Source organism: Macaca fascicularis, chromosome 7 (assembly GCF_037993035.2).
Source record: "Macaca fascicularis isolate 582-1 chromosome 7, T2T-MFA8v1.1".
Classification (NCBI taxonomy): Eukaryota; Metazoa; Chordata; class Mammalia; order Primates; family Cercopithecidae; genus Macaca; species Macaca fascicularis.
In genome coordinates, this window is record NC_088381.1 from 175897349 (window position 1) to 175969437 (window position 72089).

General features: G+C 42.6%; 3 protein-coding genes across 3 annotated transcripts; all 3 read right to left on the reverse strand.

Annotated features, from left to right (window-relative positions):
• Positions 1-10018: 10018 nt before the first annotated feature.
• LOC102139291 (disintegrin and metalloproteinase domain-containing protein 21) lies at positions 10019-12384 on the reverse strand. Its single transcript, XM_045397625.2, has one exon. It carries the CDS (start codon positions 12344-12346, stop codon positions 10148-10150), a length of 2199 nt encoding a protein of 732 aa, XP_045253560.2. The 5' UTR covers positions 12347-12384; the 3' UTR covers positions 10019-10147.
• Positions 12385-17478: 5094 nt separating this feature from the next.
• LOC123574606 (immunoglobulin heavy variable 3-23) lies at positions 17479-18120 on the reverse strand. The gene is given in 3 exon segments (XM_045396753.2): positions 17479-17546; positions 17549-17893; positions 17997-18120. Coding segments are annotated over 3 exon segments (444 nt in total). The 5' UTR covers positions 18043-18120; the 3' UTR covers positions 17479-17493.
• Positions 18121-22850: 4730 nt separating this feature from the next.
• On the reverse strand, positions 22851-37737 carry LOC107130290 (immunoglobulin heavy variable 3-48). The gene is made up of 2 exons (XM_045396754.2): positions 37613-37737; positions 22851-23269 (listed from the first exon to the last, which is right to left on the reverse strand). Exons 1-2 carry the CDS (start codon positions 37656-37658, stop codon positions 22851-22853), a joined length of 465 nt encoding a protein of 154 aa, XP_045252689.2. The 5' UTR covers positions 37659-37737.
• Between the last annotated feature and the right edge of the window lie 34352 nt (positions 37738-72089).

Consider the following 72089-nt stretch of genomic DNA (forward strand, 5'->3'; position numbering starts at 1 on the left):
GCTGTTGTAACAGGTGGACAGCATCTTCTCTGCATTTTGGCAGGAAGGTTGAATACGTAGTCCATATATGGAACACATAGTCCATATATGGAATTGTGATAGATCCACTGGGAAATTCACTGTTGCCTAAATCTGCCCATAATATGTAAGAAAATTAAGCAGGACTCTCTGAGTAGCCCAGGGGCCAGACTGACCATGTATATTGGCAATTTGAGAAATGAAGGCTAAACAATATTGGCTGTTTTCTCTACAGGTATGCTGGAGAAAGCACTGTGTAAGTCAATGACGGTGATGGGAATATCAGACAGCAAGGTATGGGGGTTAGGAGCAACAGGATGTCTAAGAATTATTATTGTATTTGTGCTCTTAGGTCTTGAACAATTCTCCAGCCTTTTCTGTTTAGCTTTTTAAACTGGGAGGATTGGTGTATTGCAAGGATTAGTGGAAGGTGTTAGGAGTCCTTTGTCTAAATAGTCCTGAAAGACTGGTTTAATTCCTAGTAAGGCTCCAGGTCTAAGGAGATATTGCTTAATGTTTGGCAGAGGTTTAAAGTTATCTCTGTTTACATGGAGGGAAGTGCTGACTTAATTCTTCCCATGTCTGAGCAAGGCTTACCCATAACGAATCTGGTATTTTGAGGCCAGGTGAGGTGGCTCACACCTGTAGGCAGGAGGATTGCTTGAGCCCAGGAGTTTGAGACCAACCCGAGCAACATAGTGAGCCCCTGTCTCTGCAACAAATCACAACAATTAGCTGGACATGGTAGCACAAAGCCTGTAGTCCCAGCTTCTTGGGAGGCTGAGGCAGGAGGATCACTTGAGCCCAGGAATTTGAGGCTGCAGTGAGCTATGATTGCAGCACTGCACTCTAGACTGGGTGACAAAGTGAGACTCTATCCCTTTTTTAAAAATGTGGTATTTAAATAAGAAAGACTCTAATTCTCCCTGTTTGGATTCTTTTTCTGTTTTCCATTTCCAACTTTTTTTTAGGTTCAGACTGAACATGTTTAGGTTTGTCACACGTGTAAATTACATGTCACAATTACAAATGATTTCATACTGAGGTAATAAGCATAGTATCCAATAGCTAGTTTTTCAGTCTTCACCTTCCTCCCACCCTTCATCTTCTAGTAGGCCCTGATGTCTGTTGTTCCCTGCATTGTGTCCATAGGTACTTGAGGTCAAGCTCCCACTTATAAATGAGAACATGTGGTATTTCTATTTCTGTTTTTGCATTAATTTACTTAGGATAATGGACTCCAGCTGCATCCATGTTGCTACAAAGGACACAATTTCATTCTTTTTCATGATTGTGTAATGTTCCATGGTGTATATGTACCACGTTTTCTTTATCCACTCCTTTGCTAATGAGTATCTAGGTTGGATCCATGCCTTTGCTATTGGGACTAGTGCTGTAGCGAACATATGAGGGCATGTGTTTTTTGGTAGAACAATTTATATTCCTTTGGGGAGCTATCCAGTACTGGGATTCCTGTATCAAGTGGTAGCTCTATTTCAAGTTCTTTGAGAAATCTCCAAATTGCTTTCCATAGTGGCTGAACTACATTACATTTCTACTGTGAGCCCCAAATATCTAAGACAGGTCTCAGTCAATTTGGAAAGTTAAGGATGCACCTGTGACACAGCCCCAGGAAGTCCTGATGGCATGTGTCCAAGGTAGTTAGGGATACAGTTTGCTTTTATACATTTTAGGGAGACATGAGACATCGATATGTGAAAGATGTACATTGGTCCAGTCTGGTAAGGCAGGACAACTCGAAGTGGGGGCTTCCACTAGGTTAGAGGTAGATAAGTGACAAAATTTTGCATTCTTTTGAGTCCTTGATAAACCTTCCACTGAATATACAACTTAGTCTGGCTCAGTGAATCTTCGTTTTTACATAAACTTTAGAAAAGAGGAAGCAATCAGACATTCATTTGTCTCGTGTGAGCCTCAGGGATGCCTTTGATAGAATGGGAGGCAAGTTTGCTCTAAGCCGTTCCCAGCCTGACTTTTCCCTCTAGCTTCATGATCTTGGCATTCCAAGATTTATTTTCCTGTCACACTACTAACAGTACCTAAGTCTTCTGTTTTCTCTGTAGCCTCACCAATATCTGTTGTTTTTTGACTTTTTAAGGATAGCCATTCTGACTGGTGTGAGATGGTATCTCCCTGTGGTTTTGATTTACACTTCTCTAATGGTTAGTGATGTTAAGCATAATTTCTTCATATGCTTGTTGGTCACATGTATGTCTTCACTTGAGACGTGTCTGTTCATGTCCTTTGCCCATTTTTTAATAAGGTTGTTTGGTTTTTGCTTGCTGATTTGTTTAAGTTCCTTGTAGATTCTTGATATTAGACCTTTGTCACATGCTAATATGGTTTGGCTCTGTGTAATCAACCAAATCTCATCTCAAATAGTAATCCTCATGTGACAAGGGATGGACCTGATGGGAGGTGACCAGGTCATGGGGGTGGTTTCCCCCATGCTGTCCTCATGTTCTCATGATAGTGAGTGAGTGCTCATGAGATCTGATGGTTTTATCAATGTGTGGTGGTTCCTCCTTCATTCTCTCTCTCTCTCTGTCTCTCATCTGCTGCCATGTGTCACATGCCTGCTTCCACTTCAACCATGATTGCAAGTTTCTTGAGTCCCTGACTCTAACCACGCAGAACTGTGAGTCAATTAAACCTCTTTTCTTTACAAATTACCCACTTTCGGGCAGTTCTTTATAGCAGTGTGAAAACAAACTAATATAGTAAATTGGTACCAGGAGTGGAGAACTAATATAAAGATAACTCAAAATCTGGAAGCAACTGTGGAACTGGGTTCCTCCTGGCAGAGGTTGGAACAGTTTGGAGAACTTGAAAGAAGACAGGAAGATGTGGGAAAGTTTGGAACTTCCTAGAGACTTGTTGAGTGGTTTTGACCAAAATGCTGATATTGACATGAACAGTGTAGTTCAAGCTGAGATGGTCTTAGGTGGTGAGGACGAAATTCTGATTTTTTTTTTTTTATCTTGCCCAAATTCCTACCTAAGGAGTCTGGGGAGTCATGCTCTACAAATCATAAATTCTCATCAGATGGGTTTTATTTAAACCTGTATATGATTTACTTTCCAAACTGACTCTGGCATAACATTATAAAACAAATAAGAAAATCAAAATATTTTACCCCAAAACACGTTTCTTTGCCCTACTCTGAGATGGCCCTGCAGGCCAGGTGTGGTGGCTCATGCCTGTAATCCCAGCACTTTGGGAGGCTGAGGTGGGCGGATCACCTGAGGTCGGGAGTTCGAGACCAACCTGACCAACATGGAGAAACCCTGTGTCTACTAAAAGTACAAAATTAGCTGGGTGTGGTGGTGCATGCCTGTAATCCTAGTTACTCAAGAGGCTGAGGCAGGAGAATTGCTTGAACCCAGGAGGTAGAGGTTGTGGTGAGCCAAGATCATGCCATTGTGCTCCAGACTGGGCAACAAAAGCAAAACTTCATCTAAAAAAAAAAAAAATGAAAGAAAGAAATGGCCCCGCAAAGCCGTTCTTTGTGGGGGAAAATTTGTAAAGAATCTCTATTAACATAGCTAGATCTTTTTCTTCTAGAACCTCCCAATCCTAAAGAGATGAACTAAGATCTGAATAGGAAACATTTGTCACCTATTGTCTCTAAGGGCAGCCACTAAAAGACTTCAAAAGAACTTTGGACTCTACAATCTTTATCTTAACCTGAACATTACCTTTCTGTCTATTCCAGGCCTTTAGACAAACTCAGCCAATTGTCAACTAGAAAATTAAATTCACCTATAGCCTGGAAGCCCTCACTTTGAGTTGCTCCACCTTTCTGGACCCAACCAATGTATCTCTTAAATGTATTTGATTGATGTCTTATGCCTCTCTAAAATGTATAAAACCAAGCTTGCTGGAATTTTGTCCCTGCCCTAGAAATCTGTGGAACTTTGCACTTGAGAGAGATGATCTGAAATAGGAACTTATGTTTAAAAGGGAAACAGAGCATGAAAGTTTGGAAAATCTGTAGCCTGGCCATGTGGTAGAAAAGAAAAATGCATTTTCTAGGGAGAAATTCAAGTTGGCTGCAGAAATTTGCATAAGTAATGAGGAGATGAATATTAATAACATATTAATATGTTTCCAGGGCATATCAGAGATCTTTGCAGCAACCCTTCCAATCACAGACCTGGAGGCCTATAAGGGAAACATGGTTTCATGGGCTGGGTCCAGGGCCCAGCTGCTCTGTGGAGCCTTGGGACTTGGTGCCCTGTGTCCCAGCTGCTCCAGCTCTAGCTGTGGCTAAAAAAGTCCAATGTGCAACTCAGGCCATTGTTTCAGAAGGTACAAGCCCCAATCCTTGGTGGCTTCCACATGATGTTGGGCCTATGGGTGTGCAGAAGAGAATAATTCCGCTTTGTGATCCTCTGCCTAGATCTCAGAGGATTTATGGAAATGACTGGATGTCCAGCCAGAAGTCTGCTCCAGGGGCAAAACCCTCATGGAGAGCCTCTGCCAGGGCAGCACAGAAGGGAAATGGGGAGTTGGAGCCCCCACACAGAGTCCCCACCAAGGACAGTGACTAATGGGGCTGTGAGAAGAGGGCCACCATCCTTCAGACCCCGGAATGGTAGATCCATTAACAGCTTGCACTGTGTACCAGGAAAAGCTGCAGGCACTCAATGAGAGCAGCCAGGAGGGCTGAACTCTGCAAAGCCCATGAGAGTAGCCACAGGATCAGAGCTGCAAAGCCTGCAAAGCCACAGGGTGAGAGCCTCCCAAGGTTGTGGGAGCCCCCACTTTGCATTAGCATGCCCTGAATGTGAGAAATGGAGTCAAAGGAGATTATTTCGGTGCTTTAAGATTTAATGACTGCCTCACTGGATTTTGGGCTTGCATGTGACCTGCATCCCCTTTGTTTTGGTCCATTTCTCCCATCTGAAATGGGAGCATTTATCTAATGTCTCTACCCCCATTGTTTCTTGGAAGTAACTGACTTGTTGTTCATTTTACAGGTTCATAGATGAAAGGGACTTGCCTTTCATCTATGAACCTGTAAAAGTCCAATGTGACTTTGGACTTGGACTTTTGAGTTAATGCTGAAATGAGTTAAGATGTTAGGGAGACTGTTGGGAAGGCATGATTGGTTTTGAAATGCAAAGAGGATATGAGATTTGGGAGTGGTTGGGGTGGCGTGATATGGTTTGGCTCTGTGTCTCTATCCAAATGGCACCATTCCTCAGGGTGATCAGCCAGCTACATGGTGGCAGGTTAGATTATATTGGACCTCTTCCATCCTGGAAAGGGCAGAGGTTTGTCCTCACTGAAATACACACTGACTCCAGATATGGTTTTGCCTATCCTGCATGCAATGCTTCTGCCAAGACTACCATCTGTGGACTCATGGAATGCCTTATCCACTGTCACAGGATTCCACATAGCATTGCCTCTGACCAAGGCACTCCCTTGATGGCTGAAGAAGTGTGGCAGTGGGCTCATGCTCATGGGATTCACTTGTCTTACCATGTTCCCCATCATCCTGAAGCAGCTGGACTGACAGAAAACTGGAATGGCCTTTTGAAGTCACAATTACAATGCCAACTAGGTGACAATACCTTGCAGGGCTGGGGCAAAGCTCTCCAGAAGGCTGTGTGTGCTCTGAATCAGCATCCAATATATGGTCCTGTTTCTCCCATAGCCATAACTCGTGGATGCAGGAGTCAAGGGTGGAAGTGGAAGTGGCACCATTCACCATCGCCCCCAGTGATCCACCAGCAAAATTTTTGCTTCCTGTTCCCATGACATTACATTCTGTTGGCCTAGAGGTCTTAGATCCAGTGGGAATAATGCTGCCGTCAGGAGACACAACAATAATTCCATTAAATGGGAAGTTAAGATTGCCACCTGGACACTTTGGCCCCTCCTACCTTTAAGTCCACAGGCTAAGAAGGGAGTTACAGTGTTGGCTGGGTGGCCGACTTGGACTATCAAGATGCAATCAGTCTATTACTCCACAATGGAGGTAAGGAAGAGTATGTATGGAATACAGGAGATCCATTAGGGCGTCTCTTAGCATTCCCATGCCCTGTCATTAAGGTCAATGGGAGACTATCACAGCCCAATCCAGGCAGGACTATGAATGGCCCAGACCCTTCAGGAATGAAGGTTTGTGTCACTCCACTAGGAAAAAAACCACGACCCGCTGCGATGCTTGCTGAAGGCAAAGGGAATACAGAATGGGTAGTAGAAGAAGGTGGTCATCAACACCAGCTACAACCACGTGATGAGTTGCAGAAATGAGGACTGTAATTGTCATCAGTATTTCCTTCTTCTTTTGTTAAAAACATGTTTGTGCATGTATACCCTTGTACTCAGAAAATTCCTTCATTTTATTTCTTTTTTCCTTTATCATGTGACATAAAATTTATTGACTTCATATCAGCATTTAAGTGTTCTTAACTTTATGTAATAGCATTTAGATTGGGGATTGGTACATTTCTGGTTGTACAAAAGATAGTTGTATTACATTAGGTGTAATTATGACCTTATTATTGTCTTTATTTGAAGATTATGTATGATCTCAGGAGATTCGTGTGGGCTCAAGTTGACAAGGGGTCGACTTGTGATGGTTACTACTGAGTGTCAACTTGATTGGACTGAAGCATGCAAAGGATTGATCCTGGGTGTGTCTGTGAAGCTGTTGCCAAAGGAGATTAACATTTGAGCCAGTGGGCTGGGAAAGGCAGACCCACCCTTAATCGAGGTGGGCAGCATCTAATCAGCTGCCAGTGTGGCCAGGATATAAAGCAGGCAGAAAAACATGAAAAGACTAGACTCGCTTAGTCTCCCAGCCGACATCTTTCTCCTGTGCTGGATGCTTCCTGCCTTCAAACATCGGACTCCAAGTTCTTCAGCTTTGGGAATTGGACTGGCTTCCTTGCTCCTCAGCTTGCAGGTGGCCTACTGTGGGACCTTGTAACTGTGTGAGTTTAATATTCCTTAGTAAACTCATATATATATATATATATATATATATATATATATATATATATATAAAACATATAATATATATGTTGTACATATAACATATAATATATATTATACATAACATATAATATATATTATACATAACATATAATATATATTATACATAACATAATATATAACATAATATATATTATATATAACATATAATATGTTATATATAACATAATATATTATATATAACATATAATATATATTATATATAACATATAATATATATTATATATAACATATAATATATATTATATATATACATATTAGGGTTCTCTAAAGGGTTGGAACTATACATAGGTTCCATAGTCTGTGGTGTAGACTAGGTGAAATGAACTGTACAACCTCCTGAAGGGTAACACCCAGACTCTCACCTGAACTCCCTGAAATCCTGTGCCCTGGGGATTGGAGAAACCTTCAAACCAAAGCCAGTGTTAAGTTAGCTCAGTCTTTGATTGACATGCAATCTGCCTATACTTGGCTTCCAAGGGTGGGTGAGGGAGAATTCCTGCCTGGAACAAGGTCACATTACAAAGAATCTTCACGATGCTCATGAGACATCTCGGACCTTCCATCAGAAGCATTCAGGATGGCAGGAGACTGGACGTGATGTGCAAACATGGGCATAGGAGGAAGGAAACAGAGAATGGAAGGAGGTGACAGCTGACAAAGCCTTGTGTTCTCAGATGCCGAGCATGAAATGAAGCATTTATGATGAAGGAAACAGAACAGATGTACGGTACAATATTAAATATACAATAGTAAATTACAGCAGGTGGCTTCACAGCAGCTTAGACACAGCAGAAGAGAAGAGGATGGAATTGGAAGACAGATGCTCAGGACAGATGCAGAGTGAAGCCGAGGACCCGGGAAAGAGGATTTGAGAGTTACAGACTCTGGGAGTGGACCCACCCCAGAAACAGAGGTGGAGGGGGATTGGAGGAAGAAGGAACATTTGAAAGTACTCCATAGAGAACCAGGATAGCCCCTTGGGCTAAGCAGCCCATGACCCTTGCAGCCTCAGAGGTCCAGACTCCAGCCTGGCCTCACATGCTGGTTGGTCTTGTCCCTGCCAGGCCAGAACCCTCCTCAGAACCCAGAGCCCCCACGGCTCTCCCTCACCCTGTGCCCAGGACGTGTCTCTTGTGCATTCTTCCCTGGCCCACAGGTGAGAGTTTATACCTGCTCGGGCGGCCTCGGCATCCACACCAGCAACCTGGTAGCAGTTGTCCTGCTCCCTCCACCTGGCACAGCTCAGATCTCCCACAGTGCAGGCCCCGTGGTCAGGAGTGATTAGAACACACAGGAGGGCAGCTCAAGACAACAGGTGCTGAGGCATGCAGATTTCAAGGATTTAAGTGCTGATGCCCTTGGAAGACCATTTCCATGGGGTTAATCATGGTTTCTCTTGGTGAAATGTTGGCTTGTGTTTTTGATATTGTTGTTGCTCTAAATAGTGTTTACCTGACTTCAACATGAACTCGATTGGTCACGTTCTTTGTTGAAATATGTATCTTTCTAAAAGTTCACACAGCGTTAGATTTTTTACTCAAACAACCTATAACATTTCTCCAACAGAACGCACATTTGCCTTCCTTCCCCGCATACCTCCGCTCCCTGCCCTGAGCAGTGCCCCTGCCGGTCCCATCTGCTTAGGGGGTGGGGCAGGGGACACAGGCCCTGACACGTGCCAAGCGTGGTGGTCTTGTAAGGGCACTGAGTGGGTGGGCCCTGGAGAGAGGGGAGGTCATTCCCCCGGGGAACCCCCTAGGCCACAGGAGAGAGATCAGCGGATGTGTGAAGTGGGGGTGGAGATGCAAGAAGGCTGGGATGGGACCTGCTGCTCTATCAGCAAAACCCCTCACACCCGAAGGGCACACAGCAGGAGGGCATCGTATTCACTGACCTCATAGGTAACTGTCCATTAGCGTTCACCCACAAAATAATAAAATACACTGAGAGGGGCACAGGAATGGATTGCTCGCATCTTTATGTCGGCTGAATGGAGGAAATTTCTAAGCAGGTTGAGAGAAAGGATATCAAGCTGTGTTTGGAGAAAGGGGTGGGAATTCTAAACAATGTTATGGAAGCAGGGCAGCTAGAACCACAGGTGTATTCAGAAGAATGCTAGATCTCAGTACTACTCTAGAATATCAGCAGTTTTCTGTGGACGGTATGGGAAGTGTGATTTCTTCTGTTTGTGGGTTTTGCGTTTCACATTCTCTGTGACATATCTACACTGCATTTTAAAAGTAAAAATTATTGTGAATTTTAATTTAAAATAAAATGTTATTTCATTCAGTTCTTTATACATTTAACTTTCATTTTCCTTCACAATAACTTAGCAACACACCTAGCCCTGTTTTCACCCGGACCAGCCTGTGCTGCTACAAGCCTGGTTTCTCTTCCTCATCACAACATACTCAGCTTCCCTTCCCGTTTCAGTTCGAGGAAATGTGGGGCGGGAAGGGAGGGGCAGCTGCCACTCACACAACTCACACTGAATGCCAGAGAGCTTGCCCCGCACCTCTGCCTATTTTTCTAGTTGAATTTCATTGCATGCAGCAATCAACCTCAGGAATTCATTTCCCCACATATGGGAAGCTCGGCCCCAAGTACGGGGATTTGCTTGGTGGGGAATTTGAACCCAAGTCCCTCTCACTGCAAATCCCACAGCATCCCTATGAGGAAGAGACAGGGAACAGGGAGTAGCCCTGGGTCACCCTAAACTGACTTCGGGCTCAGAGAAGGACAGATTACCTGGGGAGTGAGGAAGCTCATTGCTCTGGAGCTCACTTCTGGAGAAATGTCATGAAGGGGCCCTGTAAGGAGCTGGTGGCAACTTCCGTTAATTGTGGGACCAGCGACCTCAGGTCAAGAGCCAGATGCTCGCTCAGGTCTCTCCGGGCCAGAGGCTCTGGCCACGTTTGGGCTCCCAGCGGAGTCTAAGAAAATGTGGAGAGCACCAATGTGTGTTTTTGAAGATTTATTTCAGAGTGAGCATCATTTCAAGAAATGTGGACTTGAGCTTTGCCATCCTTTCCCCTGATCCTGTTCCATAGATTTTGCTGTTATATTCTCTGTATCTTTACAGGCTGAATTTGTCTTATTCTGGGTCAGTAGCTGTTACTTCCTTAACTGCGGTGGTCCTGATAGTTCGCACATTTGTGGCCATCCCAAAGAGCAGTGCAATTATGAAGGTGTAAATACGACCAAAGACCACTCTCAGATACAGCACTGCCTGATGGCTTTGTTTGACCGAACGTGTTCTTCTTGGAGGTGGCCCGCTGTCAACACTCCCACCAATACCTCTTCTTAGGCACCGTGGAGGATCCCAGCCTATATGGCAATGGCAGTTCCTTCTGTTGTTGCAGACCCCTTTGTAACTGCACTTCTGAGGGTAACAGTCGTAGTTCAGTGAAGTGATAGCCACATTGCACTGGGTGTTATTACAGGCCATTCCACGAGAACAAGGAGTGCCGTCTATCACACGCCCAACATCAGTTGTGTCTGTTGCACGGTGTTCATCCAATCCAAAACACTGAAACCCTCTTCTTATTGAGTGATGGAATGAAACATGTTCCTGCAGCCGGGGAAGATGGGTCACGTTGGTACACTGCAGTCTTCCACAAAACTTATCTATTCCTACACAAGCCTGGTAGCTGAGAGCTGATTGTTCTCGAGTACAATGTCCGAATCGGTGACTTTCAAGATTGATGTCATAGCAGTCCCCAGGAGCATCCTTAGCACTGACACCAAAGATCGCCTTGCAGAGCACATTGCGGTCAGTGCAGTTCCCATGATAGCAGTAGCCTTCTTCAGTGCACGGGGTTCCATCTTGCAAATAAAGGTCTGGGGGGCATGTCAAGGTGGTCCCATGACAGTACTCTGGAAGGTCACATATATTTTGGATAGGTCTGCAGAGAGTCCCTTGTGCGGAGAAGCTGCAGTTTGTACAGCAGTCTCCTAGATGACAGATGCTCCCCGGTGTGAGGCGACAGTCACTTCGGCAGCAACGACTGGCATAACACTGCTTGAAGGAGCCACAGTCACATTCCTCCCTCCCTTCCACGATTAGGTTTCCACAGCGAACCATTGTTATGCTTTCGTTATGCACTGGAGCGAGTGCTTCAAAAACGCACTGGGATGAATTTACAAAACAATTTTGTGCATGTCCATAAGAACAGTTACTGAACGCATCTGTTATCCCAGGATATCGCTGCATAATGCAGAAGGCCCTTCTCTGACATGTGCAGTAGTTGTCATCATACTCCACACCCATACTTCTCATCAGTGTCTGGGTTGTTATGACGGCTACCAATAAATAATGTCTGCCTAGAGTACCAATGTGTAATAGGCCTAAATGTGTACAGAAGCTATACCTTTGTGGTTCATAGTTAGATTCATGTGGCGCTTCTTTAATAAGTAGTGTGGATGAATGAACACGAAAAGTATCAAAAAAGGTTCTTTTAAAATAGGTAAACATCGCACTATTAGCTCCATATTGATTCACAGGAGCTGGGTCACGAACATTATATATGGTCAAAAGATAAATATAGTACCGCAGATCAATATTTTGAACAATGCTGTCAATGACACTGAACATCTGGACCACCGCTATGTAACAAGTTGTAATATTGCCATATATACGATAATATGTGTTGGAACATTGAACGTGGCCTTTTATATTGCCTCTATGAGAACTATACAGCAAAGTAGATATCCTGGGATTCATGCTGTCATTTGCTTCAGAGAACAGGGGGTCTGTCTCCTCATTGTCACCATCTCTAAATGTGGGCCCCGTTGCATTGGGCTCGGCCACTATCTGAGAAACAACATGTTCAAACCTGCGGGAATCCTGGAGGGGTTTGATTTCGTAGGCAAGGTCGTCCAGCTTCATGATGCCTCTGAGGCCCCCATAGCAGGTGTCGACGGTGACCATGGACAGAGGCACCTCCTCCAGGTAGCCGAGGTAGTAGCAGTCTGGAGGGATGTAGGGGTCATCCACCTGCAAGGCCCCTTGGTCATCCTGAGTTGTCATCAGCAGATGTCTGGGCCAAAGAAGGTGTTTTCTCCGCATGTGAACGACGTGTCTTTGACCCCCAAAACGCAGGCTGTAGGACAGCCAGCCGGGAAACTGAACGCCTTTGCCATGGTGTGTCTCCTTCCTGGGAATCACCACCTCAGAGGATGCGTAGTGCCACAAGGGACGGCCTTGAGAACACCAGACTGGAGCCAGGAGTGCCCAGAGCCCCAGCAGCAAGACGGGGGCCCTAAGGGTGACTGGCGCCTCTGCTGACCTCATGCCCCAGCCCAGGGATAGTCATCCAAAGAGAATGGGAAAGGAAAGGACTGTCCTTGGGGAAGTCAGGCCCCAACCAGCTGCGGTGACTGTGTCCCTCCCAGGGAGACCCTGACATAGAACAAAGGACCTCCCCAGGCTCCTGCACCACACCCTGGGGACACCTGGGCTCCGGGAGGGAATGAGGTAACAGTCCCAGGGCGGGGCAGGGGTGGACCCAGAGAGGATGGCAGCTGCTGTGCTGCGGGATAAGGCTGAGGGTCCTGGCTGTGAGGATTCACTGGGAAGGGAAAAGGGAGAGGGAAGCAGGGCTGTGTCTCTTTTACCACCGTCAATCTTTTCTGTTGCTTTCTGAATCTGCAAAACACAATGATGTGTTCAATGCCCTCGCATCAGGCGTGTTATTCTCGGTCGCTCTGTGGGTTAATACTGCTCCTTTCTGTGGGTCACATTGCTTACTCCGTTGCCATGTGGAGGTAGACACTGCCAATACTTTCCTTGCGGATTGAATGTTTTTCTCCTCTTAATAAGTACCCATGTCTTATTCTCTTTGTTGTTGTTTCGTTTTGTTTTGGTTTTGAAGTTTGGTTTGAAGTTACCAGATTGTGAAAGGAAAATATCTTGGGCCCCGCTGAGCTGGGAACCACTCAGGGCAAGTCTGCCTCCCAGTCTATTTAAAGCTATCCCTGCGGTCACAGAGATAGATCAGAAACTCAAAAGAATGCAACCATCTGTCTCTCACCTACCTGTGACCTGGAAGCCCTAAGTGGGGAGGACTTGCTTTGAGTTGTCTCGGCCTTTCTGGGTGGAACTAATGTCCTTCTTACTTATATTCACTGGTGTCTCATGTCTCCCTGAAGTGCGTCAATCAAGCTGTGCCCGACCACCCTGGGCACATGTCATCAGGACTTCCTGAGGCCGTGTCACAGGCGTGTCCTCAACCCTGGCAAAGGAAACTTGCTAAATTAACTGAGATCTGTCTCAGAGTTCCTGGGTTCACAAGATCAACAGTTGAAATAGGGTAACTCTTTCTTCTGTGCTGTGTAAAACCCTTGTGAATTATGGTACTTTTTACTTAGTCCATCTATTGGGGGCAGACGCTATTCCTGACCCCATGAGAGCCCCAGGTGCTGCCCCTCCGATGCTTCTGTGTGGTTCTCTCCTGGTCTTTGGTCATTTCTTCAGATGCACGAGCCAATCAGTTCTCAGGGAAGGACACAGGGGGCCCTCTGTGGGTGTCTCATGTCTGAGAACAAATATTTCGCATATTTCTCCCATACTGAGTCCTCTGTGTTCAGTCCTGATTACCAAATGGAAACCCCTGGGCATCCCAGGGCTGTGGGTCTTCTCTCAGAGCTGCAGGATCAAGTCTAGGCTTGTTTTCACCAGGAGAGAGAGGGCCCTGTTTTCCTGCCTTCTCCTCCATAGCAAGCTGTGATGTGGGAGGCCTGAGGAGAGGGCAGAGCCCAGAGCAGATGTGAGAGTCCTGGAGGAGTTGAGTGGCAATGGCAGCATTTGGGAAAATATGATGACTTATAATATGACTGTGCCATGAAACTCACTTAGCAATTATTATTATTCACACATGTGGACAAATTCTAATACATTGCTTTAAGCAAACTTTAAGAGATATAAACAGAGAAATAGAAAACAATATAAAAATAAGAGAAGACCTTAATACCTCACTTACAACACTGTATAGCAAATCCAGAAAGAAAATTCTGAAGCCTCCGAACTTGAACAACACTATTCAACAAATTCACCTAAAAGACAGTTATGGAACCTTCGAACCAAGAGCCATGTAATACACACTCTTCTCGAGCACACATTGAGCATTGTCCACGGTAGGTTATATGTTACATCATAAGATGAGCATTAACATTTAAAGAAGGAATCCTAACCCTTCTCTAACTCTTTCAAAAATTTGTGAAGGGTCAACCTTCCAAACTATTTCTGAGGCTACCATTACACTATTACCAGTAATATTACCAGTAATAGACAAATGCACCGCAATAAAATAAAATTATAGATCAATATCACTGGTAGACACAAATTAACCACTCCAAAAATAGCAAACTAAGTCCTAAAGATTTTACAGAAGGCCACACACCATGACCCACTCAAATTTATTCGGAGTTGCACAGATGATTCAACATCCTCAATCAATCAATTTGGTACACCACATTAAAAAGTAAAGAAAAAGTATTTCAGTAACGTTTCAAGAGACATAGAAAAAACATTTGGAAAAATTCAGGGTTTCATTATAAAACTTCTGAACAAAGTAGGAAGGGAGTAAAACAACTTGTACATAATAAAATCCATTTTAAAAAGTCACAGCTACTCTGAAAGGTTAGACTATTTTGTTCTAATATCTGAAACAAGGCAAGAATACAGCTTGAGGTATTACACTTCCAGGCCTCAAAATTTATTGCACACTTAGAGTAATAAATCAGAATGGTACTGGCATAAATGCATGCAGGGAGGGAGGGGGGAGGGGGGAGGGATTGCATTGGGAGTTATACCTGATGTAAATGACGAGTTGATGGGTGCAGCACACCAACATGGCACAAGTATACATATGTAACAAACCTGCACGTTATGCACATGTACCCTACAACTTAAAGTATAATAATAATAAATAAATTTAAAAAAAATAAAAAAAAATAATAAATGCATGCAGGGAGCTTAGACATAAACCCACATATTGATGACCAGCTGTTTCTCAGCATGAGAACCAGCGATATACAATGTCTAAATTATAGTGTCTTCCAAAGAGCATGTTATGAAAACTGGATTTTCACATGCAAAGAATTAAGAATTTTAAGTTAGAATAAACACAAAAATTAACTCTAAATGCATTAAATATTTAAATGTAATAAGCATAACTGTAAAACTCCCACTCCTGAAAAAAATAGCAATCTTTTTCTGGATTTTGCATTCAAAACACATATAAAAAAAGCAGAATTGAACAAGTGGGACCAGATTTTACAAAAGATTCTGCAAAGCAACGAAATAATTCCAACTTACAGAATTGGATAGTACACCACGTATCTGAAAAAGTGTTAATATCCAATATATAAATAAAATTTCTATAACTCAATAGCAAAAATAAAAATAGCCTGTTTTTAAAATAATCAGTTTTACACCTTTAAGAGTATAAGAACCTAGAACTCAGGTTAAACGTTTCTCTCCATGGCTAACGGTCCGTCTTACGGTGTACTTGGCTGGACAATGCTTTGTATTGATTTGACAAAACACTGATCCAGGCGGTGTTGTGAATTTTTTAACAGAGGTTATTAAAACCGTAATAGTTGACTCTGTGTTAGGCAGATTATCATTGTTAACCTGCTTGACCCTGATTCCATCAGAGCAGAGCTGGAGAAGGTCAAACTCCATGGTGATCAAGCAGCTTCAGCTGTTTCTGAGACTTCCAGCCTGCACTTACTGATGGCCGGCCCTGAGGATATTGGATGTTTCCAGCCATCCCCCAAAATCGTCATCCCCTACATCTCACAGGAAAGTGGTGTGTCCCTCTGCAGCTTGTCAAACCTACATTTCAGACAGAGAAAGACTCTCCAAAATCAAATAATATTTATTTGAAAATGGTCATCGCAAGGAGAGTATGCGTGGGCACATTTAAGGAGGTAAATGAAGACACGTGTTTTAAAGGATAACTGAGGAGGCTTACTGAGCTGTTTTCAGACAATTATCCTGGGCTAGAAGAATCAATAACAAGGGTGGAATCAGTTTAAGGTTGGACAGGGAGTGGTAGGGTAGATATCCCCACAATATTAATACTTTTATTGTTGTGGTAGCCTTAGCCTTTGTTCAAGGTTGTAGTTGTGCAGATAATTTGTGTGTGTGTGTGTGTGTGTGTGTATGTGTGTGAGATTGAGTCTCACTCTATCACTCAGGCTGGAGCGCAGTGGCACAATCTCAGCTCACTGCAACATCCGCCTCCGGGGTTCAAGCAACTCTCCTGTCTCAGCCTCCCATGTAGCTGGGACTACAGGCATTTGCCACTACTCCAGGCTAATTTTTTTTTTTTGTATTTTTTAGTAGAGATGGGGTTTCACTATCTTGGGCAGACTGGTCTCCAACTCCTGACCTCAGGTGATCTGCCCACCTTGGCCTCCCAAAGTGCTGGGATTACAGGCATGAGCCACTGCACCCAGCTGTGCAGAGTATTTTTATGGTAGTTCTTGTTATCAGGGATATGTTCATAAGAACCCTCCATTCATGACCTTCTCCAGCTTCACCTGTAAAGATTATAACTCAAGTTGCTCTATTTTGATTCTGACAACTTTCACACCCTCTTCCTCACACCACTAGTGAAGAACGTTACTGTGTGAAGATTTTTCAGAACAGGATTAGAAACACACCCGTATCGCACGTTAACCAAACAAGCTTGTCCCCTTCAGTCCCCACTGGCAACTTGCATTTCCAGATGAGTCTCCGTGCAACACAGTGGAGGGTCCTGAGTGACGAGGAGTGAAGAAAGTCCCACCAGCCTCTCCCGCGTGACTGCGGCAGCCACAGCCTGAGACCCACCTGAGCGCCAGGAAAGGGCTTGAGGCCTGGAATTTTGACCACAAAGAAAATATCTTCCTTTTCCAGAAAGCAGGAAAAGCAAATGGAAAAATGAGAACAACGACTACAAAAGAAAGTAAATGGATTAGGGACAAAAGAAGCACCAGATCAGTGTTGATCTGATTCGCATACTTCGGTGTCAGGAGAAGGGCCAGACGTGAAACCTGTGAGGTTCTACATGACACTGGCCCTGGCCCAGCCTCCACCATCTGTGACCAGGATCCGTAAAGACTGTTCTAGTCATGAAGGCTCACTGAGGTCCCTGTCCTGGGTCTGACTGGAGAAGACTCACCAGGAAACCCTGAGCTTACTCAGGATTCTGATCGTGGTGACTATGTTTGAGGACTTTGCATCCCTGTAAGCACCAATCTGCATTTTGTGCCGGTGAGAATAGATCCTCATATTAAAATAATCTCTTTCAAATACTAAGAGAAGACATTGTTAGGCACAGAATCCTAAACTTAGAGAGGTTCCCTGGGGAAACTGTAAGAAGTAGAGGAAGCCCCATATCCTGACAGGAAATCAGCCTCCGTCTGCACCTGCCTCTGGGTTGACTCTGATCAGTGGGTCCCGAGCGCCCCCTGCCACTGATTTCCCCAGCGTTCCTGCAGGGAGGTTTGTGTCTGGGCTCACACTGACTTCCCCTCACTGTGTCTTTCGCACAGTAATACACGGCCGTGTCCTCAGCTCTCAGGCTGTTCATTTGCAGGGAGAGCGTGTTCTTTGAGTTGTCTCTGGAGATGGTGAATCGGCCCTTCACGGAGTCTGCGTAGTATGTGCTACCCCCACCACTATTAATAGCTGAGATCCACTCCAGCCCCTTCCCTGGAGCCTGGCGGACCCACTGCATAGCATAGCTACTGAAGGTGAATCCAGAGGCTGCACAGGAGAGTCTCAGGGACCCCCCAGGCTGGACCAAGCCTCCTCCAGTCTCCACCAGCTGCACCTCACACTGGACACCTGCAAACAGAGAGACACCAAGGTCAGAAACTGCCACACATATCCACTGTTTCTCTCACTCATGTCCACTCCCACTCAATCTCTCTATTTCTCCATGAATCACCTCTTAAAATAGCAACAAGGAAAACCCAGCTCAGCCCAGACTCCATGGTGAGTCCTCTGTGTTCAGTGCTGATCACCGAATGGAACACTGTGGACTTCCAGGGCTGGGCTCCTCTCCCAGAGCTGCAGGGTCAGGGCTGGGCTGGTTTTCATCAGCAGAGGGAGGGCCCTATTTGCATGTCCCCCACTATATAGCTCTGGGGTGGGACATCTGAGGAGAGGCCGGGCTCACTGCAGATAAAGTGACCTGGGGGAGATTGGTAGTAATTCCATCATTCAGGAAAATATAATTTTACATTATGTGATTGTACCTTAGCATTTAGCTCTCATAATCCGACTTTATGTTTACATATTTACACAATATATATAATGCAGCTTTCAATGTTATATTTTACAGAAGATAATTTACATAGAGAACACAGCAGTTGTGCAGTGTGTCTAAGATTACACATCTAAAAAAAATTAATCCTATTATCTGGGCCTGTGCTCTAACTACCAGAGGAGGCGGCTCCCCTGAGACAACTCCAGGGCAGCATGGACCAGGCCTAGTGAAGACTGCAGGATTCCCCATCTGCTATGACAGCTTTCTGTAATTTACCTAAACATGCAGAGAGAACCACGGTTCATGTGTGTGTATTTTCAGAAGTTAGTCATGTTGCTTCTGTCAGTATCAGTTTTTTCATTGCTCCATTTTAGCAAAACTATTCATTTCTTTCTTTGTTATGGCTTTATTCAAGTATAATAAATAAATAATTAATTCAAATTTATAGTGAATGATTTGAAAAATGTAGACCTATGTTTGCAACAATTCACTCAGCAATTCAATCAAGTCTTGAATAATTAAATTAATCCCTAAATCTTTTCTTATTCCTCTCAAATTTAACTCACATCCCCATTATTCCCAACATCATATTCTCAGAAAAATTTAAATCTTCTTCATGTTAATTTTTAATAGTGTCATCTTCTAAAATTTCTACAAGTGAATCATATAAAATTTACTCTTAATTTCTTAGTTTCTTTCACTCAGCACAATTCCTTGAGAATTTAGCCACGTTTTTTATGATTGAGGCATGCCTTGATTTCAAGCTGCATTAGATTCCAGTACCTAAATATGTGCCAAACTATTTAATTGTTCACCAGTAACAAAAGGTGATTTGTTTTCTCAGTTAATGGATTTTATAGAGAAAAGCAGCTCCTCAGCAAGGGAATGTAAAAAATGAGTAAACTATGATATTATTCTGATCTCATTAACAACAAACATGAAAAACTACAAATAAAGAAAAAACGTTCAACATATCTGAGTTGATACCATAGAGGAAAAAAAATCTCTGAAATCTGAGGAGAGGAGCCTGCAGAGAGAACCACATATTAGTGTACCTGAGGCGGATACCACGGGATGGTATTTAAGATAGGAGCAGGCCGACATGGAAATATTCAGAGAGTTGCTCGAGGATGCATGTGCTCATGCTGTTAGACTGTGAAGTTCCTAGTGCTTGTGGGCTTTTCCTACAGAATTGTTATTAATTATTCTTTCTGCACTTTATGCAAATGATCAGGCCAACCATAAGACTAAAGTTTATTTTGAGGCCGGGCGCGGTGGCTCAAGCCTGTAATCCCAGCACTTTGGGAGGCCGAGACGGGCGGATCACGAGGTCAGGAGATCGAGACCATCCTGGCTAACACGGTGAAACCCCGTCTCTACTAAAAAATACAAAAAACTAGCTGGGCGAGGTGGCGGGCGCCTGTAGTCCCAGCTACTCGGGAGGCTGAGGCAGGAGAATGGCGTAAACCCGGGAGGCGGAGCTTGCAGTGAGCCGAGATCGCGCCACCGCACTCCAGCCTGGGTGACAGAGCCAGACTCCGTCTCAAAAAAAAAAAAAAAAAAAAAAAAAAAAAAAAAAGAAAACAACTCAGACCTATAATGATTACATTCTGACAAAAATCAGAACTGGAGAGAGAAAAGTTATGTTTCAAAACATCATACACTTGCCTTTAAATTCTAATCTCTTCAATTGCTTTAAGTATGTGCCTCCATTTTAGACTAACTCTGCCTATTCCTGTGAACCAACCAATGATCTCCAGCTGCAGCTCAGAAGAAACAAAGGGATGGGGAATATAAACATCTGCATCAACATTTTAGTTCTGAGCAATTAGCCTGCAAATCATGCCAGGTGACGGGAATAAACAGGGTGCCCCTAATCCAGAGGTATCTTTGAGAAAATAAGTGCAAGGGAGCTAACAAAAGCCCAGCCCCATGCCCAAATCTCAGCAGGCGTTAACTACAGCCCAGTTATCTGGGCATGTCAGCAGCCTTGGAATTTTTTTTCAAGCTGTCCCTACCACCTTGTTGGGTTTTGATACATGTGTTCTGATAACCCAGTTTGTCTCTTCTCAGCTTCAGGCCATCCAACTCCAAATGGTCATGCTGTGCAGGAAGCATGGTGCCAGCATCTTGGTGAGGACCTCAGAAAGCTTACAATCATGGAGGAAGGCAAAGGGGCAGCAAACAAATTACATAATTAGAGCAGGTACAAGAGAAGAGATGGGGAAAGTCCTAGAGTATTTTAAAGAATTAGATTTCACTTGAACTCAGCACAAACTCAATTGTCACCAAGTGTGCCACATAAAGTCATTTACGAGGGATCTGCCTTCATGACCCAATACCTCTCACCAGACCCCACCTTCAGCATTGGCAATTACATTCATAATGATTCGTAAGCAGAGCCATTTCTGGGAGTCATGGGTTTCCCCGAGAGGTAGCACTCACTTGCACAAGACTCAATTATACTTTGCAGCTTCCTTGCACAGCACACACAGCACAGAAATATAGGAACCTTCCACTCAATCCACCCTTCCTCTCTCCTTCACTCAGAGACAGGCTTCCCTCATATACGATCAACTTCCCAGCTTCATTCCACTCCCCCTGCATTTTCTCTCAAAGGGGTGGATGTTCTTCTTCTAAAAATTCAGGGAAACTTCATTCCGTCTTGGAGGTTTCTGCTTAGAAAACCAATAATAACACAAATGTTACTTGAAAGGGGTCCCAATTCAGGGTGAATCCACAGAGTAAAATGAAAGCGAGTTTATTAGGAAAGTAAAAGAATAAAGATGGCTACTCCACAGGCAGAGCAGTGGTATGGGCTGCTGGTTGTCCATTTTCATGGTTATTTCTTGATTATATGTTAAACAAAGGACGGATTATTCATGAATCCCCCAGAAGTTTCCAAAGCTGAGTATTTCTCCCCTTTTTTAGACCATCTAGGGAAACTTCCTGATGTTGCCATGGCATTTGTAAACTGTCATGGTGCTGGGGGGAGTGTCTTTTAGCTTGTTATTATAATTAGTGTAAAATGAGCAGTGAAGACAAACAGAGGTTACTTTTGTCACTGTCTTGGTTTTGGTGGGCTTTGGCTAGCTTCTTTACTGTAATCTTCATCAGTAAGGTCTTTATGACCTGGATCTTGTGCAGACCTCTTATCTCATCCTGTGATTAAGAACTCCTTAGCTTACAGGGAATGTAGCCCAGCAGGTCTCATTCTTATTTTTCCTAGCCCCTATTCAAGATGAAGTTGTTTTATTTCCAAAGCCTCTGACAAAAACAATGTAGTGAAATATTTATAATATGAGCATCATTATATTGCCAAATATAAAATAAAATATCATAATGGCAACAAACAATTTTATGTGTCACCTTGACTAGACCACTGTCTCATCTACTAAATCACACACTAACCAAGGTGCTGCTCCCATGGCAAAATACAGGGGTTAGTAGAGCCTGCCATTATTCTTTCCTAAGTCACGAAGAGTGTTCTAAATAATCGAGGTGGGGCTGATTCAGTCAGAGCATAACAGAAGATGATGGGACTCCGTGGTGGATGGCAGACGCAGGTCTTCCCAGGAATTCCAGCCTGTCTTTCCCGATGGGCAGCAGTATTGATCTTAGGCTGCCTAGCCAGACCCTACAATTACTATTATCCAGAGCTCACAGCACCATGAAGTGTCCATCTTCAGCTCTCCTCAAAGTCACAGGTGAGAGTCCAAACTCTGTGACAGCGTGAAAAGCTCTAGGTCAGTATCCCATTGGAGAAAACTAGTATTATTCCCTTCATGACTAATGTCCGCTTCATTTTCCAAACCTCTCCATTCACAGAAGACAGCAGGAGAGTGCAGGCAAGGGTGAGTGAGAAAGTCCCCTCAGATTACCCAGGTTCTGCAGACCTGAGCCCTGGGATTTTGAATACAGATAACACATACTCAGTTTTCAGGGAAGAGAAAAAGAAAGGGAGCTGTGAGAATCAAGTCTACAGGGAAGGAAGATGAATTAGCAGAAAGAGAGTTCACTGAATCAGTCTGAGTCACATGTGCACAGTTTTACAAGATGAGGGGGAATAGCTGTGAAAACCATGCGGTTTTAAGGACCCTGATCCTGGGTGAGCCTCTCTCTTGGCTCCTATCAGAACTCAAAGCCTGTTCTAATCAGAGATTCCCATGGAGGTCTCTGCCCTGGGTCTAACTGGAAAACACTCTCCAGGTTCCCCTGAGCATCCTCAGGACTTTTATCCTGTTGACCACGAAATAATTATTTCTGCCCCCAAAATGACACTGTGGGTTCTGTGGAGGTGAGGATGTGTCCTACTGTAAAAAACAAAACAAACAAAACAAAAAAACAGAAACAAAAAGGAAGAAGAGAAGTTTTGCATTCAGAGACATGAAATGTTAGTACAGATCTGGAGACATTCCCTGGGGAAATTTGACAATGAGGCAGCCGCAGACCATGACAGGAAGCCAGGCCTTAGCAGCACCGGCTCCGGCCCGGAGACAGCCCCGAGCTCAGTGTCCGGGCGCCCCCTGGTGGTCACGGGGACCCCTGCAGGGGGGGGGGTTTGTGTCTGGGCGCCCCCTGGTGGTCACGGGGACCCCTGCAGGGGGGTTTGTGTCTGGGCTCACACTGACCTCGCCTCACTGTGTCTCTAGTACAGTAATACACGGCCGTGTCCTCGGCTCTCAGGCTGCTCATTTGCAGAGACAGCGAGTTCTTGGCGTTGTCTCTGGAGATGGTGAATCGGCCCTTCACGGAGTCAGCGTAGTATACGGTTTTACCAGTGTTACTAATGGATGAGACCCACTCCAGTCCCTTTCCCGGAGCCTGGCGGACCCAGGGCATGCCATAATCACCAAAGGTGAATCCAGAGGCTGCACAGGAGAGTCTCAGGGACCCCCCAGGCTGGACCAAGCCTCCCCCAGACTCCACCAGCTGCACCTCACACTGGACACCTGCAAACAAAGAGACACCCTGGTCAAAAACTGCCACACAAATCCACTGTTTCTCTCACTCATATCCTCAACCTCTCTAGTTTTCCCTGAATCACCTTTTAAAATAGCAACAAGGAAAACCCAGCTCAGCCCCAACTCCATGGTCCTCTGTGTTCAGAGCTGATCCCCAAGTGGAAGTTCTTGGAATCCAGGGCTAAGGCTCCTGTCTCAGAGCTGCAGGGTCAGGGTTCAGTTGGTTTTCATTAGTAGAGGGAGGACCCTATTTGCATGTCTCCTAATACATAACAAGCTCTAGGTGGGACGCTTGAGGAGTAGGCTGTACCCACATAAGGCGACGGCGCCCTGCAGAAGTTTTATGACAATGATGGTATTTGGAAAATATGCTGTCTTATGAAATTGTGCTGTGATAAACACTTTGCCATGATCACCCTATTTCATTTTTAAATATTTGTGTAAGCTATGTTATGTAGGAGTCAGTATTTTCTCCATTTACGGATGTGGAAGTGAACCCACACATGGAAGGGACTCTGTGTACATCTAGGAGCTCACGTCTGGAATGAGTGAACCCCAGTAACTCGCCCCGTGCTCCTCATCACTGGCTGTGACTGCTCCTTAACCAACTCCAGGACAAAGCTGGATGTGTTAGTGTTTTTATCAGAACCCACTTTCCATAATAAGAGCGCATGTGGTTTTGCTGCACTCCAGCACTTGCCTGAAAATATGGAGAGAACTAGGGTCCAGGCACATTAATTTAATTTTAATCAGGTACTTCTGACAGTTAACTTATTTTTTCTGTCTTTCTAAGTTTCCATTTGTTTGCTTGTAATACATTTTATGATGCTTAATTGAAAGGTAATATACTTCACACATTTAAAATGTACAATTAATAAACACGATGTGACTGTCATCATCATCAAGAGAGTGGACAAGTGAATTCTTCTCAATGTTTCCTCTTGTTCTACTGTATTCCTCCTCCTCTCCCCTTCCCTTCTACCATTTCCCCAGGCAACTACTGATCTTCATTATGTTACTTTAGATTCATTTTTATTTATCAGAATTTATAAAAATGAAATAACATAGTATATATTCTTATTTGTTTGGCTTATTTTACTCAACATAAATACTTAGATATTTTACCTTGTTGTTCTGTGTCTCAGGCATTAATTTATTATAAGTGATGGGTAGTATTCCAGTGAACACATTTACCATAATTTGTTTTTCTATTAAGCAGCTTAACAACATTTACATTCTTTTATTACTCTGGGTCTTACTAAAAAATCTTCTACACAGCTTGGAAATGGACATAGATGAATAATATATTTTACTTATTTTTTCAACAACAATATCAACAATAACACATAGACAGAGAAGCTGGAATTTTTCAATTTTTGGGGGGGGACTGAGTCTCACTCTGTTGCCCATGCTGGAGTGAAATGGTACGACTTGCAAACTCTGCCTCCTGGGTTCAAGCGATTCTCCCTTCTCAGCCTCCTGAGTAGCTGGGATTACAGGTGCGCGCCACCATGCTAGGCTAACATTTTTGTATTTTTAGTAGAGACAGGTTTTACCATGTTGGCCAGGCTGGTCTCAAACTCCTGACCTCAGGTGATCCATTCACCTCGGCCTCCCAAAGCATTAGGATTCCAGGTGTGAGCCACTGCAACCAGCCAAATTTTTTTTCATAATACTTTAGATACTTGAAGTTTTAACATAAACATCAAATGTGAAATCTAGGGAGAGACAAGTTGAGACTTGTTGAGAGTAACAAAACTGGGGTATGAGTTGAATTGAGGCAGCATATGTCATAAAATGTAGGCTGCTACAAGATAAAAACACACTTATGCATTGGATTGCTTGAAGTCAAGTGTGGTAAATGTGCTATAGTGTGAATTTCTAAGAGACCACATCCTGAAGAGCTTTCCTATTCTATTGACTCCCTTTCCCCCAGAATGGGGACAGTCAAAGAAATCTTTCAGTCCCAATGTGTCTGTCTAGGAGGGAAAAAGTGCCCACACTTCTGAAAAGCATTCAGACCCACCCCATTGGAGAACTAAGAAATTACTCTGCAGGGGCAAGCCACCAAAACCAGTATCTTGGGGGCACCGCTTAGGAACTGAGATGGGAAAAGGGGTCTTCACCTGAGTTCCATTGAGAACTACCTCCCCTCTCTTTCTTATTTAATCAGAGCCCTAATCTGCAGTTCAAGTCAGCAAATCTGGAAGGTGATAACACCAAAAGAGAACATTGGAGCTGTGGGAGGGAACAACTGGGGAAAACAAGAGGACTCCACCCCTGGGGAAAGAGCGAGAACACACAGACGGACATCTCATCTGGAGGAAGTTCAGAAACCCTGGAAAGCTGACACCCAGACTCAGGATCACAATATGAACCCAGGAAAGGTCAGAAAATCTCCCTTTATTCTATAGCTTTCCACTAGTTTCACAATTGTCACTTAAATAACATTTTAATCCACCTAAGGGAGCTGAATATGATTCTCTGGAAGAGGGAACAAGGTGAAGTGGCAAAGCCAAGCAGGAAAGAAAAATAAGCTATCACTGGAGGATCTGAAGTCTCTGGTGGACATAGAAGAACAGACTTCAACTCTGACGTCCACTGCAAAAGAAAATGTCAAATGTAGCTCTGAGAAGATTCACAGACACTTCCACAATAAAGTCCTGGCAAAGATAAAGTGTGATCCAATACAGGCAGAAAATGCATAAAATGAAATAATAGACCAATAACAACTATCCATCCCAACATGTGTGGCTATCAACAATTATTACGTACATTAATGAGAAATACCAAAGTTGTAATAAATGAATGATCAACATGAGATTTGTAAATGATACAGATATTATAATGATCTAGTTAAACCATATATGTAAAGTAGCTCTAATTCATATGCAAGAATCTCTTAAAGCAACCGTGAACATAATGCAGGACTAAATAGGCAACTGAAATATCAAAATACTAAGAAGAAATCAAATGGAAATGCATAAGAAATCAAAAGGAATGCCGTATAAACATCGAGCCAGCTTTGGGCACAGTCCTCAGTAGAGCTGGCTCAGCTTTTAAATGAAACCATGTGCTTAAAATGTCACTAGAAATTTCACGAAGTAAATTGCAAAGAAAAGAAAGTGAAGAAAGAAACCAAACATTAATATCAAAATTATAGTATATGTATATTTTAAATCTGAGAAGGAGAAATTATAAATACAGAGAAAGTATTTGAAAAAATAATGGCTAAGAATTTTCCGCATTTTGTGAAAGACACTGAACTACAGATCCTAGAATCACAGAGAACCCCAAGCAGAGTAAACACAAACCGACACAGACACACACATCACACATACACCACGGACAGAGTGGTACACAAGAAAAAGCTTACACATCACAGACAACATACACCTTTCCTGAACTTTATTCATCCTACTTAGTTGTTTGAAAACTATTTACATTTTTAGTAATAAGTAGTAGTCTAAAATTAAAATATATTATTTTATGCCTAAGTCTGTCTATACTTAGCATGATCAAATACACAGTTTGGTGCAAATGAATGTAACTACGTTGTTAGTTAATTCGCTATTTCAAAGAAAAATGGTATTTATTCCTGTCTCTGTGTTGAATCATCTGTAATGTATGCCAATGAAATTATTTTTAATTAAAGAGTGTTTTAAGTGGGTATATAATAACTGTTTATACTCACGGGTACATTGTGACATTTCAATACATGTGTGCCTTGAGGTATGACCAAAATCAGAACAATGAGCCAATTAATCAGCTCAGACACTAACATTAATTTGTGTTGGTAGCATACAAAGTTCTCTCTTCTGATTACGTGTAAACAGAAAACGTACAATATGTTGTTAGCTGTAATCACCATACTGTACTGTGGGACACTACAGCACATCCCTCCTGTCTACCTGTGATTGTGCGTTTGTTAACAAAACTCTTCTTATCTTTCAGTTTCCCCCCATTCCCAGCCTCTCATAACCACTACTCTACTATTTACTTCTGGAACATCAACTTCTTAAAAAATTCCATATAACACAGAAACGCTGTGTTTATTTGTCTGTGTCTGGCTTGTTTCACTCAAGATAACGATGTCCACTTCCATCAATGTTGCTTCAAACGGCAGAATTTCATTGTTAAGGCTGAATAATATTCCATTGTGTAAATACATCACGTTTTATTTATCCGTTCAACTGTTGATGGACACATACGTTGACTTCATATCTTAGCTATTGTGATTAGGGCTGCAGTAAACATAGGTGTACAGGTATCTCTCCAATATTAGTTTTTTCTTTTAATTATTTAAATAGGTATATGCTCAGCAGTTGGATTGCTGGATTATATGGTAGTTCCATTTTTTTTTCCCTTGATGGCTGTACTAATTCACATTTCCACCAGTGGTCTATAAGAGTTTTCCTTTATAGGCATCCTGGCCAGATTTTGATATTTATTTATTTATTTATTTATTGTCCTTCAGACAACAGACTTTCTAGCCGAGATGAAGGGTGAAAAGACATCTTATTGTGAATTTGCATTTTCCTAAATATTATCTACATATGATCTGTTTGCCCTTTGCATGTCTCTTTTTTTTTTTTTTTTTTTTTTTGACGCGAGTTTCACTCTTGATGCCCAGGCTGGAGTGCAATGGTGCGATCTTGGCTCACTGCAACCTCCGCCTCCCGGGTTCAAGCGATTCTCCTGCCTCAGCCTCCTGAGTAACTGGGATTACAGATGTGCACCACAACGCCCAGGTAATTTTGTATTTTTAGTAGAGACAGGGTTTCTCTATGTTGGTGAGGCTGGTGTCAAACTCCTGACTTCAGATGATCCGCCCACCTCGGCCTCCCAAAGTGCTGGGACTACAGGCGTGAGCCACAGCACCTGGGTTTGTCCAGGCTTTTTCGGTCCTTCAGAGAATTGAACAGTCATCTCCTCCCCTGTTCTCACCAATTTTCATATTTGTGTGTGACCCTTGAGAATGTCATTGCCATGTCTTACTACATAATAGAAGTCCAATCTGGCATGAAGCTAACGTGCTGGGTGTGTCAGTGTAGAACTGGGCAAAGAAACTGCCTGCATACATGAACTGTTGCATTATCCAGGCCTGGAGCTTCTCACGTCTAGGCTTTGCATTTTATCCGTGATTTTCTCTGTTGTTAGTCAGTACAAATGTTATTTTTAACTTTCTACTGAAATAGCCTCACATAACAATCTAGAGGCATAAAGATTAAAAAATAACTTATTTGGAAATTAACCCAGGTTCCAGGTGAGGCCATAGTTAGTTTGTGGTGATAGTGAGACAGGGAGAAGCATGGCTGGAAGCTATGACTGTGCTCATAAATGCTTCATGTTAATAGGGAAGACCCTGGACATACAAGGGAATTAGACACTCCCACTGATAACCTTGACCTAATATAATTTTGTGAATCATGCTCAACAATAAAACTCTAGGTTTTTGACTAAAATTGATGTTACTAATGTAAGCTTTTCCTTAGAACACAGTCCTCTATCTGATGTAAAATCAGCCCAGATGGCAGAAGTGATTATATTTATTAGAATTTTCCAATTTGTCAAACTAGAAAATAAACACGTTTGAGGGCAGTGCATGGCATTGGGCTGCTTTGTGAACAAAAGAGCATCTCACATACTCTGGAACACCCACCAAAATGGACAAGTTAGGGAACTCTTAGATGCATTCCGTTATCCCAGATTCTGGGCAAATATAAAGGTGGAATTCAATGCAAAAAGTGGTAACACTGAAGCTAAGAAAACTGCCACACCAGGTCATATCCTCAGAAGAGAAAACTGCTGAGAGAGTCACAGATGTTATTTACAAATATCAATGCTTAGTCCCTGATTTTAAATAAAAATGAATGAAAATATCTAGTTATCATCTTTGCTTAGATAATTTGTGCCATATTATTACAAATGTTTTTTTTGTATTTCAACTCTACAATTTATAGACAAATTGGTTATCCGATAAATAAACACTTTGAGGAATCAGCAGAGGTTGACTCTTGATGAGGTGTGACGAGTTAGCCACACAATCCTGGGAGAATTCTAACATTGGGACCGAGACAGAATCGAGCCACAGGGCCCTTTGGACACATTTAGGAAACTTTCCTCTATTTCCACCCTTAAGGGGATGTGAATATATTTTATTTATCATTTATCTGTGTTCTCTGTGTCTTGAAATAATTCTTTGACAAAAGACTTCAGCCCTTTCAGTTGATTAAAAGCTTCTGCATTTTGTGTTTTTAGCCTGTGACCTGCCAGATTTTGCATGAACTGAGTGAAGCCTGGGTGGATACAAGAGAGAAGGGGATAAAGAGAGGTGGATTACTGAATTCAGATATATAGTTATATAGGAGAAATAAAACCTAAATGTCTGATAGATCAGTAAGGTGACTATAGTTAACAATAATCTAATGTACACATTAAAATAGCTAGAAAACAGTCATTCCAATGTGCCTAGCATAAAGAAAATATACATGTTTAACATGATAGATATATCAATCCTGATCTGATCTTTACACATTTATGAATGTATCAATATATTACATGTTCCCATAAAATAGGCATGTCTATTATGTGCCAATAAAATAAATAAATAATCTTTGTGGCATGTTTTTACAAAAATGTTAAAAAGCTCTTCAGTTTATATAAAAATACAAAAGCCCTTAAATAGCCAAAGTAATTTTGGGCAAAATTTAACTCATATTCTGTAATTTCAAAATCAAATCTATATAAATCAAAACCGTATAATGCTGACATTTAAACAGACATATAATCCGATGGAACATTGTGGACAACCTGGGAATCAACCCATTCCTTCCCAATAAACTGATCTTTGACAAATTGCCAAGGACACACAATAGAGAAAAAACAGTCTCTTCAACAAGCGGTGTGAAAACTGGGCATCCATATGTAGAAGAAAAAAAATGGACCTTACCTCACACAATACAGAGAAATCAGGTAAAAACGGATTCAAGACTTAAAAAGACCTGAAAATGTGGTACGAAGGTATCCAAGTATGGTTTCGAACAAAATGTAAATTAGTACAGCCATTATGAAAAACAACATGAAGATTACTCAGTGAATTGAACATAGAATATACCCACTTCTGAGTATGCATCTAGAGAAAATAAAAGAAGTGTGTCAAGTATATGTTCATTGTGAGATTATTCCCAATAGCTTAGATATGGAAAATAAGTCAATATCCATCTATGAACGAACAGACAAAATGTGGCTTACGCCTACATAAAAGTGAACGTTATTCAGCCTTTGAAAACAAGGAAATTCTTACATTTACAACACATAGAGAACATTATGCTAAGTGGAATAAGCCAGACACAGAAAGACAAATGCTGCGTGATCTCATTTATATGTAGAATCTAAAATATTCAAGCTCTCCGAAGCGCAGTAGAATAGTAGTTCCCAGGGATTGGAAGGAGGAAAAAATTGGGTGATGTTTGTCAAAGGGTGAAAACATCAAGTCGATGTGGTTTGGCTCTGTGTTCCCACTCAAATCTCATGTTAAATTGTAATCCCTGCATGTTGAAGGAAGGGCCTAATATAAGGTGACTGGGTCATGGGGTGGCCTTCCTCTTTGCTGTTCTCCTGAAAAAATTCTCAAGAGATCTGATGTTTTAAAAGTGTGGCACTTCCCCGCTCACTTGCTGTCTCTCTCCTGCCACCATGTGAAGAAGGTTCTTGCTTCCCCTTCACCTTCTGCCATCATTGTGTGTCCTGATGCCTCCCAGTAATACTTCCTGTTTAGCCTGCAGAACTGTGAGCCAACTAAACCTCTTTGCTTCATAAATTACTCAGTCTCAGGTAGTTCTTAATAGCAGTGTGAGAATGGACTAATACAGAAAATTTGCACCAGGAGTGGGCACTGCTATTAAGATACCTAAAAATGTGGAAGTGACTTTGTAACTGGGTAATGGGCAGAGGTTGGGAAAGTTTGGAGGGCTCACAAGAAGACAGGGAGATGTGGAAATGTTCGAAACGTCATGGAAGCTTGTTGAATGGTTTTGACCAAAATGCTGATAGTGATATGGACAATAAAGTCCAGGCTGAGGTGATCTGAAATGAAGAGGAAGAACTTCTTGCTAACCAAAGTAGAGCTTACACACTTTTAACTGAGATACTCCATTAGGGCTCAGCCCCTGCGTCAGACTTCTACCTGAATATCTAGGCATTTTCATACATCATCTGAAATCTAGGAGGAGGTTCCCAAACCTCAACTCTTGCCTTATGTGCACCAGCAGACGCAACACCACGTGGAAGCAACCAAAGCTTAGAGCTTGCACCCTCTGAAACAATGGCCTGAGCTGTACCTTGGTCCCTTTTAGCCATGGCTGGCATGAGAGGGACAGGACACAGGACGCTTGCATTGCTTTAGCAAAAAGACTATTGGCATTTTGCCCCTGCCCTAGAGGTCTGAGAAATGTTGAACTAGGGAGAGATGATTTAAGAGATCTGGCAGAAGAAATTTCTAAGTAGCAAAGCATTCAAGATTTGCCCTGGCTGTTTCTGAAAATATAAGTCATATGCATTCACAAAGAGATGGTCCGAAATGTGAACTTAGGTTGAAAAGGGAAGCAGAGTATAAGAGGTTGAAAAAAAAATTGCAGCCTGTCCATGTGGTAGACAAGAAGATCCCATTTCTTGGGGAGCAATTCAAGCTGGCTGCAGAAATTTGTGTTAGGTCATGAGGAACCCAAAGGGATAAATGTCTCCAGAGCATTTCAGAGATCTTTGCTGCAGCCTCTCCCATCACAGGTCCAGAAGCTCAGTAGACAAAGATGGTTCCATGATCCAGGCCCAGGACTCGACTGCTCTGTGCAGCCTCGAGACACAACAGCTTACATCCCTGTCCTTCTCATGCCAGCCATGGCTAAAAGGAGCCAAGGTACAGCTCAGGCCATTGCTTCAGAGCGTGCAAACCGTAAGGTTTGCTTCCTTCCACGTGGTGGTGAGCCTGCTGGTGCACATAAGGCAAGAGTTGAGGTTTGGGGACCTCCTCCTAGATGTCAGATGATGTAGGAAAATGCCTGGATATTCAGGCAGAAGTCTGATGCAGGGGCTGAGCCCTAATGGAGTATCTCAACTAGGCCAGTGTAGAAGAAAAATATGGTGTTGAATCTCCCACACAGAGTTCCCACTGGGGCACTGCCTAGTGGACCTGTGATAAGAGCGCCACCTTCCTTCAGACCCCAGAATTGTAGATCTACAACAGCTTGCATGGTGTGCCTGGAAAAGCCATAGGAACTCAATGGCAGCCTACGAGAGCAGCCATGGGGACTGTACCCTACAGAGCCACAGGGTGGAGCTTCCCAAGGCCTTGGGAGACAACCTCTTGCATCAGTGTGTCCTGGATGTGAGACATGAAGTAAATGGAAATTATTTTGGAGCTTTATGATGTAATGACTGCCCTGCTGGGTTTTGGACTTGCATGGGGCCTGTAGCTCCTTTGTTGTGGCCAATTTCTCCCATTTGGAATGGGAGCATTTACGCAGTCCATGCACCCCATTGTATCTTGGAAGTAACTTACTTTTGATTTTACAGGTTTATAGGTGGAAAAACTTACCTTTTCTCAAAGGAGACTTTAGAGTGTAGATTTTTGTGATAATGCTGAAATGAGTTAAGACTGGAAGACTGTTGAGAGGGGATAACTATATTTTGCAATGTGAGAAGGACATGAGATTTGTGATGGGCCAGGGGTGGAATGATATGGTTTCACTCTCTGCTTCCACCCAAATCTCACGTCCAATTTTAATGCCCAAGTGTTGTAGGAAGGGTCTGATGGGGAGTGATTGAATCATAGGGTTGGCCTTCCCCTTTGCTGTTCTTGTGATAGAGTTCTCACAAGATCTCATGGTTTAAAAGTGTGGCACTTCTCCCCTTGCTCTTTCTCTCTCTCCCCTGCCAGCATGTGAAGAAGGTCCTTGCTTCCCCTTCAGTTTCCATGATGACTGTAAGTTTCCTGATGCCTCCCAGTGATGCCTCCTGTTAAGCTGGTAGAACTATAAGCCAACTAAACCACTTTTCTTCATAAATTAAATTTCTCAGTCTCAGGTAGTTCCTTATATTTGGGTGAAAATGGACTAAAACACAGGTTGAAATAGTTCTAGAGATCAAACATACAGCAATGTGACTATACTAATGAATACTGTAAAACGTATCTTTCGCCAGAGAGTAAATCTTAGGTGTTTTTTTCACACACACACAATAAATTAAAGGCACAAAATGATAACTCTCTGAGATGATAGGCATGCCAATTACCTTGATCATGATGAGCATTTCCCCAAGTATATCAAGACATCAAGTGGTGTACCTTAAATACATACAATTTTATTTGTCGGTGATAGCTCCATAAAGCTGAAAAGTTATAATGCATGCTTATATTAACACATATTTTATCAAAAACATGTGAGAATATAAACAGAATAACTTGTATGAAGATATTTATAATAGTTTTGTTTATATTTTTATTGGAAACAAATTTAAATTCCATCAACAGGAAAATGGGTATATATATAGTCACTTATTCACTTAATGAACCAATTTATTTATTTAATAAACTGTCATTTATTAATGTAATGGACTGATTCAGATATGAAATACCTACATGTGTATGAGTACATACGTATGTATTTATACATGATGACAAAACCTTGATAGATGCAATTACATGAATGAACCTCACAAACAGCAAAAGTAGCTCCTTACAAAAAATGATCTATAATATTTGATTCCATTTATATGAACTTCGAAACAAAAAAAATGGAGCTATAGTGACCGAAATCAGAACATTTTTCTATTTGCATTTCTCTAACGATTAATGATGCTTAGCATTTTAAAAATATATTTGCTGGTCACTTGTATATATTCTTTTGTGAAGTGTCTGTTTGTGTCATTTGCCCATGTATTAGTCCATTTTCAAACTGCTGATAAAGACATAACCGAAACTGGGAAGAAAAAGAGTTTTAATTCGACTTACATATCCATGTGGCTGGGGAGGCCTCAGAAGCATGGCAGGAGGCAAAAGGCACTCCTTAGCTGGTGGTGGCAAGAGAAAATGAAGAAGAAGCAAAAGCAGGAACCGCTGATAAACCCATCAGATCTCGTGAGATTTATTCACTATCACGAGAACAGCACAGGAAAAATGGGCCCCCATGATTCAATGACCTTCCCCTGGGTACCTCCTACAACATGTGGGAATTCTGGGAGATAAAATTCAAGTTGAGATTTGGGTGGGGACACAGACCAACAATATCAGCCCATTTTTAATAGGGTTATTTGTTTTTGCTTCTTGATTTGCATTTAAATTTCCTATAGATTCTGGATATTAGGACTTTCTTGGATGCAACATTTGTGAATATCTTCTAACATTTTGTAGGTATTTTTGGATGCATTTTGGATACTTAGCCAAAAATTCTTTGTCAAAGCTGGGGTCGAGAAGAATATTTCCTAGGTTGTCTTCAAGGATTTTATGGTTTGAAGTCTTACATTTAAATAGTTCATCAATTTTGAGTTAATTTTACATATGTTGAAGGTAGACGTCCAGCTTCAATCTTCATCTTATGGCTAGCCAGTTGTCCCAACACAATTTGTTGAACAGCACCATTTATTTACTTCCTTACTGCTTGTTTTCGCCTGCCTTATCAAAGGTCAGATGATTGTAGCTGTGCGGCCTCAGAAGGTGCAACCACTCAGAGTGGCTGTCACTAAAAAGACAAAATACAATGGATGCTGGTGGGGCTGTGGAGAAAAGAGAACACTTACACTGTTGATAGGAAGAAGAATTAGTCTTGGCCACTTTGGAAAGCAGACTGGAGATGTCTCAAAGAACTTAAAACAGAGATATCATTTTACCCAGCAATTCCACTACTGGGTATACACTAAAAAGTAGTCAAATCATTCTTTATTTGTGAACACATTTGTCAGAAACCCTCAAACTGTACATTGAAAATCTATGCATTTTTATGTTAATTTTATCTAATAAAAAAAGAACATAGACAATTGTGGGCAATATTTTGTAGTGAAATTAAAATCTTCATAAAATATATATGAAAATTCAAATACAAAATGTAAATGTGATTTTTACAATAATTATTAAAATGCATTCAGCTATACTAGAATAAAATCCCAGGAATAAGAAAGATAAAAGTGATATATTTAAATGAAAAATTAATAAACACAAATTTCACAGATAATTATAACCTGTCTAAAAACATGTGGAACCTTTTATATTATTAGTTATGCAAAATTTAAAAACTAGTGATATATTTTAACCTGTTTTATCAGGAAAAATTACAAATATTTTGTGTAAAATCATAACTGGGACAGCCAACAGGAAAATAACAATATTTGCAAGCACATGTTTTAAATGTTAATATATTCTCAATGTTGGCCCAGTTATTACAGCTGAAATTTGTAATTATATCATGGATTTGTTTGAGTCCTTGGAAAAAAGAATTTTAAGAGATGACTTAGAGTAGAGGAATAATCTCCAATACGGAGATGTTAGTATCTCACCTATAAAGAAATTGAAAGTACATAATGTATGTAAAGTCCTGATAAGAAACCCTGTCCCATGGAAAAGGGCTTATCCTATTTGGTTGTGATACATTTACTGTTAAAATTATCACCTTCATGATGTTTTGGAATATTAAAGCAAAGCGTGATGAATTGAAGGTGATGTTGCTTGTTTGGTACAACAGCGGGGTGCAGATAATGAAGAGCCCTGTGGTCCCGAGGAAATGGCCTAATCCAAGGAGAGGGAGGCTCCAGGTCATGTGGACTCACACTGGGCACCTGCTTCTGCCCGTCCCGCAGCCACTCCCTGAAGCCTTCAGGAGACAGGGGTGCCGATGGGCCCTTGAGACGATCCAATGAGATCCGGAAGTGAAGAAAAAGATAATGATCTGGGATAGATTTTAAAATTTAAAATAGAAATTTTATTGTAAATTCACAAATTACTGTTGTTTATATTCACCAGGTAAGAAGCAATGTTATGATTTGTGAATGTAATGTGGACTAAGAAAATTAAGAAATATAATTATCATTCATCACTTCAAATTCTGATCATTTATTGTGACATTTCAAATGTAGTCTTAGCTCTTTTGAAATGAACAATATAGAACTTTTAAATTAGCAAATATAAATCAATTCACGTAAACAAGTAAAAATAAATCAATTATGAATTACTCTAATAATTTATATGTTTGTCATCATTAAGTTTGTTTCTTTAGGACATATTTTCAGAATTATTTTATCGGAATGTTTAATATGAATACCTACACATATATGCATAGATCTGTGTATTTACGCATCTTTCTTTTTTTTTTTATTTTTTGAGATAGAGTCTCACTCTGTCACCCAGGCTCGAGTGCAGTGGCCCAATCATGGCTCACTGCAACCTCCACCTCCAGGGGTCAAGCAATTATCCTGCCTCAGTTTCCCGAGTAGCTGAGATTACAGGTGTGAGCCACCATACCCGGCCTATACATCTTTCTGTGTGTATAAATATATGTCCCTATAGCTATGCAGTTGCTAATGTCAACAAATGTTAATAAAAGTCTGGAAGAATCAGTGCAAATAATTAGCAATGTATATTTCTTGAAAGTATGTATTTTAAAAATCTATATGGAATTTTAATAATATTTTAACACTAACGATAACAAATTCATAATAAATACAAGTAAGGAAATATCACAGCCTAGAATGCTCCAGAGTTCTGCAAACACAAACCTGACTTTTCCAGCTGAGGACAAAGGAAACCTCCGCCTGCACCTGCTCCTGGGACCTGTCCCGTCCTCAGTGGGTCCCGGGCGCCCCCTGGTGGCCCCGCGCGCACCTGCAGGGAGGTTTGTGTCTGGGCTCACACTGACCTCGCCTCACTGTGTCCCTAGTACAGTAATACACGGCCGTGTCCTCGGTTTTCAGGCTGCTCATTTGCAGATAGGCGATGCTTTTGGAATCATCTCTGGAGATGGTGAATCTGCCTTTCACAGACGCGGCGTATTCTGCTGTCCCACCGTAAGCTTTGCTTCTAATGAAACCCACCCACTCCAGCCCCTTCCCTGGAGCCTGGCGGACCCAGTACATGTAGTGGTCACTGAAGGTGAATCCAGAGGCTGCACAGGAGAGTCTCAGGGACCCGCCAGGCTGGACCAAGCCTCCCCCAGACTCCACCAGCTGCACCTCACACTGGACACCTGCGAACACAGAGACACCAAGGTCAGAAACTGCCACACATATCCACTGTTTCTCTCACTCATGTCCCCTCACACTCAGTATCTCTAGTTCTCCATGAATTACCTTTTAAAAGAGCAACAAGGAAAACCCAGCTCAGCCCCAACTCCATGGTTGGTGGTCTGTGTTCAGTGCTGGTCACCAAGTGGAAACTCCTGGGAATCCTAGACTGGGTCTCCTCTCCCAGAGCTGCAGGGTCAGGGCTGGGCTGGTTTTCATCAGCAGAGGGAGGACGGTATTTGCATGTCTCCTACTATATAGGAAGCTCTGGGGTGGGACGCCTGAGGAGAGGACGGGCCCAGATAGGATGACTGTGCCTTGCAGGAGGTTGGTGACTATGATGGTATTTGGAAAATATGTTGTCTTATAAAATTATGCTGTGATAAACACTTTGAACTGATCACCCTATTTTATTTGTACATACTTGTGTAAATTATGTTTTGTCACAGCCAATGGTTTCTCCACTTACACATGTGGAAGTAAACCACACATGGAAAAGGTGCTCTGTATGTGTCTAAGGGCTCATGTCTGGGATGAGTAAGCCCCGGTACCTGCGCCTGTGCCCCACTTACTCCCTGAAGCAGCTCCAGGACAGAGCTGGGGGTGCCTAGCGTGGTTGTGGATCCCACTTTCTCTAGTGAGAACATGTGTGATTGTGCTGCATTCTAGCATTCACCTAAAAATACGGTGAGAACTAAGGTTAGGCAGATACATTTCTAAGTATTTTTGAAATTTAACATACATTTTTTCTTTCTATCACTCCTTTCTTGTCTAAGTTTCCAGTTGTTTGCTTGTGATACATTTTATAAGTTTAGTTTACATGCAATAAACTTTCACATATTTAAAATGTACAATTAATAAACATGAGGTAACTGTTATCATTATCAAGGTGGACAAGAGAATTCTCAGCATTTCCTTTTCCTCTTTTATATTCTTCCTCCTTTTCCCTTTCTTCTTTCTACCATTTCCCTGGCAACTACTGATCTTTACATTGCTGCCAAGTCATTTTAATTTATCAGAATGTATAAAAATGAAATAGCATGGTATATATTCCTATTTGTTTGGCCTACCTTAAGTGATTACGTATTTCACCTTGTAGTTGGGTATAGCAGACTTTTAAAATTGTAAATATTGGGTAGTATTCTAGCAGACAAATTTATCATAATTTGTTTTTCTATTAAGCAGCTGAACAATATTTGATTTTTTTATTATTCTAGGTCTTACTAAAGATCTGCTATACAGATTGGAAACATACATAGAAAAGGAATGTATTTTTTCTGATTTTTACAAATGCATCAACAATAATGGATAAATACAGAAGGTGGAATTTTACAAATTTTCTTTAATACTTTTGATATTTAAAGTTTCAAAACAAGCAACAAATCTGGAGTTTTGGGAGAAGCAAGTTCTTGTAGAGAGTAACAAAGCCAGGGTTTGAAATTAGCTAAGGCAGAGTCTGGAATATGAAATAGAAGCTATTACAAGATAAAATACAAATATTTATTGGATTGTTTGAAACTGTGTGCGGTGAGCATGTTATAGTGTGAAATTTTAAGGGACCACATCCTGAAGAGCTATCCTATCCTCTTAAATCCCTTTGCCCAAGAAAGGGGAGAGTCACCAATCTTCCTTCCCTGAAGTGTCTGTCAGGGAGAGAACAAGAGCCCACACTTCTGAAATGTGTTCAGCCCAACTCGTTATTCCCGTTACAGAACCAAGAATTTACCCTGCAGGGGCAAGTCACTGAAACCAGAATCCTAGGTGCACTTGTTCAATGCCTCAGGAATTGAGATGGTAACACCAAGATCTATTGAGAAGCAGCTCCCCTGTCTTTCTTATGGAATCAGAGCCTCAGTCTGCAGGGCAGGGCAGCAGATCTGCAAGGTGATGACACCGACGGAGAACACTGGAGCTGTGGGAGGGAGCACCTAGGGAAAACAGGAGGACTCTACCCCAGGGGAAGGGCAAGAACACACAGACCAGCATCTCATCCGGAGGAGGGTCAGGAACACTCACAAGGTCACACGCAGACCCGGGGTCACGATGCCTTCCTAAGAATATGGACCCTTTAGTCTAATGTCTTTCACCAATTGAGAAATTGTCAGTAAATAAAACACTTGAGTGCACCGAGGAGCTGAAAGAGATTCTCTGGAGGACAGAACAAGGTGAAGAGACAAAGTCAAGCAGAAAAGACAAGGAAGGTATCATTGGAGGATCTGTAGTCTCTGGTGGGCATAGTAGGGCAGACTTCAATTCGTTTTTGAAACCTTTATATCAGTTGTTAGTAATTTATGTGATAAAATAGTTGGTCTCATCAACGGCATCGTATTATCCCCATCAGGGATGAGGGTCCATGTGGCACGTGGTGCAGTTCTAGTCATAGAGGCAGAAGAGATGCTCTGTTGAGGTGTTCCTGGTCCTTCAGAGGAGAATCGCAAAAAAGTCTCTTCTCCACTTCCAGACAATCTATAATATGTGTGTGTGACCCTTGGGAATGTTGCCCCCATGTCACAGTGTGACAGGAGTCCCCTGGGGTGTGAAGCTGACTTTCTGGATGCATCAGTGTGGAAAACTGAGAAAAGAAACTGCCTGGGAAGATGAACTGTCAAATTATTCAGTCCTGGAGCCACTCACTTCCGGCTTCCTGTTTCATCAGGTTGTGATTTTCCTCATTGTTTAATCAGCATGGGTTGTCTTTCTTCACTCTCTGCTAAAATAGGCACACATAATAATCCAGAGGCTTTGGGGTAAATAAGTAACTAATTTCAAAATTAGAACAAGTCCCAAGTGAAGTCAGTTACCGTGTGGTTAATAATGTGGTAGACGGGAGACATGGCTGTATACTAAGAGAGTGTTCACGTCTATTTTATATTAGTTAGCAAAATCTTTTGTATATCCCTTAGGTAATACGCCCATTGCGACCTTTGATTTAGCATTATTTCTTGATGAGTAACACCTAAATAATAGGTGTGATGGTTATTAAACCAATAATTTGTATTACAAGTACAAACTTCCACTTGGGATCTATTCCTCTACCTGATGTAGAGGAGTCCGCCCAGAAGGCAGAAGTTATTGCACTTATTAGAGCTTGTTAATTAACCAAAGGACAGGATTAAATACAGATGTTCTGCTGCAGTGCAGAATTTTAAACTGTGCTGCAAGCAGAGGTTTTTAAATCTTCTGGAAGCCCCATCAAAATGGACAACAAGAAAATACACTTTTAAATAAATTCCTACATTCTAGAGACCTGATATATAAATTTGAAACCAAATGCAAACAACGAGAAAAACAAAAATCTAGCATGGAAACTAGAATAATGTTATGGTGCATCATTTCTCCAAACACAGTCTTAACCTGGTGCATAATATTATCTAAACATGGAAGGCATTGCCACTGTTCATATCATACAGAATCAGTCCCACTCACAATAATCTGGATATGTTGAAAAATGGCAAGTTTAAATTAAAAAATTTAAAAATTAATAAAATATGGAAACTCTCTTGGCCAAGAGTTATCCCACTAGCATATGGCATATCAGGACACATCAGTTACTGCCCTATGACTTGGGAGCTGGAAGATTCAAACATTTAGAAATTTTACCCTCATTGCTCACCTTTGTCCTATTGCATGCATGTGTTACACAACATTGAAAATGATTTTTGGTATTATACTTACTCCATACACCAAAAGTTTAAGGTTGACTTTTTATGTCATCTTTTCACAGTATTTTGTGATCTTCAACCATGATATTATGTCTATTGGAACAAACATCAGAAAAAAATATTGTGCTGTTGAAACATTTTGGCATAAATCATATCAGGCACTATTAACCAAAATACAGCAGAAAAAAATTCAGGGAGTCAATTATTGGGTTGATATTTTGCAACTAAAGGATCCATTCAGACCAGATGTGGTGGCTCATGCCTGTAATTCCACCACTTTGAGAAGCAAAACCAGGAATATCACATGAAACCAGGTGTTTGAGATCAGCCTGGGCAACATAGAGAGATCCCATTTCTATGAAAGAACTTTTTAAAAAATCAGCTGCGTTTGGTTGTGCACCCCTCTAGTCCTGGATACTCAGGAGGCTGAGACCGGAGGATTGTGTGAGCCAGAACTTCAGGGTTACAGTGAGCTGATTGTGCCAGTGCACTCCAGCCTGTGTGACAGAGTGAGACCCTGTATCTAACTATAATAATAATAACTAAGAATTTTACATGATTGTACCTGTGTGACAGAGTGAGACCCTGTATCTAACTATAATAATAATAACTAAGAATTTTACATGATTGTACCTGTGTGACAGAGTGAGACCCTGTATCTAACTATAATAATAATAACTAAGAATTTTACATGATTGTAAGGCACCTCAAATAGAAGATACTAAACTGAGTAGCCTCAGGATTCCTCTGATGCTTCTGATGTTTTGGAGCAGACAACTCACCTAAGACGTTCCGAATAAGCGGGTGATTTTGCATAGTGAAAGGTCTCCACACAAGACATTGGAACAGGACCCTTGTCTAATCCCCTGCCTGTACCTTCCACCCCTTTCTCCTCGTTTTCCTCCTCCTTTTCATTATTAGTTGCTTATTCTTATCATCAGTCTTCTCATTTTTTTGTAGACCTGGTTATTGTCCACTCATATTGGACACTGATTTTTTTATTAATGATTTTTATAATTGCTATATAGAATAAGTCATCAGACTATTCTTTTGCTACTGATAACTTAATGCTTATTCCTCCATCGTCGCCCTTCTTTCCAATACAAGATGAATCTAGTTGGGAATCACAGGAACTCCCTCATTTGATGCCATTTGGAGGTTCAAACCCCACAAACTCCTTTCTGTGAGTGAGACCCCTCACTCTGCCTCCACCACCAAACCACTATAGGATCCCTGAGCCAGTCTCCTTTCTTGTTCCATTGAGCCATTTTGGACATTCCTGAGAGACCAGCACTAACCTCGGCAGACACCTCCAGAGGTAATTAACCTTTCCATATGCACATGGGGGAGTGTGCGGCACCCACAGATGTGACGTCCACACGGCATTTTAGTTGTGATCTCCTGGTCTTTTTATGGTGTCAAATAGAACAAATGCTGTGAGCTTGGTGTCATGGTTCCTAACCACAGGACACACCTGTTCCCTGGACCAACTCCAGGACAGAGCTGGACATGCCTGGTGTGGTCTGATTAACTCCCGTTATGTAATGAAACCATGACATTATTTTCTTGTATTCTAGTGTTTCCGTAAAAATATAGGTAGACTTAGGGTTTATTCATGCATATATTCAGGAGTCTTTGATTTTTTGTATATATTTAATTCAATCTTTAATTCTGGGCTGAGAAATTTAAAATTTCTTGAGGTTTATGAGTGAAGTCCTTATGCCATTGTTCTGTGATTTTATTTTTTTATTTCTCATATATTTTATTCATCTCTATCTAACTCATTTTCTACCAAATTATAAGTGTTTAAATTTGTAATATTTTAATGAGGCGAAATCAGCAAATAGTAGCCCTCCCACAATGTGCACCATTTGACAGATAGTGACATAACCGTTACCTTTCTCAACATAGAAAATACTCAACTACCCTCAAAATATCCTTTGGTTTTCCCATAACTCCTGCTTTCTACACCTTCCCTTCTCACACCACATCCAGAGTCAATTACTGGTTTTCTTTATGTAACTTTAGTTTTCATTTCATATAATTTATAAAAATGGAATCGTATGTATGCACTTGTATTTTTTTGTCCTTTTTCACTCATCATACGTACTTGTGAATTCACCCTCGCTGTTGAGCGTATCCAGCAGTACCTGACTGTAACAGTGGGTGTTTCTCCAGTGAATGAATTTACCACAATTTGTTTACTGATTCAGCTTCTGATTGATATTTGGATTGCTTTCAGTATCTGGGTATTATTTAAAAAGCTGCAATCATCTTAGAGAAGTACACAGCTGAGAAACACAACGTTCTTATTCTTACAGCAATATGAACAGCAGCTAAACTGGAAAAGCTGCAGTTTAATCAATTGTCTTCAACACATCAGGTAATTGAAATTATGCAATTCTGTGTATGTGAGTGAGTTTGTGGGTGAGAGAGAAGGAGGGAAGAAGAGAGAAGGAAGAGGAAGAGATCCTACACAATTGACCATGATTTATGAGGTGATCGAATGAATACAATGACTTACAGTCTTCATGGAAAAGGTCCGCATAAGATGGAGAGGACGACTCGATGCACCTACATGTGGTTATATATTTATATAAATGTCATTTTCTGATAATACAAGGAATCATGTACATGAGAACAAACGCAGTGGCGGGTGTCCAGTGGTGAAATATGATGGCGATGCAAAAACCCCATCTCCAGCACCTTTTCTCCCCATTGCACCTGCCTTGATGTGTGTCCTGAGCGCCCCTTAATGTCCTGAGAGCCTCCTGCCATTCCTGAGCTGCCCTGCAGGGAAGTTTGTCTGAGCTCACAATGTCTTCCCCTCACTGTGTCTTTTGTGTAAAAATCCATGGTTGTGTACACGTTGCTCAGGGAGCTCAGCTGTAGGAAAAACTGTTTTTTCGATATGGATCTGGAGATGGTGACTGGACTTTGAGGAGTGGGTTGGATTGTGCACTCCCTCATGACCTGTGTACCTGATTCACTCCAGTCCCTTCCCTGGGGGGCTGATGATGCAGCTGTGGCAGGAAGCACTGGTTGTGATGGAGGAGCAGACATGGCACAGGTGAGGGAGAGGGTCTGTGAGGGCTTCACCAGGCCAGGAGTGCGCCGGGAATCATAGTTGTCGGCGTGCACAGGTTCTGAACAGCATGTTGGAATTCACAGATATTCACTTTTTCGTAAGAATGGGGAGCTCTCTGTGTGAATGAGAAGGAGGAGCTCCCTGTGTGGATGAGAATGAGGAACTCCCCGTGTGGATGAGAAGGAGGAACTCACTTTTTCCAGTTTGGGGTCCCCTTGAGCAAATAGTAGATTCTGAGGTTAGAATTAGACAAATATTTGGTCACATTTTTTCTTCAAACTTTCAACCAAATAGGAAAGATAATCTGCTGTCAGGAGAATGGGCATTGGATTATTACCTCTATCTATGATAATGCTGATTTTCAGAATCAGATTGTCCTGTGATAGCCTAAAGCGTGTCATAATCCTGAATCCACAATTAGACCTGAGCAGCAATCACGGGCAGTGGAGGTCGCCTCACATGGGGAAACATCTGACTCAGCACAGCTGCACACGGGGGTCTCTGCAGGCCCTTGGTTGTACAGGAACAGCTCCTCCCTCAGACTCAGAGTGAAGACAACGTGCTCTTTATCTGGGGAACATGATGGTTAGTGTGTGGAAAGAAGCAAACTTACTCTAAACAATATATTTATACTTGAACAGAAAGCAAAGTTTACAAGAAACAATGAACTTGGGGTAAAGTAGGAAATTACAATTGTTTGCAGGCCACCTGCTTTCTTCTCCATGTCATCTAAGAGAACCAAGGAAAATCATGTTTCTTATGTTCATTTCCATAAACGGTGTTTCCACCCTAAGAACACACCTCCGATACCACCAACATCAGGGAGCACCTGGACCAGGCACCCAGCACAGCTCTCTGACATCTATCACCCAGGTTTTGACAAAGAGACACATCCTGGAGCTCCTCCCAAACAATGACTGTGCACAGTGAAGATGCAAAGGGGTGGCTGCTGCTGGGCACATGAGAGATTTCTGATGGACAGCTATGCTCTGGGAGGAACCAACGGCCTTGATGGAATTAGCTTGGACCACAACGTAGTTGGGAAGCTCCATCAGACTCCCACCTTCTCCAGCACTCGCGCCACTGCACTCCATCCAGGACCACAAGAGCTTAACTCCATCTTACAAAACAAACAAAAAAATAGTAGCTCTGTGAGAAGATGGATATACAAGTTACCTTGACCATGATGGGCATTTCACAATGTGTATCTGATATGGTTTGGGTCTGTGTCCTGGCCCAAATCTCACATTGTGTTATAATCTTCAATTGAAAAGGTGGGACCTGGTGGGAGGTGACTGGGTTATGGCGTGGGCCTTTCATTAATGGTTCAGCACTGACTCCTGGTGCTGTTCTCATGACAGTGCGTGGGTTCTCAGAATACCTGGTTGACTAACAGTGTGTAGACCTTCCTTGCTTCCTGTGGTTCCTGCTCTGGCCATGTGATGTGCCTGCTCCCCTTCGTCTTCTGCCGTGATTCTAACTTTCCTGAGTCTCTCCACAAGGAGAAGCCACTTCACTTCCTGTAAAGCTTGCAGAACCATGAGCCAACTGAACATCTTTTTTTTTTTTTATACCAAATTACTCAGTTTTAGGCATTTCTTTACAGCACTGTGAGAATGGACTAATACAATACCAAAACATCAAGTGGTGCACCTTAACCTGTACATTTTTAAAAAATACTTTATTTCTACCTCAATAAAACTGAAAAAAAATAAACTTACTCAAAGAAATACATACTTCATATTTTCTCAATAAAAGTGAGACAACATAGGAAAACTTACACTAAGGTATCTTTAACAGCTTTGCTTATAATATTCATAAACTGGAAACAAATTTAAAGTCCATCAACAAACAAAATAGATCAATACATTGTCATATATTTACTTAATGGACTGTCTCAGATATAAAATCACTCTCCTTCCTCTCTCTCTCTCTCCATATACACATGAAGACTTTGAGGTTTCATATCAATCAGCCCATTAATTGAGTAAACGACACTATGTTGATCTAATTTCATACATTAAATAGCATGAATTAACCTAAAAAATAGCAAAGTAGCCCCTTACCAAGAAAAGGTCTATAATGTTTGATTCCATTTATACAAAGCTCAAAACAGGGAAAAAAATAGATCTATAGTGTCAGAAATCGAAACCTTTCCCCATGCAGGATTTGACCACAGACACGAAAAAGATGCGTGTTGGGGGGATGGACTTGCTCTTCACGCTGCCTTAGGTGTTCAGTACAAGGGTATTCACATTCGCCAGAAACTCTCTAGTGACACATTTCATTATGGATTACTCTAATTTATATTTAGTTCATCATCAAGTTTAATTATTTAGAACATGTTTCAGAATTATTTTATTATAATGTTAAATAAAAATGACTACACATGTATGCAAAAGTTTGTGTATTTATACGTATGTCTATAGATGTAGATTAATGTCGCATAACTATGTGGTTGCTGATATCAACAGATGTTAATAAAACTCTAGAGGAATAAGTGCAAATTATTAGGAAGAATTATTTCTTGAAGTTATGTATTTTTTAAAAAATATCCCTACATATGACTGTAAAAATTACTAAAACACAAATATCAATTAAAAATCACGTGATAAATAACCGTAATAAAATATCGCAACCTTGTGAGACTCCAGAGTCCTGAAAACACAAACTCGCCTCCGGCACCTGAGAAAGGAAACCTCCCCCTGCACCTGCTCCTGGGACCTGTCCGTCCTCAGTGGGTCCCGAGCGCCCCCTGGAGGCCCCGCGCGCCCCTGCAGGGGGGTTTGCGTCTGGGCTCACACTGACCTCCCCTCACTGTGTCTGTGGTGCAGTAATACACGGCCGTGTCCTCGGTTTTCAGGCTGCTCATTTGCAGATACAGTGTGTTCTTTGAATCATCTCTGGAGATGGTGAATCTGCCTTTCACCGATGCGGCGTATTCTGTCGCGTAATTGTTAGATTTGCTTCTAATACGTCCAACCCACTCCAGTCCTTTCCCAGAAGCCTGGCGGACCCAGTGCATAGCAGAACTACTGAAGGTGAATCCGGAGGCTGCACAGGAGAGTCTCAGGGACCCGCCAGGCTGGACCAAGCCTCCCCCAGACTCCACCAGCTGCACCTCACACTGGACACCTGCAAACACAGAGACACCCTGGTCAGAAACTGCCACACATATCCACTGTTCCTCTCACTCATGTCCCCTCACACTCCACATCTCTGTTTCTCCATGAATCACCTTTTAATATAGCAACAAGGAAAACCCAGCTCAGTACAAACTCCATGGTGAGTCTCTTGTGTTCAGTGCTGATCACCAAGTGGAGACAGCTGGAAATCCCAAGGCTGGGTCTCCTCTCCCAGAGCTGCAGGGTCAGGGCTGGGCTGCTTTTCATCACCTAAAAGGGGGGTCTTATTTGCATGTCTCCTACTATATAGCAAGCTCCTCGGGGGTGGGACGCCTCAGGAGAGGGCTGTGCACAGAGTAGATGAGGGTGTCCTGGGGGAGATTGGTAGTGATCCTATCATTCAGGAAAATATTATTTCATAATATGTGAATGTGCCTTGATATTCATTTAGCAGTCATCCTCTAATTTCATTTTTACGTATTTGCACACTGTATTTCCCCTTATATATTTCTGAAGCCCCTTGGCTTGTCTGTTTGAGTGATCTTTCCTCTTTCCTCGACACTGTGAAGGGTATGATGTCATCGTTCACAGGTGCAGTACTGGATGTACACGCAGTTTCCACGGAAACGCTGTCATTTGGCAGTGTTGCCTTTGACAGATTTATTACCTCATTTTTCTGCTTGACGGTTTGTGTCTCTTAACATCCCATCTAACTTTTACACTGTGCTCATTTCTGGCATGGGGACACTGTTTTGTAACATAAATTGATCAACAATCTGATGGAATTAAATTGGGGCTTCTTTTCAGGGGCAGCTTTTGAGGTTTGTCCTGACCCCAAAATGTTACTGATTTTTTTTAAGAAATGGAGTCTAGCTATGTTTCCAGGTTGGGCTTAAAATCCTGGGCTCAAGTGATCCTCTCACCTCAAACTGCCAAGTAATGGAACTCCAGGCAGTGCCACAGTGCCCAGCTGGTTATTCTTCAATTATAGATTTTCTTATTCTCTCTGTTAAAATGAGTGGACTATTGTTTCCTATATCGCTTTCATGGAGCTATCAGCTTTCTATTAATTACTTACCATGAAAGCTGCTAACATTTTGGATGAAGTTTAGGGTTGAAATTATTCTCATCTGACTGCTAATCAAGTCACGCCCTTTAGAGAGAGCTTCGTATCACTGTTTTTATGCCCTGCCTCTATCACTGTAAAAATATACCAGACTCTAACTTGGTGCAGAAGAAAGGCTTCAGGTATCTCAGAGGGACATTCCTGCTTTAAGTACAGGAAACTGCGTGGGAGTGGTGGACTCCTATGATGTCATTGTGCCTCTCCCAGGAAGCTCCCCAGACCCTCTCGCCTGCAAGTAAGCTGGCATGAGAATAATCGGGGTCCACCTGTTTTTGGCCTATAACACATGGCATGGAAACTATGTCTCATGAGTGAGGCTGGGAGGAGAAAGGCATCCATCAAATCACAGACTGGAATTTAGTCTCCAACATAAAGACCTGACACCATGACCTCAGCTGAGATCTGGGAGAGAGGGAAGCACCACCTTCTTGTCAGTTCAGCCCAAGGTCAAGATTCTGTGATCCTGAGATGTAAAGAAGAGGGTAATGCTCTTCTCTCAAGTATTCTGGGTCCTCACTGCACTTGCTGAGACTATTTGAGCTGCTGTGAGAGAATACCATGGACTGGGTGGCCCAGAAATAACAGAAATGTATTTGTCCCAATTTTCAAGGCTGGGAAGTTCAAGATCAAAATGCCTTAGAGATTCGTATCTGGTGAAGTTCCAATTCTTTATTTGTAGATGGCCACCTTCCTACCATAACCACACCTGGTGGAAGGAAAGAGGGAGCTCTCTGGGGTATTTTATCAGGGCACTAATTCCACTCATGAGATGGAGCCTCAACACCTTTCAAAGGAGACCAAAGGCCCCACCTCCTGCCACCATCACACTGGAGTTGAGATTCCAACATAGGCCTTATGGGGGTCATAACCATTCAGTCAATAGGAGCACATTATGTCAATCAATGGATTTCATTTACTGTGTGTTCTTAGGATAATTTTCCTTGATATTACAGGTTGAGTTTCTATAATTTTTATCAGATGAGGTTGCTTCTTTGGAAAGCTTGAAGTTTCTGACACCATCACCCTGGTAATGAGATAACTCTATTCGTATTCGTGATTGAAGCTTCCTCATTCGGGCCATAAGCATTTGGAATGTTCTTCTCTTAAATTCTTTGCCATGATGGAATAAACTTGTCCCCCTCATCAGTGTTATCATTTGTTCAGAAATACGTTTTTTATATTTTAATATCGCAAATTCACCTTTCTTTTATCTTTATCATGGTGTCTTTCTGTATATTTTTAAATTTGTAAGTGAATATGTTTAAAATTTAGGGTAATTTTAGATTTTAAGGAAAGCCCCCTGTAGTAGGGTGTGTTCTCGTGTACAACTTGCCCTGGTTCCCTCACACTCAGCCGCACTCTGCCAATGCTGGGTCTCTCTCCTGCCGTCTGTGGGGCTCACTCTCTGAACAGTGTTCTGCTATCCACTGTCTATTCTGTGGTCTCCACACTTCCTGGCCTGTCTGGGATCTCAGCTCCTTTTCCTCAACTTCAGATCTACCTGGTTCCACTTCAGCACTGTGGCCCGGAAACTCTCTAAAGAAAATATCGAAGTGTGCATTAATCACCCGGCTCCTTTTGTATATTTTCCCCCTCCCAGCAATCACTGTCCTTGTTACTTGATGTCACACATCTTAAAATCATGTTTAAGAAATTTCACTGTGTTTTACAGTTATTTCTGGTGGAAAGTTACATCTGGTCTCTGTTGTTAAACCTTGTTTGAAGATTATCTTGCACATAAATATTAGAATCAATTTTATGATGTTCAACAAGATTTATCTTGGAAAAAAAAGTATATATATATATATATATTCAAACCTAAATTCCAGGAGACATCTCTGTAGACATGTGTTATAATGATTATATATTGATATATTTGGTGGAATTAATGTTATACTTAATTTTTAAAATATTCAAAATATCTATATCTATCACATAAGTAATGCACAAGTTCTATGATGCCCTAACGCAAAACTTTATTTGTCTTTCCATGGGTTCTTCCCAAGGAAGCAGAGGGAGACATCTGAGGCCACTGACCCCAGCGGTACCTTCAGAGACCCTGCCCAGAACATGACCCAGCAGGGAAGTGAGAGATTTCTGTCTCTTGCTTGGCATCCTGTCTCCTTCACAGGGAAATCTGAGCTCTTCCTCTATCCCTGGGTTGGGCAGCTTCACCTTTCAGGACACGGAGGGATGGGCAGAGGGTATGTCAGGCCACAGACATCAAAGGCCACAGTGTGGATGAGGATTGAGGTGCTAACCTGCCCTAGTGAGAACAGAGACCTCCACGGTCAGAGCCACAGTAAACGATCTTAACCATGTGGGGATCTGTGTGCCTGTCTCAGAGAAGCGTCCACATGGGGACGTGTGCCTGTCTGAGAGTGAAGGCTCATTCATGAAGGTATCTACGTAGACTGAGGTTGTGTTTGGGAAAATATTTCTCACTCACAAGATAATGAGAAACTTGAGTGATCTGTTTTTGGAAAAGAAAAATAGGTCATGTAGAAACCCCATGCAGAAGAGAATCTGGACCATGTTTATGAAAACACACTTTACTATGAAGGACATTCCTATCTAAGAAGGAAAGCACTGTCTCTTTATAGCCTAAATATTACCCATATTTGTCCTAGACCGCATACAAAAATCATACTGATATGCTTTATAGATTAACTGGATACCAAAGATACTAGTGCCACTTATTTTTATGATACTTCACTAATACCTTATTAATTGACCAGTGTTCATCTAGAGACCCTTTCCCATGAAATTTTTTGTTGTTGTTGTTTTTGTTTTTGTTTTTGAGACAAAGTCCCGCTCAGTCGTCCAGGCTGGAGTGCAGTGGTGCAGCCTCGGCTCACTGCAACCTCCACGTCCTGAGCTCAAGCCATTCTCCTGCCTCAGCCTCCCGAGTAGCTGGGATTACAGGTGCCTGTCACTGTGCCTGGTTAATTTTTGTATTTTTAGTAGAGATGGGGTTTCACCATGTTGGCCAAGCTGGTCTTGAACTCCTGACCTCAGGTAATCTGCTCACCTCAGCCTCCCAAAGTGCTGGGATTACAGATGTGAGCCACCGCGTCTGGCCAAAATGTAATTATTAATTCAATAAACATTTATACCACGAGACAAATTGTCTTCCTGATGACTAGCTATGCATGCTGATTTTGATATATTGATCATGATATTGACAATTAAGGTCACATTCTCAGACAAAATGACCCAGGTTCAAGGAAGGAGTTAACTGCAGAGTCATACTTATGTCTCTTTTGCTTTGGGACAAGAAAGACATGAGTTAAAAACAACATAGTGCGTGGTCTCCTGAGGGCTCCATGCTGTGAAGGAAAAGAAGACAACCTTAGATGGTGGTCAGAGGCTCCCTGGCTGGTTCCTCTCTGCAGCTGCTTCTCACTGGGTCTCTGCCTTGGGTGAGTTCTGAGCATCTCCTGCTGGTCCTTTGAGGTCTGTGCATCCCAGATAAAGGAAGTCTTGGGGATCTGCTTCTGAGATGCCAAGTTGTTTGTCTGGTTCCTGGAAAAGAACCCAGCCAGGGCTGGGAGCTGCACCTTGGATCTCAACCATGTGACCTCGCCTGTGTAGTGAGCTTCCTCAAAGCCCAAAGACAGGATCAGCTGAGTGGCTCTCCCTTCAGACGTTACTGGAGGCAATTTTCTGCAAATCTAGTTGTAGTTTGACTATACAATTCAGCAATTATGTTTTTAGTAATGCACTTAAATGACTATGTCCACACGATGAACTATATATGGCTGTTCCTTTATATTTCCCAAATACTGGGGACATTAAAAAAAATCCTGATTCGTTCAGCAAGTTGTGGGGTTTGAATCAGGAAACTATGGGTTAACATTTTCTATAACCAAACTTATAAATAAAAAAGATAAGAAAATGGAGTCAGAAAAATGGAGCTTCCATTATTACGTAGAATCTGATGGTAGTAATTTACGAAACAGAGCTGCAGTGAAATAAGCTACCAAGTGACCTCATTCTGAACTCATCTTTAGAGCTGACCAGCAATCACTAGGCATGGGGCAGCCCATAATTCCCCTACATAGAAAAACACCCTGACTCCATAAAACTGCACTTGGGGTCTCTGCAGGCTCTGAGGTGTGCAGGAGAAGCTCCTACCCCAAAGTTTGCAGTCAGTCGAGTCTCTGCTCTTTCCTTTGGGCCATGAGAGTTAGAGTAGATAAGGCCCAGACATGCTCTACTCAAGGCCTCTGCACATGGCTAAAAAAATGCAAGTGTGAAATGCATGCTATCAATCCATGAAACGATACCCATGAAAAATGTAATTGTTCCAGGACGTCGTGCAGAATGAAGAAATAATACAATTGGAGTAAATGTGAAAATTACAATTTTTTGCAGACTGCACATTCTTCATATGCCTTCCAGTAAATTAAGTAAAAACATGTGTTCTCTATAAAAATCCACGGCATGTTGGCTCTGAGAATGCACCTTCCTCCCTCCACCTACAGGCAGAAGAATGCACTTGGATCATGCATCCAGCTACTGCTCTCTGACGTCCATGTCGTGACTCATGCTGAGGCCCATGTCCTGTGCTCCATTCTCCAGGATAGAGTGAGCTCTGCACTCATCTGAGGCAGAGCCACTGCAGGGAGTCATGGGGGTCTCCAGAAGGGCAACTTTGACTCACATGAGACTCAATGATAATGTGGACCTTCTTTGCATGGCACAGAAATGTAGGAAATTTCCACCCAATCCTCCCTCCCTCTCTCCTTCACTCAGGGACAGGCTTCCATCACATGCCTTCAGCTTCCCCAGCCTCATTTACCCTCCACACATTTTCTCTCAAAAGGGTGGATACCCTGCTTCAACAAATGCATGCAAACTTAATCAACTACTGGAGATTTATGCTCAGAAAACCAATAAGAACACACATATTTTAGCAAAATTATTTATGACATGAGTCTGATTCTAATTATGTATAACATGAGTCTGATTATATTGTCAAATATAAAATATTAATTTTTAATATTAAATTAATATTGCATTGATCAATATTAGTATTAAAATATTAATCAGTATAAAATATAAAATTTTAATCACGGTAATAATCAGTTGTGTGTCATCTTGACTGGAACATAGTCTCAGATATTCATCAAACACTAATCTATGTGTTGCTCTGATGGTATAATACAGGTGTTATTAAAGCCTGTCATCACTTTTCTCTAGGTCAGGAAGATTGTCCTAGATGAACTTGGTCGGTCTGATTTAATCCTAGCAGAAGAGAAGACAATGGAACTGTATGATGGACAGCAGATGTAGGGCTTCCCAGGAATTCCAGTCTGTCTTTCCTGATGGCCAACTCCATTGTCTTTGGCTGTGCCCACCCAAACCTTACAATTGCCGTCACACAGAGCTCACAGCACAACAATCTCCATCCTCAACTTTCCCGAAAGCCACAGGTGAGGGTGGAGGCTCTGTGACAGAGTGAGAAGCACAAGATCATCTCTACATCAGTGTCCCATTTGAGGACAAAGTCAGGGTATGAGATTACCTGAGGCAGAGTCTGCCATATGAAATATAGTCTATTTCAAGATAAAGCTTTTAATACATATTGGATTGCTTGAAGTCAAGAGTGGTGAATGTGCTCTAGTGTAAAATTCTCAGGGACCAAATACTGAAGAGCTTTCCCATTTTCTTGACAATCTTTCCCCGAGAAAGGGGACAATCACATAAATCGTTCTGTACCAAAGTGTCTGTCTGGGAGAGAATGAGAGCCTGAACTTCTAAAACACATCCAGACCCACCTCCTTCCTTATCACCATTACAAAACTAAGAAATTACACTTTAGGGGCAAGCCTCTAAAACCGGTATCCGAAGGGCTGAAATAGATACTCTAGAGGATGGAACAAGGTGACAATACAAAGCCAGGCAGAAAATAAAAACCCATTGTTGCTATTAATACTGTAATCAGTTGGCTCTAGCTTAGGTAGATTGTCATTGATAACTGGGCTGGGCCTGATTCCAATCAGAGAAGAATGGGAGAAGGTAAAATGCCGTGATGTTTCAGCAGGTTCAGCTCTCTCGGAGACTTCCAGCCTGCATTTATTTACAGTTGGTCTTATGAACATTGAACAGGCCTACACATCTCTTGTCATTATTATCCCATATATCCCACAGAAAATTGGCAAGTCCATCTGCAACTTGACAAACCTGAATATCAGACAGAAAGAAACTCTAAAGTAAAGTGATATTTATTTGAGAATACGCATTGCAATGGGAATGTGCATGGGCACATTTGGGTAGGTAAATAAGGAAAGTGTTTTAAAGAGAAAAATGAGGAGGGCCACATATGCGATTTTGAGACAATTAACCTGGGATAAAATGACCAATAACCAGGGTGGCATCAGTCTAATGTTGCACAGGCAGCTCTGCGCAGATGTACTTGTAATTATTACTTGTACTTGTACTTGTAGAAGTAATTGTTTTAAGGTTGTGCTGGCCTTTGTGCAAAGTTGTGGTTTTGCAGAATCTATTTATGACAGTTCTTGTTACGGAAGACATGTGTTTGAGAACCCTCCCTCATGGTCTGTCCAGTTCCATTTCCCAGGGTTTTAACACGAATTGTTCCATTTTGATTCTGACAACTTTCATAGTCTCTTTCTAACACTATGATGAGAAAAGTAACTCTATGACAATTTGCACAGCACAGGATCAAGTCCACATCCACATCTCATCCCCTTCACTACTGATGACCACACGCAATCTCAGATGAGTCTCCACACAACACCATGGAATGACCTGAGTCATGAGAAGGAAAGAAAGTCCTATCAGCCTCTTTCACCTGGCTGCAGGAGCCACAGCCTGAGACCCACCTGAGCTCCCAGGAAAGGGCTTGAGGCCTGGAATTTAGACCACATGGGTTACATCTCCCTTTATCAGGAAGCAGGAAAAGCAAATGGAAAACTGAAAGCCAAAAGTGAAAGCCACAACTTAAAAAAAAAAAAAAGAAAATGGATATAGCAAAAGAAATAACTAAACTAAATAACAACAACTAAAAAGAAAGAATACGGAAAGCAAAAGAAATATTAAAACAGTGCTGATACTGAATTTCATATTCCATTGTCAAGAGAAGGGTCATATATGGAAGCTGTGAGTTTCTATATGACACTGACCCTGGTACAGACTCCATCTTTGGTATGATCAGAAACCATAAACAGTATTTGAACCATGGAATTTCACTAAGGTTACTGTTCTGGGTCTGATTGGAGATGACCCACAAGAACACCTAAGCTTTTTCAGGACTGATCTTTTTGACATTGGTTGATACTTTTTCTACTCTGTAAGTGTCAATCTACATCTTGTGCATGGCAAAATATGTCCTCACATTACCATGATTATATATATATATATATATACGTGTATGTGTGTGTGTGTGTGTGTGTGTGTGTGTGTGTGTATAAAACAGTGGTACACACAGAATTCTAAAATGAAGAGGTTCCCTAAAGAAAGTGACAGAAGAAGATGATGAAGTCCCACATCCTGAGAGAAAACCAGCCTCTAACCTTCATGTGAACCTGCCTCTGGAGTGGACTCTGATCAGTGGACCTGAGTGACCCCTGTAGCTGATTTCCCCACAGCGTTCCTGTAGGGAGGTTTGTGACTGAGCTCACATTGACTTCTCCTCACTGTGTTTCTTACAGTAATAGACAGCCATGGTGTTGGCAATCAAACTGTTTATCTGCAGATACAGTGAGTTCTTGGTGTTTTCTCTGGAGATGGTGAATCAGCCCTTCACAGAGTCTGAGTAGTATGTGCCTCCACCACTAGCATTAATATAAGACCCACTCCAGTCCCTTCCCTGGAGGTTGGTCCACCTAGTGCATGCCATAGCTACTGAAGGTGAATCCAGAGGCTGCACAGGAGAGTCACAGGGATGCCCCAGGCTGTACCAAGCCTCCCCCAGACTCTACCAGCTACACCTCACATTGGACACCTGCAAACACAGAGACATTCGTGTCAGAAACTACCACACAGATCCCCTGTTTCTGTCACTCATATCCACTCACAGTCAATATTTCTAGTTCTTCTTGATCGTCTTTTAGAACAATAGCAAAGAAAACCCAGTGCATTCCTAACTCCACGGCATGTCTTCAGTGTCCAGTGCTAATTACTCAATGGAAGCACCTTGGTATTCCAGGGCTGGGGCTTCTCTCCAAGAGCTGTGGAGTCGGGGCTGGGCTGGTTTTCATCAGCTGAGAGAGGGCCCTAGTTTCATGTATCCTAATATACAGAAATCTATGGTTTGGGATGCCTGAGGAGAGGGGAAGGTCAAGAGAAGATGAAAGATTCCTGGGAGATTTACATTGAAAGTTAATATTGATCAATGAGATGATTATGTGGTTTTTACTTCTGTTTATATGATGAATCACGTTTACTGATTTATGTATGTTTGAGAATGGAATACAATACAGTCATGAGAATAAGATCATCTTATTTGCAGCAACATAGATTGAGCTGGAGGTCATTATCCTAAGGAAACTAACGCAGTAACAGAAAATTACATACCATCTGTTCTCATGTATAAGTGGGAGCTAATCATATTAACACAAAGAAAACAACAGACACGAGTTCCTACTCAAGTGTGGAGGGTGAGAGGAGGGTGAGAACTGAAAAACTACCTATCAGGTACTATGCTTATTTCCTTGGTGACAAAATAATCTGTACATCAAACCAACATAACTCACAATTTACTTATAAAACAAAACTTGCACAGGTTCTTCTGAACCTAAAATAAAAGTTTAAAAACATTTTGGCTAGTTTTTCATTATTAATACAACACCTGAATACACCTTAGCTATTGCAAATGCTCTCTAGAATATTTTTGTGTCCGTTTTTTATTATATTTTAACATAAAAAAACCTTAGATTTATATAACTATACAAGATAATAATGCATTTTGAAACTTCATAGTCACACCCATATATACAGACATAGACACACACACCCGGCAATGAAACATATATGTGCACAGGCAAAAATAAATGCATTTCCAAACATCAAAGTGGCATACATTTGTTTCTATGTTATCCTATTTAATTTATATGGATTTATTTGTATTTATAGTTTAAGGTTTTAGTACAAAGTAACATTCTTCTATGAGTAAGTCTGTCTATTCCAATGTAAATTAAGAAATATATGTAAATGCATGTTTTAGTAAAACTTACTGTAACTGCCATTATTGACAAATGTATCAATGAAATATACAATGGTATTCTTCACATACTCTGTGCTGGCTTATTTCCCATTTTTACTAATAGCATACTTTTTAAATAAATGTTTTAATGCATTTAATGTTATAAATAAATATAATAATCAAAAAGGTAAACATCTCTATTAAAATTGTGTTACATAATTGGTTGAAATAACGTTGTACTTTACAAAAGGCATCACCTCTTTTCCAATTTAAATAGCATTTAAATATTAAATTAAAATAAAATATTAAGTATTAAATTAAAAAGTAGCTATTTCCAGTTTAAAGACTTTTTTTTTGCAATGGCTTCACATGAATTTTTAACATAAACTCAATAGGTTGTTTATTTGACAATATTCCTGAATGCCAGAGAATATCCGTAAATATAGAACTAATATCAGCCCAGGGTTCCCAGGATTAACTCACAATGATAGCTTGCTAGAGGGTGGTCCAAGAGTGTGCAAACACATTAGGGATTTGGGCTTTATCATCAAAGCACTAGTGAGCCCCAGGACTGAGCACACAGGGGGCAGCAGGAGCTGCAGAGCCCACTCTGTGGTACTTAGGGAAGGGAGGGGATGGGGGGGGGGGTGATGTCTGCAGGACTGTAGAAAGAGGTGAGGAGGCAGAGAATCTGCAAGTAGATGAGCATATTCTTGGAACAGTTGCCTGCGTATACTTGGTTGGCTTCAGTGATCATAAACGGAAGTGAACTGATTCACCAGACATGGATGAGACAAAGTAAACAGACTTGCTGATTCCTTGAATGGAAACTGAGGATTATAAAAGATTTGGACAGAAGAAGGGAAGGTGGAGAAACAGACTGAGGGGCAGAACACCAGGAGCCACCAAAGTGTAGGACAGAAGCCCTTAAAAGTGGGGTTTCATCTTCACAATCAGCAGATGAAAGAGAAAGAAAGTCAACACCATGCGTATGCTGAGTTATTGTTAGAAAACCTTTATAAAAGTGTGACTGACACAGCACAGTAACAAAATCTGTTTGTGGAAATAGTTTGAAGTAAGCATACACAATTTCTTCATTTTAAAATTGTACTGAGATACTATTGCTAGTAGTATTACAAAAATATAAAGATTTAAAAGTTTAATTGAATTTCCGTTCTAAGTTAAGATTTTGTAGGTAAGAGAAACATGGATTCCAAGGAAGAAATGGCAAAAGACGCGCAGAAGACTTTCACTTCACCAGGTCAGGAATCACAAAGCCTAAATAAAGAAACCCACCCTCCCCAGGGACCTGATGAGGCACTGCTTCCTAACAGAACCCTAATGTCCTGACCGCCCCCTAGTGTTCTTAGCTCCCCCTGGTGTCCCGAGCGCCCCCTGTTGATGCTGAGCTCCCCCTTGTGTCCTAAGCGTCACCTTATATCCTGAGCGCCCCCTGGTGGTTCTGAGAGACCACTGGTGTCCTGAGCGCCCTCTGGTGGTTCTGAGCGACCACTGGTGTCCTGAGCGCCCCCTGGTGGTTCTGAGCGACCACTGGTGTCCTGAGCGCCCCCTGGTGGTTCTGAGCGACCACTGGAGTCCTGAGCGCCCCCTGGTGGTTCTGAGCTCCCCCTTGTGTCCTGAGCTCCACCTCATGTACTGAGCACCCCCTTTTGGTTCTGAGTGTCCCCTGGTGTCCTGAGCGCCCCCACGTGGTCCTGAGCTCCCCCTTGTGTCCTGAGCTCCCCCTCATGTCCTGAGCGCCCCCTGGTGATTCTGAGCAGCCCCTGGTGTCCTGAGCGCCCCCTGGTGGTTGCTGACCCTCTCCTGGTGATTCATAAGCGCCCCCCGGTGGTTCTGAGCAACGGCTGGTGTCCTGAGCACCCCCTGGTGTTCTTAGCGCCCCCTGGTGTCCCGAGCGCCCCCTATTGGTGCGGAGCTCCCCGTTGTGTTCTAAGCATCACCTTATGTCCTGAGCGCCCCCTGGTGGTTCTGAGCGACCACTGGCATCCTGAGCGCCCCCTGGTGGTTCTGAGCTCCCCTTGTGTCCTGAGCTCCACCTCATGTCCTGAGCACCCCCTTTTGGTTCTGAGTGTCCCCTGGTGTCCTGAGCGCCCCCTGGTGGTTGCTGACCCTCTCCTGGTGATTCATAAGCGCCCCCTGGTGGTTCTGAGCGACGGCTGGTGTCCTGAGCGCCCCCTGGTGTTCTTAGCGCCCCCTGGTGTCTCGGGTGCCCCCTGTTGGTGCCGAGCTCCCCCTTGTGTCCTGAGCGCCCCCTGGTGGTTCTGAGCAACCACTGGTGTCCTGAGCGCCCCCTGGTGGCTCTGAGCGACCACTGGTGTCCTGAGCGCCCCCTGGTGGTTCTGAGCGACCGCTGGAGTCTTGAGCGCCCCCTGGTGGTTCTGAGCGACCGCTGGAGTCTTGAGCGCCCCCTGGTGGTTCTGAGCGACCGCTGTAGTCTTGAGCGCCCCCTGGTGGTTCTGAGCGACCACTGGAGTCCTGAGCGCCCCCTGGTGGTTCTGAGCTCCCCCTTGTGTCCTGAGCTCCACCTCATGTCCTGAGCACCCCCTTTTGGTTCTGAGCAACCGCTGGAGTCCTGAGTGCCCCCACGTGGTCCTGAGCTCCCCCTTGTGTCCTGAGCTCCACCTCATGTCCTGAGCGCCCCCTGGTGATTCTGAGCAGCCCCTGGTGTCCTGAGCGCCCCCTCGTGGTTGCTGACCCTCTCCTGGTGATTCATAAGCGCCTCCTGGTGGTTCTGAGCGACGGCTGATGTCCTGAGCGCCCCCTGGTGTTCATAGCGCCCCCTGGTGTCCCGAGCGCCCCCTGTTGGTGCGGAGCTCCCCGTTGTGTTCTAAGCGTCACCTTATGTCCTGAGCGCCCCCTGGTGGTTCTGAGCTCCCCCTTGTGTCCTGAGCTCCGCCTCATGTTCTGAGCACCCCTTTTGGGTTCTGAGTGTCCCCTGGTGTCCTGAGCGCCCCCTGGTGGTTGCTGACCCTCTCCTGGTGATTCATAAGCGCCCCCTGGTGGTTCTGAGCAGACCCTGGTGTCCTGAGTATCCCCTTTGTGTCCTGAGCGCCCTCTGGTGTCCTGATCCTCCCCTTGTGTCCTCAGCACCCCCTGGGGTCCTCACCACCCTGAGGTGGTTCTGAGCACCCCCTGGTGGCTCCTGAGTCCTCCTTTGTGTCCCCACTGCCTCCTTATGGTTCTGAGCTCCCCTTGGTAGCTCTGAGCAGTGTCTGTCACACAGTCCCCTCCTGTCTCCCTGCAGGGAGGTTTGTATCTGGGCTCAGACACAAACACAGATGTCCCCTAACTGTGTTGGGTTGCCACACAGATGTCTCCTAACTGTGTCTCTCATGGTAATACATGGCCTTCTCCTCGGCTCTCAGGTTGGTCATTTTGAGGGAGACCATGCTGACAAGGGTGTCCCTGATGATTCTGATTTTTCTTTGTATTGATGGAGGGTACCGCTAACAAATGCCACTTGAATCACTCACTGTTGCCTCCCACACCAACCCCCGTCCTGAAGCCTGCTGGGTTGAGATCATGCTAGAGTCAATGAAGGTAAATTCAGAGACTTTGTAAAAAAGGTTCTGAGAATTGTTGGGCTGTACCATTTCTCTTCCAGATTCCACCAGTGAACTTCATGTAGGACTTTTACAGACACAGAGGGAACAGACAGAGAAGCAGCCACAGGTAGGCATGATCCACAGGGACCCTACCTCTGAGAATAAGAAGAGAACCCCATATTAGCACAGACCCTAAGGTGTGGACACTGAGAAAGGGCACAGACATCAGGTGGCATCTGCTTCATGAACAGGTGATAAGCTGTCCATGGGCCATTTTATAAGCATGGGTGGGTGGCACATTTACACCTCTTTCTCACTGTGGACAAAGATGTACTGTTCAGCAGGGCTCATCCCTCTGCCTCTAGACTTCAGGGAGGGCAGGGTCAAAGAATCACTGAAACTGGATGCTCCAGCTTAATCTTTCCATCACTCTCTTCTTTTTCTCTACTGTAAGCCTGGTTTAGTTATTTTTATGGTATCAACCTTCATCAACAAATAAGTCAAGGAAGTACATGAAAAGAAAGTGTTAGGAAGAGTTAGTACTTGAACAGGAACCTGTTTGCATGTCTCCTACTACAGAGTCAGTTCTGGGGTGAAATTCCTGAGGAAAGAGTAATGCTCATAGTAGGTGAGAGTGTCATTTGTAGCATTTGGAAAAATATAATTTTCCAATCTGTCCTTAGGCAACTACTGATCTTTTTTTTGTTGTTACTTTGGATTCATTTTCATTTTTTATAATTCCTAGAAATAGAATCATACTTTATGCACTTTTGTGTGTTGGCTTATTTTAGCATACATTTTTGTGAATATGACAATTTTTTTTGTATCAAAGTTGTATTACTCAGAGTTCTCTAGAGAAATAGAACGAATATAACATATGTATAGAGGAAATATAGTTTATTAGAATTTTCTCACAAAATTACAAAATGAAAGTTCCATGATAGGCTTTCTAAAAGCTTGGGAAGAAAAAGAAACTGGTAGTGGCTTAGTCTAAGTCCATAAGTCTCAAAACCAGAAAAGCCAACAGCGCACACTTCATTCTCTGACCAAGGGCCTAAGAGCCCTCAGCAAGCCCCTGCTTCACACCCCATAGTCCAACTGCCAAAGAACATGAAATCTTATGTCCAAGGGCAGGAAGAGTGGAAAAAGGCAGCCAGCAAGGAAAACAAAGCAAAACAAAACAAAAACAGAAGGCGGAGCAAGCAATGTTATCTCGTCTTCTTCCAACTGCTTTATTCTAGCTGTGCTGACAGCTGAGTGGATGGTGTCCATCCATATTGAGGCTCGGTCTTTCTCTTGCAGGCTGCTTACTCAAATGTCAACCTCTTCTGGCAAAACCCAAGAGACACACAAAGAAACAATACTTTCCCAGCCATCTAGGCATCCTTTAATCCAATCAACTTAACACCTAATATTAACTATCACAAGCCATCCCCTTGTTGTCACATCACCCGAACTCATGCTTGATCTCCAAATAAAGACCTGAACTACTTTTAAACATTTGTTTATGATGATTTTCACCTTCTTATTATATCTTCTTGAGTAGCTTAATAATCAACATTCTGAATTTCTTATCTGGTGTTTTAAAGACTTCATTTTGGTTCAAGTTTATTGCTGGAGACCTAGTGTGACCTTTTTGGGACCTTATAGCACCCTGTTTTGTCATATTACTTGAGTTATTTTTCTCATTTCCTCTCATTTTGGTAGACTATTTCTTCTAATTATTATTGAATTTATGTTTGTTTTAACTGTTTTTTTTTGTTTGTTTTTAAATTTATTTTTTCCCTTAAGAATGAGATCCAGTCTTATTCTTTTACATGTGGCTTGCTAGTTTTCCCAGTACCATTTATTAAATATGGTGTCTATTTTCCAATTTATATTTTTGTATGCTTTGTAAAACATCAGTTGGCTTTACATATTTGGCTTTATTTCTGGGTTCTCTATTTTGTTCCAGTGGTCTATGAGCCTACATTATATCAGTACCATATTGTTTTGGTAACTGCAGCCTTGTGGTATAATTTGAAGTTCAGTAATGTGATGGCTCCATTTTTTTTTTTCTTATTAGGATTTATTTGGCTATTTGGGCTTTTTTGGTTTCATATGAATTTTCGCATTTTTTAAATTCTATAAAAAGTAATGTGGGTATTTTCATAAGAATTGCATTGAATCTGTAGATTGCTTTGGGCATTATGGTCATTTTCACAATATTACTTCTTCCAATCCATGAGCATGGGATGCATTTCCATTTGTTTGTGTCATCTATGATTTCTTTTAGCAGTGTTTTGTAGTTCTCCTTGTAGAGATCTTCTACTTTTTTGGTTAAGTATATTCCTAAATATCTTTTCGTAGCTTCTGTAAAAGAAATGGAGTTCTTGCTTTGATTGTCAGCTTTGTGGTTGTTGATATATAGCAGTGCTACCAATTTGTGTACATTTATTTTGTGACCTGAGACATAAGTGAATTCATTTACTAAAACTGACAGTATTTTGGAGGAGTCTAGGGTTTTCTAGGTATATAATCACTTCATCTGTAAACAGTGATAGTTTGACTTTCTCTTTCTCAATTTAGATGCCCTTTATTTTTCTCTCATGAATGATTGCTCTGGGTAAAACTTCCGGCACTATGTTGAATAGAATTGGTGAACATGGACATTCTTGTATTGTTTGTGTTCCCAGGGGGAATGCTTTTAACTTTCTCGCATTCAGCATGATGTTGGGTGTGAGTTTTTCCTATATAACCTTTATTAGTTTGAGATCAGTTCCTTCTATGCCTATTTGACTTAGAATTTTTATAATTAAAAACACTGAATTTTGTTAAATGCTTTTTCTGCATCTACTGAGATAATCCTACGGTTTATGTTTTTAATTCCGTTTATGTGATGTCTTACATTTGTTGACTTGTGTATATTCAAATAGCCCTTCCATTTCTGAGATGAAACCTACTTTTATCGTGACGAATTATCTTTTGGATGTGCTGTTGGACTAGGTTAGCTATTTTTTTGAATATTTTTGCATCTATATTTACCAGGAAAATTCATATGTAGAATGTGTATGTGTGTGTGTGTGTGCGCGCACGTGTGTGTGTTTTCCTGGTTTGGGTATCTGGGTTATAGTAGCTTTAGAGATTAATTTAGGGAGAATTCCTTTTTTCTAAATTAAAAAAAAGTTTCAGAAAAAATGATAGCAATTTTTCTTTGAGTTTTGTGTAGACTTCAACTGTGAGTTCACCTGGCCCTATTTTGTTGTTGGCATTGTTGGCAATTCTTGAATTACTGATTCAATCTCACTGTTTGTTATTCATCTATTCAAAGTAACGGTTTCTTCTTGATTTAATCTAGGAGAGTTGTATGTTTCTAGGAATTTTTCCATTTCCTCTAAGTGTTCTACATTGTGCACATGAAGCTGTACATAGTAGTCTCAAATTATTTTATGTATTAGCAGTGTAGATTGTATTGTCTCATTTCATTTCTAATTGAGCTTATTTGGATCTTTCCTCTTCTTTTGTTAATATGGCTAATGGTCCATGAATTTGATTATTTTTTCAAATAACCAACTTTTTGTTTCATTTTTTTTTTGTATTTTTTGTTTGCTTTTCACTTAGTTCTGCTCTTATCTTTGTCGTTTCTTTTCTTCTTCTGGCTCTAGGTTTAGTTTGTTCTGAATACTCCAGTTTCTTGAGGTGTGACACTGTTGCAGAAATTCAGGAGGGCAAGGGAGACCTCAGGGTATAGTAGGAGGATCTTTTATTGAGTGCACTCCTTCCCAGTGAACTCAACGTCCAAAAAACTGGGCCCTGAACAAAGACAAGGTTTTGCTTATATACCTACTCCTAAGTGGCACAAACGCGAATGTACAGAGGCAAGACAAAGGCTGTTAATCAAACTAACACAGGCTTATAACTCAAGTTTAGTGTACTCCTTACTATGCTGCCCAGATGGTCATTATCTGCTTAGCTCAAAGGAGTCTCACAAAGACTCATCTTGCAATCCCCACTATGGTGTCTAGCTGGCTACAAGCCAGAACTGCTCAGGCTATACTGCTTAGATGAAGAAGCAGGAACCTACAATCACTAACTATAGGAAAAAAAGAAACTCCTAAAACTTACAGAGCAAGGAGCAAGGTATACTTTACATAGCAGAGGGGATGGGATTCGATGGGGAAGTTCACTTACACTAAAGGAGAGACAGGAAAACTTATGTCTTTTCATCCTTATGTTGAGGGAGTGCTGGGAGAGTCTTCAGAGCACATTCCTCTGAGCTCTGGTCCTTAGATAACATTATTGAAACTTGTCTGTTACTGCCTTTGAAACGAGTCAGCCTAACACAGGCAGCTTATTTCTTTCTCTTTTTTAATTTCTATTTTCTTGTTTCTTTAATTTTTTTCTTTTTTCCCACCTCATACCTCACCTTTGATGCCTCCTATGTATGAAATTTTAATAGAAGTCATCACTACAACTTTGTTCTTCGTGATAAGGCAAGTTTTCTTCATTTGGTACAGCTTGGTGTCTAGTTAGAGCCATTAGTCAAGTGGTGATGGTTCTGTCAACTACGGCTTCTATAGTTGATTGGATGCCTCTGATGAGGGGGAGTAAGAGGCAGGGGAGTATTAAACAGCCTCCTAATATAGCTAGTACTATCCAATTGATGTTTTAAAACCGCCAAAGGTTGAAAACCAATCTCCAAAAAGGGAATCTAGAGACCATATTGACTTCCAGCTCTGAACTGGGACATGAGTTAGCTTTCACATTCTCGCAGTTATTTCCATGATGGCCTTTCCATAATCATCAATTTCTGAACAACAATGTGTCAGATTAAACTTCCCGCCTACACCTCCTTCTTGGGCTAGAAGGTAGTCCAAGCCTAGCTTATTTTGATAACTGGCATTTCTCATCTTTGTGGCTTGCTGGGCCAGCAGGTGCAATGCATTTGCAGTTTCATTGGTGATGATTTCAAGTACTGCCTGCAACCTTATGATGTGGCTGAGCATGTAAATAGGGGTACAGTATCCCTGCAGCCCATCTTATGCCCATGTATCTGGCCTATAGTATTGAATTATTCTTTCAGGAGGCCAGTCAGTGTCCTTCCAATCTCCTATCTTTATATCCTTTTTTAGGTCTATATTCCTTTTGCTCCTTCCCTTAATTTCATCACAGATAGGATACCCTAAAACCTCTACCTGTCGTAATGGGTGCAGGAAGAAAGATGGTTTTATTGTCTCTAACACGCAGGCCCCTGTCCAATTGGCAGGTAATTGCCAGTAAGCTCATGGCCCACAGATCAATAGAGGCCAGAAGGTGCTTGCCAGGTGTTTGGTGCCTCTAGCTGATACCAGGAGTGGATTAAAGAGGGAAAACGGGAAAATGGATTGCGACGTGGCAACCTGGTTGTATCTTTACCTTGCTTATATTTGCCCCACCATAAAGTTTTCCCTAATATCGCATTGTAATATTGCTGTCCTAGGCAGATTAATTCCCCTACTGGGTTTGTAAAGGCTTTTCCCCAGTGGCCAATGCAGAATCTTCCAAAGACAGATGATTTTAGCAGCCAGACACTTGAGCTCGCGAGTGCCAGCTCTGGGGATGAAAGGGTTAAAGTGTAATTTTCTTGAGGCAATAGCTCTTTTGCTTCCCAAGGCCACTGGTATCCCATATTTGTTCCTCCACAGACATAGCATGAGGAAACACCTAAGCTGTCAGCTGTTTTCAGCCAACCGTGCGAACAGATCTACAGCTATAGGAGGAGGCGCTTCAGGTACCTGCTGCTTAAAGTGCTCATTGAATGACTTAGAGACCTGGAACTGCTGCTGGGCCAGAAGGAATCGGTTTTCTTTTTATATATATATGATATAGACATAGACTCTTGAGTCTATTTCTTGGCTGCTGGCTTGTACCTCTAGTGGCGCTTTTAAACCTGTAGTCCATACGGGCCGATTTGGCTCCAAGATGGTAAGATTCACAGGATTGCAAATGCTAGTTTTACAGTCTGGTTCTGAAGGTATTTTGGTAAGCATGATTAGCCCTGGTGATTGTTGGTTAGTAGACCATGTGGCACAGCCCCAGCAAGTTGTTACCGGGGAACTGGTGGAGCAAGCAGGGGGTGCACACTTATTTTTATGGCAGCTATTGTAGTACTCCATGGAACTGTGGATTACGGGAAAGAGTGAGTCTATGGATGTTATCCAGAAAATATCAAAATACAAAGATGTGACTCCTTTGTGGGAGAGAGAAACTTTGGTCTTGTTTAAGAGACTTCCTTCCCTTGACCCAGTGTGAATCTCAAACCAGGTCCCAGGTAAAAGCTTAGGGTGATAGTATGCATAAAGCTAGCTATCCCCTGGGTCAGAAACTGAATAGTTTGTTTGGTTGCACATACAAGTCCCCAGAGGGGTTCCTGTGCGTTCATAGTATGTATGGTACAACAAAGTCATAACTAGTGTATTTCCTATCCATGTAGTACGCATGCAATGTGGGCATTCCTCTATAGGCGCTTCCTCTCCTAGTACAGACATGGGGATCAACAGAAACAAGGCAAGGTGTAGTATTCTTACACCTAGCATTGGCAGGGTGGAGGAGATTTGTTGAAGCAATAGCACAGCAGTAATATAATTAATAATACAAATAAGATTACTGGTCCTAAGATCTCTGGCCGTATTTACTCATCTGATGATGACTCCTCAAGCTTCAGCTTCCAGTGCGACTAGAGCAGAGCTTGCTGTTTCCTCAAACTTCTGCCATGCATAGACTGCTCAGCTTCCGAAGTGAGCAGAGCAGGGCTGTTGTCGTCTCTGCTAGGAGCCCAGTCTCGTCACAGGATCAGCTGGGTCGGATGGTCTGGGTCCTGCTGGCTGGTCCTCTGGTCCTGGGCTGCCGGTTTCAGCCAGTCGTGGGGGATCCAAGGCATGATTTCTGCAACTTTAACAGCAGTGGGAGTGAACAAAATTACAACATGGGGCCCATCACATATGGGTCCCAGAGTTGCGATTCCGTTTCTTAACCCCAACAAGGTCCCCTGGTTTGAAAGGGTGTACTGGTTCTGTCAGACTAATGGACATTCTTTCTTGTACCCAGCCATGCACTTTCTGCATAGTTAGCCCTAAAGCCTGCATTTGCCTCCTTAGAGTTCTCCTGACTCACAGAGATCACCATTATTTGACCTGTGATTCGGGGGGGGCCACCCGAATAAAATCTTATAGGGTGAATACCTGGTTTGTCTTGTGGGGGTGCACCTGACTTGGAGGAGGACCACGGGTAAGACCTGATCCCATCTCAGGTGAGTTTCCTGACAAAATTTCTTCAGTAGCTGCCTGAGTGTCCAGTTCATGTGCTTCACTTTACCTGAGCTCTGCACCTTTTGGTTGTATATAATTTTCATTTTATTCTTAATGGTCGAGTTAAGTCCTGCACTATTTCAGCCACAAATGCCAGTCCATTGTCTAACCCCAGAGTCAGGGGTAGTCCAAATCTGGGAATAATGTCTCTTAACAATACCTTGGTCACCTCTCATGCCTTCTCTGTTTGGGTGGAGAAGGCCTCGATCCATCCTGAAAAGCTACAGACAAGCACCAACATGTACCAATAGCCCCCTACTCAGGACAATTCGGTGAAGTCCATAAGCAGGTTTTCACACGGCATGGCTCTTCTTTCCTGAATTCCTGGGGGTTTGAGTGGGCCCTTGTCGAGGATTATTCTGAGCACAAGTTAAACACCGTTCCCAAACTGCTCAAGTGACAGCAGTAAGCTGGGGCACATAGAAGTGACAACTAGTAATGTCTCTAGTGCTGTTTTTCCCATGTGAGTCCCTTGGTGGAACTGTTTTACAAATCTGGGTGCCACCATTTCAGGTATGGCCAGCCTCCCACTGGAGAATTTCCACCACCTTCCTTCAATGTAGCTCCCATTTTCTTGGGCAAACAAAGCCGTTTCATTTGGAGTGTAGCTTGGGAGGGGAATCTCTGGGAGGGGAATCTCTGGGAGGACAGGCATAGCTAAGGCGTCCTCTTCAGAAGGTGGAGTCACCATTGCAGCCTGCTTTGCTTCCCTGCCTGCCTGTTTCCTTTCACCTCTGATGTTCCTGCCCTCTGGTGCCCCCTACAGTGCACTACGGCCACCTGCTTCCGGGCCCACAGAGCATCTAAGAGCTGTAGAATTTCTGCCTTGTACTTTCTTTCTTTTCCTCCAGCAGTCAAGAGTCCTCTTTCTTTGTAAATAGCCCCATGAACATGCAGAGTGGCAAAAGCGTATTCAGAGTCTGTGTAAATATTTGCCTTTTGGTCTTTTGCTAGCCAATGAGCCCTTGTCAGAACTATTAGCTCTGCTTTCTGAGCAGAAGTTCCTGTAGGCAAAGACCACGCCTCTGCTACCGAGTCCAAAGTCACTGCTGCCCGCTCGGCGGGCCTCCTCTAGGATGAAGCTGCTCCCATCGGTAAAATATTCAATGTCCGGGTCCCCAAGGGGCCTATCTGTCAAATCTCTCTGGCTTGAGAACACTTCATCTACTGCGTCCGCACAGCAATGAAGGGGGCAAGGTAGCCGGGTTTAGGGTAGTCACAGTCTCTAAAGTTATGCAGGGATTTTCACATAAGAGTTCTTGATAGTAAATCATTCTCGGATTTGACAACCATTGGTGCCCCCTTTTGTCCATTAAAGTTATAACTGAATGTGGTACCTGGATTATCAGTTGCTGTCCCAAGGTCAGTTGATTAGCTTCTTGTACCAGTGAAGCAGTAGCAGCTAACGCCTTAAACAAGGAGGCCATCCGAGTGCCACACTGTCTAATTGCCTGGATAAATATGCCACCGGGTGGCGCCATGACCCTAGGACTTGAGTTAGGACCCCTATGACCATTTCCTTTTGCTCATGGACATATAAAAAGAAAGGCTTAGTTAGGTCTGGCAGCCCTAAAGCTGGAGCTTGAGTCAAGGCTCCTTTGATTTATTTAAAGGCCTTTCCCGGGTTGGCCTCCCAGAGGAGGGGCTCTTTCTCTCCCCGCTTTGTGGCTTCATACAATGGCTTAGCCGTTAGTGAGAAATCTGGGATCCAGATGCAGCAGAACCCAGCTGCCTTTAGTAACGCTCTGATTTGTCGCCAGGTGATTGGAGAGGGAAGCACACAAACAGCCTGCTTTCATTCACTACCGAGCAATCTTTTCCCTTGGCTTATACAGAAGCCTAAATACTGGACACTTTCAGAGCAGATTTGATCCTTTTTCCCTGACCCTTTATATCCTGCCTTCCATAACAGGGGCAGGAGGTCTTAGGTCCCCTGAAAGCAGTCCTCACAGCTTGGGGCTGCTAGAAGAGGATCATCAGTGTACTGGAGCAAGACACAGTCACTGCTTGGTGGGGTGTAGGCTTTAAGGTCTGAGGCCAGTGCCTCTTCAAAGATTGTGAGAGAGTTCTTAAATCCCTGTGGGAGTCTTGTCCAAGTATACTGTGATTCACCCCCTTGCAAAGCAAAAATAGGCTGACTAATCGGGGCCAGCTGGAGACAGAAAAACGTGTCCTTCAAATCTAGGACTGTAAACAAAGTGGCAGTCACTGGAATAGGTGCCATTAAAGTATAAGGGTTTGGCACCACTGGGTGGATGGTCACCGTGGCCTGGTTTACTGCACACAAGTCGTGAACTGGCCTATATTCCCCAGACAGCTTCCACACTGGCAAGAGAGGGGTGTTCCATAGTGACTGGCATTTGACTATGGTTCTCTGCTTGTGAAGCCACTCCAAGTGTTTGTGGACTCTCCGTATGGCCTCAGGGAGGAGCAGTACTGATGGACCTGAACCAGAGTTGCTCCTGGTTTTAACTCCACTGTAATTGGTGCCTGATTTACTGCCAGTCCAGGCAGGTTCCTTTCAGCCCAGACTCCAGGAGTTTTAGTAAGTAACCCATGCATTTAACTTACTCCTGGTTCTGGAGTCTTTCTTGCATATAGTCTCCATTCCTCAGCCCGTGGGACAGTCAGGGTTAACACCATAGCCTCTGGGTGAGCTGAATTTAAAGTTACATCCCCTTGTGGCCCAAATGTAACCTGTGCCTGCAGTTTTCGAAGCAAGTCTCTTCCCAGCAAAGGAACTGGGCAATTTGGGAGGTATAGGAATTCATGTTGGACTCGTCGTCCTCCTTTAACATACCTCTTTGACGGACAGAAAGGCCTCTCTTCTGAGACTCCAGTGGCTTCTACAATAGTTGCACAGTCCTTGGATGGCGACCCTATAGGTCGGGTCACTACCAAGTGCTCAGCCCCAGGATCTACTGTAAAGTCCACCGGTTGGTCCCCACTTCTAATCTGAACATAGGCTCTTGGGGGTCCAATGAGAAAGAGCCCGGTCTGTCCTAGTCCTCATATCCTTCAGCCCCAGCCAGTCCGATCAGATCCGTGTCTGGTTCCTCCCGGGTGCGGCAGCCCCCTGCTGGTGGCCTTCCCATACCATGGCCCTGACCATTCTCCTTGTTACCATTCTCTGGACACTCGTTCTTCCAGCGCCCTTTCCTTTTGCACGGCGCACAGTGATCTCTTTCTAGTCTCAGCTGACTCTCAGATCCCCATCCAGTCTGGCCTCTTCCATGCCGTCGTCCACGCCTGCATCCCACACAGTGATCTCTTTCTAGTCTCAGCTGACTCTCGGATCCCCATCCAGTCTGGCCTCTTCCATGCCCTCGTCCACGCCCGCATCCCCTTGCAAAACCAGCTTCCTCTCCTGTAAGGGCAGCTGCCAGTAAATCAGCCTTCTTCTTAAGCCTTCAGTCAGCCTCCCTCTTTGCCTCCTGATCTCGGTTAATGCACACCTTGGTGGCTACCTCAATAAGCTG

Excerpts from the sequence above, each read along its gene's own strand:
- LOC102139291 (XM_045397625.2), bottom strand. The coding sequence starts at position 12,346 with ATGAGGTCAGCAGAGGCGCCAGTCACCCTTAGGGCCCCCGTCTTGCTG.
- LOC107130290 (XM_045396754.2), bottom strand. The coding sequence starts at position 37,658 with ATGGAGTTGGGGCTGAGCTGGGTTTTCCTTGTTGCTCTTTTAAAAG. Across the intron at positions 23,270-37,612 it reads CCTTGTTGCTCTTTTAAAAG|GTGTCCAGTGTGAGGTGCAG; the intron begins GTAATTCATGGA and ends CTTTGTTTGCAG.